At 42.4% G+C, this 60,948-nt stretch overlaps 1 protein-coding gene across 2 annotated transcripts; it reads right to left on the bottom strand.

Moving 5' to 3' along the window:
• Positions 1 to 1,163: 1,163 nt before the first annotated feature.
• Positions 1,164 to 27,331, bottom strand: LAPTM5 (lysosomal protein transmembrane 5). Of its 2 annotated transcripts, XM_062594144.1 has the most exons (8): positions 27,193 to 27,331; positions 17,346 to 17,439; positions 8,421 to 8,497; positions 7,620 to 7,748; positions 6,961 to 7,086; positions 6,311 to 6,406; positions 2,918 to 3,010; positions 1,164 to 1,973 (listed from the first exon to the last, which is right to left on the bottom strand). In XM_062594144.1, the coding sequence occupies exons 1-8, from the start codon at positions 27,277 to 27,279 to the stop codon at positions 1,899 to 1,901; spliced, it is 777 nt and encodes a 258-aa protein (XP_062450128.1). In that variant the 5' UTR covers positions 27,280 to 27,331; the 3' UTR covers positions 1,164 to 1,898. The 2 variants fall into 2 exon arrangements, with proteins under 2 accessions (XP_062450128.1, XP_062450130.1); XM_062594146.1 differs by lacking the exon at positions 17,346 to 17,439 and having other exon boundaries at positions 27,193 to 27,323.
• Between the last annotated feature and the right edge of the window lie 33,617 nt (positions 27,332 to 60,948).

Genomic DNA, 60,948 nt, shown 5'->3' with positions numbered 1-60,948 from the left:
TCTCAAAACCACCATTGATAGTGCCACCATCCGACTTATTAGCAAGCTTGTGACAGCTCCTGTTTGGTTTGTGTTGGCCACATCATCTAACATTTCAGAAAACCAAAACCATTTCCTGTCTAGAACTCAGTCCCTGACCTGGCTGGAAACTCTCAATAAATCTATACATTTTATCAGATTTCATTTTTTTTTTTGAGCCAGGCTTTCATGAAGAACTATTCTGAGCCCTGGAGAGAAAATACAGGGTGATCATCTGGCTTGCTAAGACCTGCAAAACATCAGGTTCATTTAGAAAAATCAGGTGTGTACCCAAAGGCTTGAATCCTTGTAGACACTGCAAGAAAACCTATCTCTGTGAGAGATGCATTGGATGTATTTTAACAGCTTTAGCTGTGTTATCAAAGTCAATTAAACTAAGAGGCTTAGGGAACATTTTACTCTGCTGCAGTAACTAAACAGCCAAGAGCATCACTGATAGGAATTTAATTATAGGCAGAATTTGAACTATTTGAAGACCATATACCTAAATACCATATCACCATATACCTAAATACATATCCAGTGAGAAGAGCAGGAATAGCATTGATATTTCTTATTTTTCCCTTTAGCAAGGTCTTTCCCTCAACCGTTGTCTGTATCTGAGCAGAACAAAGAGCCTAGGCTATGGCTCACTTGTGGATGGTGTTGGATTATTTACTGTTGAGCAAATTATACTTTCATACCAAGTGATTTTTTTTTTAAAAAGCCAACCCTTACCCCCCCCCCCCCAAAAAAAAAGGTGAATGGAGGCCAAATTCCACTCTCACTCATCTATCATCAGCAACATTATTCACTAGCATCTGAGCAGACTGACCTGTGCAGTCAGACTTAGTTTTGAATGCATCGCAGAAAACATGCTTGAGGCAGGGTCTTTATCACCGGTGACAACGTAGAAGGAACAAGCTAGATTCTCAGATGAAACTGCAGGGATGGCTGTTAGAAATAGCATCCTTTTCTTTGCAAACAATACACAAGATCTAATGCCTTTGAGATGTTGGCCTAAAGCTCAGGACATCATTTTTACTAATTGCTTCAAAAAAAAACCCCAAAACCAAAACACTATTGCTTCCTTTTGACATACTTCAGACAAAGACAGCACCATTCAAAAGTCAGACAGCAGAAGATTAAAATCATTAACTTTTTTTTTTTTTTATTGAAGCTCATCTTTCAAGTCACACAAAAAAATCCCAAAATGCAAACACTCAGGTACAGAATAGCAGAGCAATACTGTGACAATTCCAGCATATTGTATATTCTGGAGCACTCACTACTAATCATTACCGTAAGCAGACAGGTTTGAGAGCTGCGTTGTAGCTCATTTGGGATCTTCAGCCTTTTGCTGATCCCCTTTCCCTTAGGTCTTCATTAGATGTTGCTGGTTAACATAGCCTAACTCTGAAATATGCTATCTCAGCATAAAGGTCTTAGCTTGCTCTCCCCCCTCCCCATTCCACTTGCTAAATGCTTGATGCTCCCCATAGCTGCTGAGTTAAAGATATCAAACAGATGAGAACCCATATCCAGCTGGGATAAAGTAAGCCTGACAAGAGTTTCAGGCCAATGCCCGTACTTTCACGTTAGCCAGATGTTGATGGGAGCTTTTGTGTTGCCTGGTGCCAAGTTTATTAAAAGAGCACTGCAGCTCAGTCATTGGTATCAGCTCAGGTCTGCTAGTGCAGAACAAGGCACCAGCTCCAGCAGTTCACTATCACTCTTTAGAGGCTCCTACAAGTGAGTTGCACTGTAATAAGCATGATATGGCTATGAAGCAAGGGCTTCTCAACAAGGCCGAGTATCTGACACAAGGGGTAAGAGGCACTAACAGCAGCACAGGGTCTTCTCTTCCCTGTGAGAAGAGCTTAGATTTCTACATAGGGAGGTGGAGATTCCTTGGAAGGCAACTCTACAGCTTCCTCATATGATGGCAGCACAGCCTGGAAAGAGAAGACCATTAGACCTGCTGTGGGGACCACAGAGTTTCACATGGATCTGATCCTAGGCAAGTTTCTCTTTACAATTCAATGCAGGGGAAGAGAACTGCATGGTAGTGGTGGTGGAGAGAAATCCAGAAGAACTGGAGGCAAGCGGCACTTTATAACCACTTTACAACTAGCCCCACCCTCTTCTCCCAAAGCATTGCTGCAACAAATGTACCAAGGCTCTTTAATGTCCAGACTTCAAGCCTTGTTGCCTAAGCAAAGAGGCTAAGCTCTACAGAAATCATTCCTGAGAGTCATCGTTCATGCACAGTAGGAGCACACACTGCTGGCAAGACCATGCTCATCATATTTGCCAAGTTTAAATACGACAAATGCCCCCATTTAGCATTCCATGTTCTTCTTCTTTACTTCTCCTATGTCTTTACTGTCTCTCTTATTTTTGGACAGTCTACAAAACCCTTGCATTATCTCAGAGCAGCTGGATGCTACTACTAAAGAGTTCATCAGTAGTCTAGGTAAGGACATTGCTATTCATGGCTTAGCAAACCGTTAAGATGAAGGGCAAGGCAGCAAGCCTTTCAGACATTGATCCAGCAAAAGGTGAAGACAAAGTTAATTTTAAGCATGAGTAGCACTATTAGGCATAGAAACCAAAGTTCAGCTGAAATTAAAAGCACATCTCTGGATCAGAGAATAAGAGTGATATACCCTCATTTATCTACTTTGTCTGAAGTCCAAGTTCCGCGTTTCTTGGCTATTCCATTTTCTTTAAAGGTTTTTATATAGGAATAAAATTAGAGAAATATATTTGGAACTTGACTATTAGAGCCTGTTGATGCAGATTTGAAGGGTTAAATTCTCTCTCAGACTGTCAAAGAGACAAGAGTAAGGACCATCATGGCCAAACATACCTTTTCATGATGGAACTCTCTACTCACCTTCTCAGCTCTTTGTGGGTTGACTTTCACCTCCACTCTCTTGCTGGCTTTAATATACTTAAAGCAACTGAGGACACATTTGAACATATAGGCCTGAATAAGAAAGAAGTCTGTCACTGCATTGCAAATCAACAAGAGCATTTCCCCTTTTGCCATCAGCCTACCACTGTTCTACCATGACACTAGAGGCGAGAGCCTTACAGAAGTCTGAGTATCACACATTACAGCCTCAGACCAGTCTGGACCATTCACTAGAAAGGTGACAACTCCGCCTGTCCAGAGCAGTGCAGTGGTGGGAGGTGTTAATGTTAATAGGATTAACATTAAGTACAAAACACATGCTTAAGACCTCTGAGAGCTCACTGTCATCAGGAAGGAAATGGAAGCATGTTTTACTTTCATGTTATTTTTCTAAGCAGGCCACAAAGTCCAGGTGCCTCAGGAAAACACCTGAGGCATAACATCTACCTGGCCTGCTGATCAACAATATTAGACTTGACTTGACTTGAAGAGTTGGCTCATTCAAGAAAGTCTTGCATTTTCATTGGTTATACTAAAGAAAAAAAAATGCACCTCAGATGAAAGATAGCTTTTTTTTTTTTTTTTTTTTTTTGAGAAAAATGGATCAATTGACAGATTGTGGCACAAGAAAATAAGCAAAGTCTGTGAAACATACCATATTAAATAAATATTTTCCCTACTATGTGCAGTGCAGCAAAGTCGTGTGCCTCTTATTTTTATTGGCCTAAGACTGCACTTTAAAAACATTTGGTGTTTTCAAAAAATGCAGGGAGTTATATGCCCCAAGAACTAGCCATCTAGCTTAGGACTTCCTAGAACAATGAGGATGTTTGTCTTGACACAAAGCCAAGACAAAGAACAAGAACGAGGAATGAGGTGTTTTTGTTGAAGGAATCTATCTCTCAAACTTCCAAAGTCAAGGAAGTAAATCCAAACTTGGACAACCGTTAGAGAGTATTGCAAAAGCCTTCCCCTTCCAAAAGCCTGTTCACACAGAGGGCAAACATGCAAGACACTGATGTCATCATTTAAACTGAACCCAAAACTACTCATCCCCTGAAGAAGCTTCAGTAAATAAAGAATAAAAAAGTAAAAACCTTCCTCTCCTTTCTTAAACAATTTTGATTCCAGAACAGTTTGCTTCACTGCCAATCCAGTAGCTACACTGGAATCAATGAAGGAGTTGACAATTAAGACTTTTGCAAACAACAGCAGAATACATTAGTATGCACAGCTTATACAAAGGAAACCAATGACACTGGAATCATCCCAACACTGAGTGACTCAAAACAGCCAGAGTTGCAGTGCAGGATATACTTCTCCATGCTGGACCAAAGAGGGGGAAAAGTTTACTGGTGTCCATAATGTCTATAATACTATGTTGGCAGGAATTCTGTTCTAGAGATCAGGAGGGAAAAAGCATTTGTGACAACTACTTCAGAAACCTGCTCTGCCTTCGTTTCCCAGAGATGTTTTATTCCTCTTGTTTTCTGCATTCTTATCCGCCATGGCAGTGGAGAGGATGTTCATTTATTCATGATACTAAGGTGAGATAAAGATTGCTGTGCATAGCTACATTAGTGAGGGAGTCTTCTCTAATGGTGCTATCTAAGCATTGCATGTGTAACATTCCCTTGGCCTTTTGAACACTTTCCATCTCTAAGGTACGTAAACTTGGACAACTGAAAACATCACCACCGGGGCTCTAGAAATGAGGCTAAAGGCAACCACTGCACTGATAAAGAGCTATGATGTCGCATGGAGAGTCCTCCACCTTGCAGTAGAATGTGTTCTCTGCATAAGAAGGTTTATATGAGAGAAGAGAGGGAGAGGAGTGATTCAGTCCCCTGAGCACTGAGCAGGAAAGGTTCTTCAGAGGGTAAGCAAGTCCTTGTGGGTCCCACAGAAAGTCATGGGCAGATACACATAGGAAAGCAGGTGCCCAGACTTCTTCATCTGACAGACCACCTTCTAGCCAGCTGAACTACATGGTAGAGTGGGATGTGCATAACTATTTGGGGGCAGAAGTTGCAACCTGGAAGGCAAACAGATGGTACCAAATAGACAGAAACACATATCAGTGGAAGGGCAATAAAAGCTTGTTACAGGCCATTAAGTAAGGCAATTTATGTAAAAAGGTCCTGGGCTAGTCCAACATATTTAGATCCCATCCCTGGTGCGGGGGAAGACCGTGAATTGAAACTGATGGGCCCTACATGGGCCAAATGGCCTTTTAAGCTCTAAAATATTTCTTGTTGCCCTATTCTTCATTAGAACTTAATCACTTGGAACCAAGTCTCATAAAAATGGCTTTGTTACACATGGAAAAGGAGTGAAGGGATTATCACTGAGTTCAGAGGATGAAGTTCTTGGTGATTTCTGTGGGGGCAGGGGGAGGAAGGGAGTTATATGGACTTTAGACCAAGGAATACTTGTGCCTATCCCCTTGACTTTTTAAGATTATTCTCCCCCCATCCAGTCTCCCCCTAAACGCCAACACAAACAGCCACAGTAAGTTAAATAGTCTTGTAGCTTATCCTGTGTGAAATTCCAACTAAGCCCTGTTTGCTAGGTCAGTGAGATTTCTGCTGAAGACTCAGAGTGCTGTGCCAGTTGGGTTTCAGGGTTATCTCCAGAGCTTACTGCCTGCAGTTTATGTAAATATTAAAAGATATGCTGAAGTAATGTCTGCAGTGCAATCAAATAAGACATTGTGCTCCACACTGGCTTGTCTGCCCACTTGGGAAGAGTCTGAATTAAAAAAAAAAATGCTTTCCAGCTAATAAGTAGCATTTTTCACTGAGACAGTCTACTGAAATACTTGGAGAGGTCTGATTTTCCTAGCTGATTTGAAACCCCTCAGTGAAAAATCTGTTCTCCAATCCATTGAAGCAGGAAGAATAGAAACCCTTTCACAGTGGAGTTTCCTAGAAGGTAAGCAGGATTTAACAGCTCAAAGATTTTAATTAAGTTTTGGGATATCAGTGTGCATAACTCCATTCACATCAGTGCAGGTACAGCAATTTACCCCAGAGGAAGATGTAACCTGCTGCTTAATGATCTAATTTGTTTTGGCATACAATAGCAGAATACTTTCCTGTATTTGTTTCCAAACTTTTTATCCTTCTAGAAGAGACTGAATAGGAATAGGCTATGAATATGAGAGAGGGTTTGCTTTTATATCTCACATCTGCAGAAACTTATAAACAACTTGAATATCAAACCTGCCTCAGACGCTGCACTGAGACAGAGCTACTATTAAGCACAAGGGAAGACCAGCAAGGCTTTCCAAGGCTCTGGCAGATTAGAGAGAGAAGAATCAGTTCCTCCTCCTTCAGCCCTCATGACTCACCAGCCCCTGCAGCCATTTACCTTGAGGAAGAGGACAGCAATGAATGCAATGGTGAAGGTGACCATTATTCTGACATATTCCTCTGTTGGTAACTTCGCAAGGGTTGGCAAGAAGCCCTGTGGAAAGAGAAGGCCTTGGTCATAAACACTTATTCTCTCTACCAGTGTCACGCGGAGCTGTGAATATCACAGGAAGTTTCTTAGCCTGGCTCTCAGGAAGGTGGGAGAAGTCACCTTTCTTTTTGCTTTTCTCAGGAAAGGCAAATCTCCAGCTGCTCAGGGTATTTTTACTGTTTACACTTCTTTGGGAAAGATTTTCAGAAGAATATTCAAACGGGAATTGAAAAAGTATGACTATTTAATAAAGATGAAATGCTGATGTGTTTTCTATGTACGCAGGGAGGCTGTATCCAAACCACTCTGCTTTGCAATTTGCATCCTTAAGATTTTTACAAGGGAAACAGGGTGTACATTTAAGGAACACTTGCATAAGCAAACTGTCAGTAAAGAACACTGCGTTGTTGAGTATATATGGCAAACTCCTCTTTTGTCACCGACAGCAATTCTGGATTTACTGTGGAGAAGGCTTGCTTTGTCATAACAAACATTGAAAGAAACCTCCCAGTGATTAACAGCATGGCACGAATCATCTAGGCTTGCTCACTACCTACCCCGTTGTCTGAAGACTTGAGGCTGAGGTAGGTTGGGACCTCCATGTATGAACTACAGAGAGTGAGGATACTCAGACAGAAGTCCAGCAGCTGCAGAGCCAAGAAAGGGATCTTCAAGTGTCCCTGCTGCACAAGCAGAAGAACAGAGAACAAAGTTTTGCTTATGGTTACAAGATTGTATCACATCTATAGTTTCCCTATTTACAAACGAACTGTATTTTACTCTAATTTACAGCCTAACCTATTTAATTCATTTATGCTAGCCAAAACACCAAGCAAACCAGCTTGTTGGGTTGATTTATACCAGCTGCTCCAAAGGACTCTCTGGGCAGCACAGCGGTATTCATAGCTTATCTCCAACCCTCCCCAGCATTGGCACGCCCAGAACAACCTCCTCAAAGCCCTGAGAAACAAAACAAAATCATCAGGAAGAGTCCAAGATGCAGGAAACAAACTTGTCACAGATGCCACTGCTACTCCTTGTGCACCTTCTAATCCACCAAAGATTGTATCCTATTTCCAGCAATAGACAGTGTAGGAACTGCATAGCCACGAAGAATTGCCACCCCAAATAATAACCCTTAATTCCTAAATATGCTATATCCTTCTCATAGTGCCTTCCCTCGAGAGCACCACCCCAGAAGTGAACTGTTACCCACCGTGTGGCCAAGGGATGACACAGAAATGATTGCTGGGATTTGTATGTAGGAGCTGAACATCGTTAGGAGGCTGAGGAGAAAGTCTATGACTTGTAGAGCAAGGAATGGAATCAGGAGTCGTTCCCTCTTCTGAGGAGGAGGAAAAACAGTGCCAGTCATTTGTATTCCAAGCAAGGTAATGTGAGTAAGTATCAATACTTGAAAGTACTTTCTGCAGCTCATTCCAGGTACTGCAGTGACAATTGCTTCAGAAAACAAAGTGCAGCAAAATCCATTTTCTCCCTCCCCCCCCCACCATGGAGTTTCCCTAAGCAACATTGACACTTGATCACAGCAGAACTGTCACTCAGCTACCCCAAAAAAGTTCTGCAGCAAGTAAACCTGGGTTCCCAGACCAACACATGGTCATTTCTCCTCCTAGAATGGGAATCTAATCCCCACTGTTTTAGGAGAGTTATGGTTTACCTCTAGGATCTGACTTGGCAAAAAGCAAGGAAATGAGGTAACGCAACAGCATTTTCAAATCAGAACACTTACACTCCTTAACACAAAAAACAGTTATGACCAAAATGTCACCCAGATTTGGTAATCCCGGCAGTTAGCAGCTTTGCAAATGATCTAACAAGATCTGAGACTTCAAAACAGCCACGTTTTCCCCTTTAAAAAGAACAGAGATGTTTATCTGCTATTATGATCATACTTCAGTATTTCCTGTAAGGGTTCTTCTGGTGCCCTCCTCTACTACCTCCTAGCTCAGAGAGGCCCCAGTAAGCAGCTAAACGCTATTTGTGGAGCACATACCTTCACCACACCAAGGAGGAGGTTGAAGCTGATGGCAAACAGCATGATGATCAACAGGAAACTAGTGATGACGTCAGCTAATAGCAATAAAAATTACCATATTACCAAAAGTTAGAATTTAATATCTTAATTCAGGCACACCCCTAGGGGAGATTTAAAGTGTGATATTCTGATACAGAAAGAACTGTAGAGGCAGAAGTGGGAAAGGCCTGCAGCTGGAGGGTGGGAAATTGCTCTCTCTTCCCTTTTTAACCACCACTTTTTCATCTCTATTTGAAGTTTTTTTCTGTAGGAACAGATGACTAGGTTACACAAGCTGTCAGCTCAGGCAGGTGGGAACCAAACCCCTTTATTTAGAGTTTTGGTCCAGGCAATATCCTGAGCTAGAGCATGAAAGTAAAATGAACTAGAAGAAAGGCAGAGTGATTTTAGGTAATGACTAATAAGTTTGAATTGGCAATTATTTTGGAGACTCAAAGACAGATAAGCTAACCAGCAGTAAGAGCTGGGGAGAGATCTGCAAGATTCTCAGGATACATGCGCAAGTTTTAACCACCTACCGCTAGTACTGACCACAGAGTATCAGGGTGAAACATCTCACTTCCAGTCTTTGTAGATGTGGGATATGACTTAAAGACAAATGTACGTGTGAGGAGAACAGCATGAGACACTTCTTAGGCTGCTAGATAATCTTTGCCAGTTGTTTGGGATCCAGCAAGATGATGTGTATGTGTAGCTGCCTACTGACCAGTTTTTGTTTGTGTTGCAGCCTGCCCTGAAAAGGACCACTGAAACCTTCTTTACGCTGTACAGTACGCACACTTGGGCTTCAGAGTGGTCTAGCTAGTGTGAGGTTTTTCATAAAGTTATTTTGCTTCTTCTGGGGTAGAGTGGGGGAAAGCAGATCTCTCCAAAGAGAGAGCATTGCTAGGTTCTTTATCCACCTCCACTTAACGTACAGTCCTTCACAGCGCCTCCTCCAACTCGCTCTCGCCCTTTCATTCTTACTGCTTTGTTTGAGTTTAAATAGCAGCAGCTTGTTCGGGGTCTCTAATTTCCAAATGTCAAAATAAAGGGTTTAAGTTCAGGAGAAAAGATTTACTGGTTTTATCTTTTCCTAACTTCTTTAAGGCAATTGATCCTTCCCAGAACTACAAAATTATTTTAACCTCAGGAAGATCTGATTATCGGTTAGCCATCTTCTCCCCCCTCTCCCCACCCCTATTATTCCTTTATTAGGAAAAAATAGAGTTAGGCACTGGATTTATTACCTCTTTCAGCTCTTCCACTTGCTTTCATAAAGAAATCTAGAAATTTTGCTTTAGCAAGTCTGTTGGATTCATAAAAGTTTCCAGCTGCATTGAAAAGCCTCCACTGCTCCCCTTTACCCCTCCTCCTCCTCTCCTCCCAGGAAGATGCCACTCCATCTTCCCCAAATTTGCCTTTTTGCCTAATCTTGATACAACACAACACCCTTGGGTGGGGGTGGGGGGGGAAGGGGTTATTTCAGAGTTAGAGCATACACCAGAGCATCCTTAATTCACTCCCTAGCTGTGTCATTAGAAAAAATAATTCATGAAGGTGTTCAAGCAGAACATGTCCCTCTGTTACTCCAACAGATAACACCAACACTGTCGTTCACAAATGGCTTGAACAAGAACAGTCCCAGCTATGCCATAATTCAGCCAGTTACATTATTTGAGGGAGCAAATACAAACAGGTTTCCCAAGTCTGAGGGAGAGCTATAGCTGAGAAGGGCAGACCTCTACCCAAGGGCTGCCTACGGCATATGGCAGGACATCAGTGCCCATTAGATGCAGCAGCTGCAACATATGCAAACTGTCAAGTGCTATATTCAGTTTCCACTACGCAATGTGGGTATGGACAAATGCCAGCAAAAGAAAGGACTCAGAAACACGACCAAAACACTAAAGAGAAGTGTAGATACTGAGAAGCTCTGGAGCCTTTCCAGGGTTATAAAGAACCTGCCTGCCTGATGGCTGGGCTGAGCCACAGCAGGCAGCGAGGGCCGGTGGCAGCAGCAAGGTGAGGAGTTTTGCATCACTCCTTACTGTGCACATCTTCACTCGCCTAGCAGAGGATGCATCCTCTTTCATTTAAGGCATTCACAGATGAGGTATGTATTCTAACTTCACTTCCTTTCTTGTCAAGACTCAGCACTGCACTCGAGTCCCCTCTGAAGATGAGGTTTGTTGATGAGGAAGGAGCGCTGCCTTCCCTGGGACTCGAGACTGGGGACCTCTGAGGAGGCTGCAGCCCGCCGAGAGGCAGAAATAGCACAACTCAAACCAGAGAGGCAGCAGCACTGCATGAACTGCTGCACACGGAGGTGTCAGACAGGAAAGATCCAAAGGAGCAAAATAAAGTGCCCAACAAACACTTAACCCCTTTCAGGAAAAGGAGTTTTTATGGCACAAAACCAGGAAATGACTTTTGCTTATACTCTGATAAAAAAGCAAATTCAGGATTTGTTTACCCGAAAGTAATAAAAACTGAAAAGGAAGAAATTGTGGGAAGTCGTGCAGAAAGAAAACCAAAATCCACAAGCCCTAATTCAGAGGAGAAAAAAAATGTTACGGCAGAAGAGACTGCTCACAGCTTTGCAGCTCTTGCCAGTTAGAGGGAAAACCTAAACAACAAGGCAGAAGAGCAAACCGACCTCTCAGACATGGGAGAGTAGAGAAAAAGCTGTGATTCAGTGCTCAGAGAGCCAAAGGGTCTTGAACCATGAGGTTAGCATGAGGACAGTATAAACTTGAAATAAATAAATAGATAAAGCTTAAAAGACAGACTCAGCCTTTGTAGAGACAGCCATAAAAGGAGACCTTATCCTAACAGTCCTAGTCTCATTAAAACCAAAACTACAAGTCATTTTGCCTGCTTCTGCTCCCAGAACCAAGAATCAGACGATTACTCCAGAGAGGGTTTATCTCTTTAGCACTGTTTTTTCTTAGATTTAAGACAGCTGTGTTTTTTCTGCCTCTTTCCAACTGGTCTCATGCATCTGATCTCTCTCTCAGCAGGCTAGCTAATTAATTGGGCAACTGTCTGTTGGTTCTGCAGGCTAATTGCCCACAGAGTCCAGGTGAATTTCCCAAACAGAACCTACATAAAAAACCAAAGAAAACAAACAAAAACTCCCCAAACCTAGAGATGACAAAGGGATAGAAAGAAAAAGGCAAAACAAGGAGAGAAAAAAAGAGAAGTAACCTTCTGCACGCTGTCCGCATCCTATTTGTTCACAGCACAAACATTCACCCTGTCTGCTGGGAGTGGATCTCTGTCCCAGAGAGGTTTTAGCAACCACAGATTTGACATTATTTTAACTAAATGACTTCTCTCTTCTTAAGAGGACATTCCACCTCACCCCACCCTGCTTTTATTTTAAAGACACCATATGAGCTGAAGGAATGATTCCCTTAGAGAGTGGTAGCTGCTGGCTCTTACCCCTGGCTGTGCAAACCCTCCCTGAGAAGGGAACAACAGTGCATGTTACAAGGAGCCTAACTGCCACCGAAATCCTTTGTAAGGGCTGGCAAAGTGGCAAGAGATCTTCTCAAACCAGTAGTAGAATAACAGGATCCTTGGCCTGTGAGGCACTTCACAACCACAGTGGACGAAGCCCTAGAGAGTGGGTTAGCATAACAGGCTCTCTCCATGCCCGGCATCTGTGGTTCAAAGATGTAAAGGAGTAATTCTCTGGTGTTGTTCTCTTTAGCGTTTCCGTTCATGCCTAGCTGGAATGAACATTTGTCTCTTTTTCCTAAAAGTACATCCTCGGAAAAGGACCAAGTTTAGGAGGCCTGTAGTAGGCTTGAGCACCTGTATAATCTCCGACAGATGCATCACTCGGCAGCTTTCCCCTCTACTCCTTCTACATCTAGGTGCCTATCTCAGGAATACGCTGTCTTCTTCTACTACACCTTATAAAGCAGCAGCATATTCAGAGAAAAACAGGGCTTGTCCTTGTAGGAGATACACTGGCTTTTTGATGGCTGTTACTACAAGACAAGAGGTGACCATCGCAGGCTGCAGTAAGTGAGGTCCAAATAGAAGGAAAAAAGAAGGATCTTACAGTGAGTGATGTAGCCCTGAACAGGCTGCAGAGAGGTTTTGGCACCCCCATTCTTGGAGATCTGCAAATCTAAACTGGACAAAGCCCTGAGAAAAGTGGTCTACCTTGAGGTCAGCCCTGCTTTGAGCAAGATGTTGGACTGAAGATCCTGAATATTGCTCTGATTTATGATTACACAATCAGGTAGGAAAAAAGGTCTCTCTTCACACAGCCTGCTTTGCTCACATATCCCAAGAACATCTGAACTACAGGAATATTGGCAGCAGTATTTTATTGCTGGCAGAGAACATGGAGAGCTTGCCCACTCTCAGGTGCATCTTCTTCCAAAAGCTTATAGAAATAAACAAACATATGGGCTTTTTGCCACTCAAACTCTTATAGATGAGCTGAGTCTTCTAGCAATCCCTGGGAATTTCAAGAGCAGGAATATACATATAATATGCACATTATGAAGTTAGTGCCATTTTCCTTGAAAATGGTGGTATAACCAGTTTCAGGGCATACAACAGAGCCTCTGCAAAACTACACTGCACTTAGAACAGGGAGGGGGAGAATTTGTGTATACCGCCAAATGCATATTTTTGATTAACTTTACATTAGGGTTTGTGTCCTGAACATAGCCCAGAGGGACTTCGAATGATTCCTAATATTCCCCCAAATGCAGAAAAACCTTTCTGTTTTATGGCCCAATAAGCTGGCTTGGGAAATACAAACAGGGCTCATAAAACTGTGGTTTTATGGTCACATTCACTGATTGTCAGGGATGGATGTTTCCGATTTGATGTTGCTGATAAGCTGCAGAGAATTGTTTCTGGACAGTTACTTTCAAAACATGGGCAGGACTGGCAAAAATAAGAAGCCTCACAGTCCCTTTACCTTTTCTGCTTTTGACCAGAGAAAGAGGGATATTTTCTGCCTGGAGTACAGCATGTGCTGTACACACAGGTCTTGAGGCATAACCCTGGTATTTCTATTGGTTGAACAGAGAGAAGTTGAAACAGTGCACGTTGTCCATAATGAGAGTTTTTAATGTGGTCGCTGAAGAAAACTATAAGTGATTAACCCTCAGATCTGCAAACAGACACGAATTGAAGACATACTAAAGATTTGACCCATGAAGAACAGTGGGGTATAACATTTCCAAGGCAAAAAAGCAATGACATAAGCAGCTTAGAACTGAAGGGAAGATTTAAATTGAATTTTTGGTGTCTGTGTGATGTTTTTGGTTTTATTTTTCTAGAACGAAAAGCCAATCTGGCAAAGTTCTTACATTTTCAGGAGTGAAGCACTGCCAAAGAACGTTTTGCTAGGAAGGTTTCTCAGTTCCAAGATGAGGTTTCTAATAACATGGAAATGAGGGAGGCTGCATGGGAAATACACATCCAGATTTCTCCTGTATGTTAGATGGAGGGAGAACTTGAATCTGATTCTTCCAAATTCCAACTGAATGTCCCAAATCACTACACAGCAGTTTGTTTCCTGCTCCCCCCACCTGGCCAAATTAATCTTGTGTTATTTCTTAACAGTGGAACAACATTTAGACCTACTTTATACTAACCAACATCCTGGCATTGAGCCTACTAAGGGTGGAAAAATGATCTTCTCAAGTACAGAGTGAAACCTGAGTCTTTGGCATCCTATGTAGATGCCCTAAAGCTTCAGGGACTGGCGACTTTGGCCTTTTAGGGAGCCTTTTCCCCAGTTCCCTAACATTTTTAGGGGATCTTATATTAACCTCTTGGTTAACGTTAGCCAAAATCCAATTTCTAGAAGAGTGCTCTTAGCCCTGCACTGACTGTGGTCTCCTGTGAGCCAAGAGCTCAAGGAGTGTTAGGCGGCTAGGGGAAGAGCATCCCTCCCCTAAGGACTACAGCCCCAGTCAGCCATCCCATTGCCCTGGCAATGGAAAACCAATCCCAATTCTCCTTCCTATCTTTAGCCATTCCCGTGGAAGTTAAGGCAAGGGCCAGCCCTTCTGATTCAGGTAGCAAAACATTCTGATGGGAAATCTTGAGAGTGCTAATTCCTTATAATGAACTTGTGCATGTATTTTTCCTGCTGTATCATTTATTAGTGAAATAAAAAAAGCATCTTCCCATAAACCTTGCCTTGTTTGTATTCTTAGGCCATAACTACCGCATTTGCATTATATATTCCAAGTAACATACTTTAGTCTGGCAAGAGCCACAAATAGAACGGCAGATGCTGAGGGCATCTACAGAACCTCTCCCAAATTGTTCTCCAACTCTTCCATCTGGATTTTGGAGTCAAACTGAACTTTTTAAACACAGCTTAGCTATATTGCTTCCCTGTTAGTTTCACTGTGTTTATTCCAACTATGATCAGAAAACACTAGCAATCTCCTGAGCAGTCCTTTGAAATGCATGGGAGAAGGAGCCAAGTGGAAGTGCTGGGGATTTCATTATAAAATATTCCTTTTTGTGTAGGAGAGAGTAAGAGAAGGTGGGAGGGGGAAGATCTGTCATTTTGATTGTGTGGGAAGGAGGTTTGTTAAGAACAGGAGCCAATTTCACTCAGAATGCTTCTATTCTTAAAGAAAATCCTCCAGATTTGCAAAAAGCTCATTTTGCTTATAAAACATATAACGGTGTTTTATGAAAACTACTCAAAAGATCCATCTCAATGCTTCATTTCCTTTTCTTCAAAAAAATTTAAATACTTGAAAGAAGTGAGAATACTGAATATTTTTTTCCTGAAAGAGACATGATGAAACAATTGTCATTTTTACATATCTGTGTTAGTGATACAGTATTCTCATCTGAAAATATCACATTCAGTTTTTAGCAGCTCAGACCACTCTGTTCAGCAGAACACACATTCTACCATCAGGAAAAAATATTTCCAACTGTGCCCGTGTCCAAGTCAAGTCAAACAAAACAAATGAGGGGGTAAGGGAAAGGAGGGAGACTTAAAGTCACACTTGCATCATAGTCTTCTATTTTTATCTGTAAAATTAAAAATAGAAACTTATTTTACAAGAGTGGAAGATAAGATTCTCTTACCTATACTGTGATGTTACCATCAAGGAAAGCAGGATTTTGAAGACAATGTGGTGTACATGTTGCCTTAAAAAGAAAGCTCTGGAAAAACTCTGCAGCCAGTATTTTCCAAACCAGTCACCGGTTGAGTCTGTACTCAGTGCTGAACAGAGACATGGCTACAGAGAGGCCTGCGCAAACCGCGGCTCACTGAAATAACCTGCAACCCCCCCAGATTAGACCACTTCTGAAACAGTGCCTCGGCGGAAAGACGTGAGCCCTAACAGCAAACCCTTGCTCAATGCCCTCTTAGCAGAACTCACCCACGTTTCCATTTCTCACTCCCCACTGATGCTTAATCCTTTCAGAAATAGTCTTAATGAATCCCAGTGGTGCCTCCTAAAACCCAGCTGGGCTTGTTTGAAAAATGTGAACCTAGCTGTTAGAAATAACCTCACCTAGACAGCAAATACCTGTGCTGTAGTGTTTTTCACTGTGTCTGTCTGCCATCCTGGGGACCGGGAGTCTAGGGGCTGTGGGAGGCTGCTGTACTTGACTTCCTTTCCCTCCGTGCAGTGGGGGGCATCTGCCTGCAGATGCTAGGAGCAGCAAGAAAGGACATGCTGGACAAGCAACAGGTAAGTCCTTGCTGCTTTGGGTTGTATTTCTCTTTGGGGACTCTTTGCAGTCACAGACCTTCTCTATAGGGAGAGACAGTTTAGGGTGTGGGAGTCTGGTCTCTGGCTTTCTGAGCACAGCAGAGAAAGGTTATCTTAACTTGCAGCTTCACACTGAAGAGTGACTAAGAAAATGAAAAAGTACCCTGTACGTGTTGCTTACAAACAGTTTCGTGTAAAATCAGCCTAAGTAACATTTGAGGTTTGGGAATTTTATTTTCTTTTAAATGGCTGCCTACAGGAGAAACCTGCTAGGCCTCTGAAAGCTAAGCTTGATCCTTCCTAACTAGGAATTCAATCAATAGGAACAAATGTGATGCATGTGACTGTGGGATGTGAAATGGCCTGGCTGCCTTTTCCAGACTACCTAGTGCTCTGCAAAAAGCACCAAGAGATGGACCTGGCTGGGGGTGGAGCTCAAAGGGATGGCAGGTGGCAGAGGTGGGCTGGTGCTGGGCTCTGAAGTGCCTTCAGCTGTGAAGTAGGAGGCCCCTGGAAGATGTGATGGATGGTGAGAAGGGTAAAGGGGATGGCTCTCTGGCCATAAAGGGCAATGGGTTGCTGGCAACATCAAGTAACACACCCAGTCATGGGATATAGCACAGGTTTCTGACTCTGCACCACTCCATGACTCAAGAGTTCACTGGCCAGACTAAGTCTATAAAGGAGCTGCTTATATAGCTCAGTATTTTCCTAAAAAAATACCTAATAAGAAGGGGATCAGCAGTGTGTGTAAGCCCTTAATGATCTACACATGGGGAAAAGAGAGGGAAGGGGGAAACAGGATTGTCAGGTTAATGCAAAGAATATTACTGAGAGAATAGGAAGGCTGAAGGAATAGTTGAGCACTGGAGAGTTCAGGCTGAGGGCCTGATCCACACAGCTGTGAAATAAAGAAATACAGCCCCACTGGGGCCTACATCAGTTTCCAAGAAACAAACACAGCCATAGGGTTATTTCTGTGATGACCTAACCCCAAATCCAAATTTCTAGGGTTGAACACCCTTTTTTTTTCCAGGTCTGAGCTACAGACCTGTTTACTCTGAATATGTTTCTAGTTTTCTGGAGAAAAGGAATAGTGACCGGTGCAGGACTGTGGGCTCCCTTTCAATCCCATCAGTCTCTGCTGCTTTCCAGCAACCTAACAGCCTACCAATTCTGTAGTAATCCTTGTCCAGGTCTTTGCAGTAGCCTTTCCCGCTAGCCACTTCCAGGGAATACTCAATCAGGAGCAAAACACTCATAACCTAGGAGAACAAAAGCAAAAGAGAGAATTCAGTGGGCTGCAGGCCAGCTTCCTATCAGCAGATTTGCTTCCAGAGAGCTTGCAGTGATCGTTGCCTGAGTTGGAGAACCATTGTGCACTTGGGACTGAGTCATTAAAGGTTTAAAATAACCCCTCCTTTATGCTGAAACACCGAGGCAAAAGTCAACAGTTTATTAATGGTATGGGTCTACCTGTCTCTCCTTCTGCCGGCTCCTGAAGGAGGATGGAGGAATTACAAAGCTAAGAAGTTTTGTTTCAACTTTTTATATACAAAAAGTTCTGGGTTTACATTTTGGAATTATATTTTGCTTCAGAATTGAGCTAAATGTAACAATAATATTTTTAAAGGGTAAAAAGTAACACAAAGAATGAAGATCCCTCTATGCAAGTCTAGCTACACTACTTCATTGATGAAAGTGTCATTTTTCCTTCTTGTATTTTTTTGAGAAAAAAATCCCAAATGTATTAGACAGAGGTTACCTGGTGTACATGGGGCACTGGGCACCCTGGGCCTGTAGAAGACCTCCTTAAGGCTGGAGGCTTCACAACATACTGCTTCAGACCACAGGTCTAGGGAATTTCCATGCAACAAAACCCAGGAATGATTAGCTGTGATACCGGATAACCCTGCTACATCCCCCCCCGAGGGCAATTCCACCCTGCCAGACAGTTGACTACAGACAGCACCTGCCAAGGAGATCAAATGCATTGCAGATCAGGACACAGAAAGTCCAAAGCCAGAATAGAGTATCAGTCACTGTCTGCCTAGAGTCATCAGAGCAAGTACAGCCCCTCAAGAGTACTCAGATGCTATGTGTTGCTCATTCATTGCTTTACTGCCACTTTCAGCACTATCTGTGAGAAGGCACATTTCTAAGCTCCCCAAGATACCCATGGTGTTCAGTGCTTTCTTCCTTGTTCCTCTTTCTCTGCTGTCCTTCCTCATGGCTGATGTATCTTTCCTTTCCTCTGCATTTTTGGACTGTGACAAGCTGGAGCACAGCATGGTCTGCCAGACACCCACAACTTCACTTTCAAAAAGCAGCATAGACTGTGCCATTTTATTTTAAAAATGGGCTAGATGGAACTTAACAGCATGGGGAATTGGAGAGGAAGACTGATGATACATTCCTTGAGGAAGTAGGAAATATGGACTTGTCACTCCACAGCTGCACTTCTTACTTTCTAGATAAGCTCTCTGACCACTCTGCTGCTTTGCAAAGAGCTGCTTGCTTCTCTGCCCAAGCTTTACCTCCATCCAGGAGGTGGAGAGGAGTAAAAGAACATCTCTTGCCTCAGTGTAAAGGAGTTTGAGTCCCCAGGGCCACAGCTTGAGACCAAAAGCAGGAATCAAATGAGGAAAAGTGTAGGAACTTTAATGCCTTTTGCATTTTTCCTGAGAGATATGGGAACTGAGCCTGTCGGACAAGCAATCCTAGGATGTGCAGAAAGTGTAGAAACTTGTGCAAACATGAAACTCCATCTTCATCCCACCAACACCAGGTCCAGGGGAGGGAGTGCCCATTCTGCAAACTACCAGGGGTAGGAGGCATCAACAAAAGCATAATCAAAAAAATTAATTTGTCATGAGGAGGTGAATAATAGAAGCCACTTTATCTGGACTGTACAGCCTCTGTCTAGGAGTTACGTGAACCTCACACTGGTGCAGGAAGCAGATTTGTATCTGCCACCAGAACCAGCCCAAGCTCTGGTACTCTCTGCATAAAGCTACTTTTTCACAATATTGATAGCAGCCTTTTGTTTCAACAGTTGCTTAAAGAAGTGACGCAGGCAAGGAGGAACTGAAACTGTTGTGGTTGGTGTTCGTGTTTGCAAACTTTGTGTGTGGGAAATAGCACAACAGCAGCAAGCTCAAGGGAGATGAGACAAACATAACTACTAACCAAGCAGAAGAAATAAAATACACTATCTTTTGCTCAGCAGTGGTTTCAGGTGCTGTACAAGATCTAGATAGAGTTCAGGCTGGTGTAAGGTACAGTCAGAAATGCTTCCTGCCCTAGGGTTGATGTTTTGATGTTGCACACACACACACGCACACACACAAAAAGAGACAAGACAGATAAAGGAAGAAAAGATTATCATTGCTACTTCAGAAACGGAACTAAGGCTGAGAGAGTAGTGGTCATGACAGCCTGTAACAGAGAGAGGAACTGAACTCAAACTTTCCCACTGGTTTCCAGAAGAGCTGGAGCTCATTCTCCAGCCTCCCTGAGAGCCCTGTACAGAGTGTATTTCTAGAGTTAGTGTGCCAATAAGCAGCTCTCTTGCTGCAGTGCCCCTGGGTCGCAGCTAAAGCATTAGCCTTCTCTCTGAAATGCAATTAAAAATATGAGTTTGAGGTAGAAGAAGGAACAAATGTCACATGTTTTCTCTTGGCCTGTCTAATGTCGAACTGATCGACAGCTACGTGAAGCACTCTATGTATTTTTTTCTTTCCTGCCCCTGTACTGTTAATGAAGTCTGCAATTTGTTTGTGAGGCAGATAGGAAAAGAAGAAATACCTAGGTCTTGTTATACGAGGACACAAGAAAGTTAACATGAATTCAATTTTATGTAACAGCTTTTAAACTCCCATGGAAGCAGCGAACCTCATCAAGACTGGAGGATGAAATTGCAGCGATCTGAAGTGTCTTTACACTTGATGGTCACCAGGAGTGTAAAGGACCTCTTAGCTAGTTGTGCATGGAGATCACACACTGACTTCATCTGCTCTAACTTGTCGGAGAGGTTTCATGTACATATTCCTGAAGAGATTTCTCTTCTCTTACTGCTGCTGTCAGTAGGGCGTCAAACCCCTCGTATTTCAACGTGGGGAACACAAGGAGAAATGGCCTTTTCAGACTGCTATTAAATGGGCCCGAGTGAAACAGATGATCTAATCCCTAAACAATCAGTTTCATTCCTGAACAAGTGAGTGAAATGAGGGTATCAAGCCCCAGATGCTTCCATCCCCAGCTAGGTTTAAAGCCTGAGCAGATCCAGGGTCAGAACTTCAGTATGAAGAACTATCTCTGATGCCTATCAAATAGGAGAACAACGGAACAAAAGAGGTCCTGGCTTCCTTGCGCTCTCCTTGGCAACTGTTGAAATAAGCCACTCAACCTTACACCGCAATCACATGAAATAAGTGCATATCAGATGGAGAACCCAAGCCCAAATTGGAAGATAAAGAGATGACTTTTTAAGCAAAAGGCACTTTGAACCTTCCATTTAAAGAGGTTTTTGTGTAGAAAGAATGAGACACTGAGCTGCAATGAGATAAAATAGACAACATTCTCTGGGCTTCACCTCAGCCTTCCAGTGCAAGAGCACTAGGAGACCTCTCCCTCACTTGACTCTGGGTTTGACTCCTTGCTGCCCAGCATGTGACAATGTCATTCACTGCTGCAGAGCACAGATATGCACAGTGATCAAATGACCACAGCTGGCTGCTCACCTCAAACTGAGGAGAAAGTGGAGGAAGATTGATCTTGTGTCTGCCCAGCACTCTTCACCTCATGAGGCCAGATATTCTCAACTGAGGTTTACCCTTCAGCTCTAGAAGAAACTAAAAGGTTCCCATTTCAGACAGACTGGAGTGCTCAGAGAAGCATCCAGTTTCCTCTCTAAGTGCTGAGTCATTAAATGCGAGACACAAGCTTAAAATGGGAAATTCTACCTTGTGGCACTCAATTCACAGGTCTCTTGGCATGAAGCACCCTCTCAGCCCCTCTGCAGACCTGGCCCTTCCCATTTTGTCTCCCACACCTGCTCTGTCTTATCTATTGTGCATTTAGTCCCCTTTTCTCATTTTCTCAAGGTCTTGGGGACACATCTCACCTTTTTGCTGCCTTCTTTTAAAAGGAGTGCTTCAAACTTGGTGGTTAAAATCAGACCCACTGCTGTGGAGATGTAAGGTCTGCAGCACCAGGAAATGAAGTGATCTAGCCAGGGTAGCTGCGTAGGACTGAGGCAGAGCCAGAGTCGTTAACCCAAGGCAGCTAAATTGAGCAAGAAAGGGGGTGTCTTTCAGGGCAGATGCTTAATAACATGATGCATACAGCTTCAGTTCCCTGGAGAATAATTTGGCTGAAGCTGCAGTAGGCTTAAATTGCTGATAGAGGTTGAGTCATGTGCCTTTTTTCTGAAGTCAGTGCAGGTTGACTAGTCTGAATAATTTATTTTTACGTGCACGGCCTCGGTGTGATGTCTGCTCCTTTTATTTTTTCTCACACAGCATTTCCGGAGAGAAGAGTTTGAAGTCCCCGTAATGGACTGGGGTCAACGGGGACAGAGACATGCTGGTCTGACAGTGCAGTGGAGTGCTGCAAAGATTTTTAACCATGGTGTGTGCAGGCAGGTGACAGCCAGCAGTTTGAAGGCAAATAGCAATACATATAAATGCCACACTTTCAGTGCTTCTTCTCTTACTCTAATTTATAAGTGGCTATTGTGGCAAGATAGGATGAAGTGAGAAGAGGGTATTTTTATCTTCCATTTGGCTTCCTTTCAAAACATTTCATCTTTCTTTCTTGCTGCCTTCTTTTGTCCCTCTTGTTTGTGCTTGCTGCACTGACAGAGATGCCATCCGGACTTCTCTCCGGGAGGACAAGGAAGCAGCACAGGGTTTGCTGAACATCTTGGCTCAGGCACCGCCTTGTGCAAGTACAATGAAGCGTAGCTCTGTACCAACATGAATCGTGGCCACTAGTGAGGACTGAGCCTGAGGAACGTCCCGCAGAGATGAGACTCTGCTCCTTGAGTTAAAGAGCTACTGAAGCACAGAGGGGACATTGGCGGGTTTCCAGAAGGGGAGACAATGGGTGGAGACTGCTAGTGGTTGTTTCTCTGAAGGATTTTGATCTCATGCTATGAGAGCAGCTTCCCACAGCTGGGCTGCCAACTAGGCAAAGGGACTTGGCCACCATGGGAAGAGCTCAGCTGTGACAGAGGTTAGTCCAAGCTATAAGGATGTTACCTTCCAAGACTTCCTTTGGCTCTAATCAAGGGTGAGCAGCAAGTGAATTAGAGCTTTTCTGCACATGTTTTATGCAAAGAAGCAACTCACAGGCCTTGTTCTTGAAGCTAATGCCAAATAACTTGAGCTCTCTTCGTGCCTGGGAGGAGTTGACAAACAGAAGGACAAACTCCTCCATGCTTTTTTTAAATGTTATCTGCAAGTGTCTCTGCCAAGCCTCACAACACCCAGTCAGACTTTGCTAATCACAGGAGTCTGTCTTTCCCTTGTTCTCCTCCCTTTCCTTCCCATTTGCTTGAGCATATCCAAGATTTATTTCAACAGTCTATGGAGAGATCAGAATGAGACAAATCTAATTTATAGGAGGACAAGACATTGCTACAAAGCCTTAGAGCTTGTATTTGATGGCATTACTATCACCTAGCATCACTGTGATTCATCACTAGGACCCACAGCAATAATTTATACTGATACAAACCAACAGTATTGATGTAGCAAATCATTCAAGCTGCTGCCGAGTTATAAATTCTCTTCCTTTTCCTCTCCTCTTCCCAGCTGTAGCAACATGATCAAAAGGGTAGAGAAGAGGTAAGGAAAAAAGTTTGCTATACTTTTATTTTATCTCCTAAAGCAGTAAGACAAGAAAATATTCTTCAAATTCAAACTGCTTTCCACTGTGATGATACGTTAAATGCAGACAGACTGGAACCCCCAGGAAATCAGAGTTTCAGGCTTTGGTACTGCAGTGATGGTCGCTTTGGTCAGTAGCTGGCAGCAGCAGGAATGAAGAACATATCTGGAGCAGGGGAGGGGAGAGAAAGAAAGGGATGTTCTGGAACAGAAATCCCACAGCGTTTGTTATATTTTTGTTGTTGTTGTTGTTTATTAATAATACAGAGAAAATGGAAACATAATGACCTCAGTGTAGATTTACTGGAGATTAGGAGCTGACCACATCTGTTCATGCGGCCAGCTGTGGGCTGTTCTGGTTTAAGTGAGGGCTCAGACTATCCCTGCCTATTCGCTATATCCTTCACTGGGCCAGCTCAGAAAAGCTTCAGGAGCATCTCTTGCCCCTTAATCTAAACCAAAACTACATGTTAATTCTTAAAACTCTGCTATGCCATGTGCCTCGCACACCATGCTTGTGTATGTCTTATGGTAATCACTCTTCTGGCTTTGCAAAGTTGCACCACAAATTGTCAGAGGCTGACCCCAAACCTTCCTGACCACTACCCACATCCAGCCTGACATGGTGATGACTGGTTGAACTATGCAAACGAAGCAACAACTGCTATTTATTTGGAAACATGAGTCTGTTTCCCATCCAGGCAGTCCTGGAACTGTAGATGACTACCAATGTAGGCTGAAGAAAGGCAGAGCAAGGACTCAGCTGTGGCTCTGTGGTATCTGCCCTAAAAACAGGTTAAAACTTGGTGAACCAACTCACTTCTGGATCACACTGCTAGTGATCAGTCTGACTGCAGGTGGGATCAAAACCATGCCCCCGAGGAACAGAAAGGGTAAAAAAAGCTGGTGGCCTGGGTGGCAGCATGAAAGTCTTCCTTGAAGTATCAGGCAGGGTTATATGGCTAAATCCACTCCTATGAACGTGCTTAAGGCACACACTGTCAGTGATGAGCAATGGTTTGAAAATGGGCTTAGAGCCACATTGAGCTGCACAGCACAGGCTCATCCTACATTAAAGAAGATCAATGGGTAGTTCCAACACGAGATCCCAGATTGACTGCACTGCTTAGTACTTTTCTTGTTCCCTGGCTCTAGTTTTAAGCAGTCCAACTGTTTTTCTTTGAGTCCAGCTTGCTCTAGAGTGTGCTGACCGAAGTGAGGCAGCACCCTTGCCCCACCCCTCCTTTTTTGTTCTTTTTTAGCAACAAGGGGAATCTAAGTGTTTTTGCACAAATTCCTATTCTTTTATTTTTACAGGATAAGCAATAAACTGCAAGTAAATATATTACCCATAACTTCTGGTTTGAACCATGTCTCCGCGGCTAAAGGTCAAGAAAGAGATAACGTTCACAGCAATAGAAAAGACCTGGTACGGAATAGTCTCTGTTCACAGAAAGCCCTGTTAAGAAGATTTTTTCAACTTGGGAAAGAGATTATTGAAGAGGAAATATAAGCACAATAGAGCTTGATAATTTACATGTAACCCCAAATCTAAGAAGCCTCTGTTGTACTGGCTGCTTGAAGGTGGGCAGTGTGCAGGCCAAAGATCACTTGCTGTGTGTCCCTCTTCTAATATGTTCTTCTTGAAGTAATCACTGCTGATGACTGTTGGAGATGGGTTAGGAGACTGCTGAACTTCTGGGCTGACTCAGTACATCTGTGTATTTATGCCTTCTGCTTTTACCATCTTGCAAAGAAAAGCAGTTTCTCTTATCCATCCTGAGCGGACCTTTGCAAATCTTCTGCAAATATGCTTTCCTGTGAGCACTCTGAAGGCTCACTCCATGGTTCTCTACTTTTTTTTTTTTTTTTTTTTTTTTTTTGGTTCAAGATTCACCTGGTATCTTCAACAGACTTACAAAACTTTTTTGAAAGATGTTCAAATAACACATCTTTCATTTGATGTTATCTGAATGCCAGAGCAAATTTTTCTCATTAGCAACCAGCACCTAGAGGTTGTGTCTCATTCTCTTCTAGCACACAATGCTGTAAATCAGGAATGCCTACTGTTAGTGGCATCATAGTGAAAACACAATGAGAAAAAATTGCCTCAATTCGAAGTATTTAATGACTTCAGAGAGAGACAAAGGAGGCTTCTTTTTGATTCGCTCTCCTAGTTAAGAAAAAATAGCTTCCTCCCTCTCTGTGCTTGTTTCTCCACTGATAACAGAAAGTTCCTGTCCCATGGGGTGCCTGGAGCTCTCTGAAGAAAATGTGTTGTAGTTACCAGCTTCTCTGTTGCTCATTTCCCACTTTTGTGGAGATCTTTAATTTTGCTAATTCTTCATCAGATCTTGGCTATACTTCCTACAAGGTTCCCTTTTAAACAGTTCATGGAGATCCATCCATGATGGCTATATGTTTAATTGGTTGTCAGAAACTGCTAGTGTGGGGCTGCAAGCTCTCAGTTTTCATATGTTTCATCTTCTGTTCCTTGGGGACATGGGACTGTGCAAGAAATTCAGCAATTTCTTTTTCTTTAAAACAGTAAGACTATAACCTCACAGTGAGAAGCTGAGAAGCCTGCTCAGGGTGTAATCTACATGGTCAAAAAGCAGGAGGAGAAAGAGGAGATAATTCTGTGTGATCCTTTCAACCAATCTCATGATGTTTTTGAGGTCTCAACATTATTAAAATTTGGCTTTGGAAATGCCACTACAGCATGTAGCTTTCAGGTAATGCCAGAGGAAAAGCATTTGCAGTCATGTTACATGGAGATGTGTAGGAGACCCAGTTCCTCTCCTGTGCTGAACTGGCATAAGACCAACTCTTGCCCCAACCACAGAGCTGCAGAGATGTCATGCTGCACCCACATGCAGTCATCTGCCTCAGCTGCTGTGCTTGCAACCTCCAGCAACCCACAGTGCTGCTGCTTGTGACATGTTTATCTTAGCCAAAAAAGTAAGTGAATCAATCTCTGTATTTCTTCCCTCTCATGAGTCAAATCCTCCACTGGTGTATGTGGGAATGGTGTTGTGGAAGTCAACATGGTTACACCCTTAAACATGCCCAACTGCCATCTTGGGTGGATGCTTTTGTTGTTTTGCAGAGCCCATGGCAGTGGGGAGGGAGGAGGAGGCTACAGCACCATCAGGATTCGAGCAGGCAGCAAGGGCATGCATAGTGTCTTCCTCTTGCCCCAGGAAAGCTGGCTAGTGCAGTGGGGAGAATATGGTTTGGATTTCCTCCACCTGGCACAGCTGCCATGGAAGCAGTGCCCAGCATGTACCTGCAAGTCACAGCTGTCCCCTCCCTTCACTTCTCCTGTCCGAGGAGCAGTAAAGAGTCTCCATTACCTGCCATGAGCCTCTAAGCTCCCGATCTGTGACTGTGCACAATGGGTGCTACAGAAGGGGTTATTTTAAGTGCCTCTGCTATGCAAGAAGCCACATCCTCAGAATGACTTAAAGCCACCTGAAAGCATCTCTGTGCAACCAGATGCTTGGGGAAGAAATGTCACTCCAGCTTCTGTGTTCTCCCCATCTGTAACAGCCTCTGAGAGCAGTTATGCCAGCTGGCTGGCAGCTATACAAAGTCACGTATAAAAGCAGAAACCAAAACTGTGCATGCAGTGTCCAACTGGCTATAGAGAGATTAACATGGCAGCTTTGTCCACGCACCCTTTACCTTACCGGAACCCAAATCCCTCCATCCAGAGACTCATAATTTCAGCACTTTCACGGGTTCCATTGCCCATGTGCTGCCGAGTTTCTAACCAACCGGCTGAACACTTGTCCAAGCCACATGCCCCTGCACTGGTAACAACTCCTGCATTAGGCTGCATGGGAAAAACAGGAAGCAGAGTGACTTTCCATGAGCTCCAAATAGTAGAGCCAAGGAAAAAATGGTTAAAAAGCCTCCTAGGACAATAAACTCTTTCCTGCCCCCCAACCCTCTCTCTCACCCATCCCTCTTAAATCATTGGTCTTTCTTTTGGGAACACAGAAAAGTTAGCAGTTAGGAAATCTTTAGATCTCCAATAATTACACCTTCTGCAAAGCTTGCACCTCTGCCTCCCTTTTCTTTTCTCCCTCTCCCTATCCCCCTTTCCATTCTGTAACTTACCATGTGGAAGATTCCTAGAGCGACTGTTACCGTCTTGATGTTGAAGCAGCAACATTTTGGGGGCTCAGTGGTCGTTTGGGCAGTCATTTTTTGATTTCTGTGTACAGCTCTAAGTTAACGCGGTTGAATTTGCAGCAACCACCCTATTAAAAAGCAAACCGAGCAGTGCAGTTCAACTTCCTTCCTGGTCTACAAATGTGTTAAGTCATCTGCAAAGTCACATGAGGTCTTTGATTTCTCAATATTAAAGAAAGCAAAATTGTGTTGCTTTTCTAAAAATTTTTTTGCTGCTTGTGCTTCTCAGATAGCAAATGTAAGCACAAACGCTGCTTCATGCAGGTGGTGTACAGGGAGAGCAGGGCTGTGAAGCAGGATACAGCTTTGTTCTATAAAATCATCAGAAATCAAAGCAGGGGACCAAGAATTTCACCTTAAACTTGACCCACTGTTTTTGCAATGAGGCATCCAAATTCCTCAATTTGAAGCAGCTCGTTCCTTGCCAGCTAGCTCACTATTGCTCTTAGGTGCAGATGCATGAGAAATGCTGCTCTCTGGGCCCAGAAATACAGCAGCACCCTGAAGGTCAGGGACCTTGGCTGACAGGGGACATCTGCAAATCTGCTCCCTGTTTGTGGGACAGCTGATATGTTGTATATTAGTCAGCACCTGGATAAGAAAAATGTGACAAAAAGAACAGAAACCAAGGCCACAGTAATGTCAGACTGTCTGCCCCTACATATTTATTATCCATCTCATTTAACCTCATATTCTTTCTCCCATTTTCCCCACCGTCTGGGACAGAAAAGCTGTGGTTTAGATGAGGAGCAGACTGATTTGAGTTTCTGGCTTCCTAGGAAAGGACCCTTGTGCAAAGGGAGGGTGACAGCTATCCACCAGCTCTGAGTGTTAATGCAGCTAAAAGTAACGAGAGAGTTGGGCATGTTCTAAACAAGGTCTCAGGCAACTCAGGTGCAAAGATTCAGCAACCCAAACACACTCATTTGGTTTAGTGTTTCATCCTCCTAGCAGCCTTTGCCTCACAGTTGTAGTGTCAGGGCCTTACACAGCTTGGACAGAGAGTTTTCTTCATTGCTCTTATAAACTTAAATGCACAGATTCCACCTCAAAGCCATGAAATGAATACCCTGTAGCCCACCTACCTTGCAGAAAGTACTACATGTCCAGGTATGTTATGGGAGGTATACTGGAAACCTTCAGGCTGTATGAGTGGGTGTTCCCAAATGGTATGGATGTTCCACATAGCCATGTTTTTAGAAAAAGCTGGTGGTTTTGGGTAGCATTGATGTGAAATATGAGGAGCTGAACGTCCCTGGAGACACAGCATCTGAGGTAGAGTGTAAATTTATAACTTAAATCCACTGGCCCACAAAAGCTTGGCTGGCTTTATCTCCAGCTTCCCCCTCCAGAAGCAAGGATCTCTGCAGCACAAAAGGTATTTCAGGGCAGGACAGGGTGCAGTTGGGCCCTGCTGCATACTCCAGTGGTTTTCTTTGGACTCTCAGCAAATTCAGCAGCTTATTACCGACATCCCAGGTTTTGAAGTCATGTACTTCTCTTTTTTTTTTTTTTTTTTTTTCTTTTTAAGCACGCTGTCTCAACCTTGCTGTTGTGGGAAATTGTTTGCAAACATGAACTAAGTGCAAACGAACGGAAGAAGGCAAGGGAAAGGACTCTTTGTGCTGTTTGGTGATTACACTGCTTTTTAGCCAATCTCATAACAGGATGGGGATAGGAGATGGCCTCATACACTTAAAACACTGGATGGCAGCACATATCCTGCACTGCGGTTGGCAGAAGACTGAAAGCATCCTTGGGATACTCCTGGTGACCAGCTCTGAGTCGGGGCCTTATGCTGCAGGCTTGGGCTCTCTGCCATCCTGCTGGTTCAAGAGAAACGCCCAAAGCTTCTGTCCCTCACTGCTCTCTCTTCACCATGGATGGTAGCACAGCCCTAACCTGGTGGCATCCCTGGTGTGTCAGGAGCTATCTCAATGTGAGCTCCTAGGAGGGCTGCAAACAGCATAGGAAACCTATAATAAAGGTAGGACAGAGCCTACTGCAATTACAGTCCTGTATCTGCTGTTTTCCTGGCTCCCTGGCAGATGAGTTGCCCACACGGGGCCTCAACTGTGTTTTTCTGAGAGAGGAGTGCAAAAAAATCCAACAGGGCCTTGTGAAAGGATCTTTCCTTGCAGGTGTGATTGCAGCCACAGGGTGTCTCTGCCATGCTGAATGATCCTGGCAAGGGAGCTGCATCCAGCCAGAGACCGTACCTGACACCCAGCTTATCCGGTTCACGTCTCATCCCTCTTCACTTCCATAAACGTCAGTGGCATTAAGCACAGTGGCTCCCACACATGCAATAACAACAACTGCCTTTCTTTTTCCCTTCAGGGATCTCAGTGGGCTCCGCAAAGGTGGGCAATCCACATTATCCCTTTTCTATAGATGAGAGACTGAGGTATGTAGAGATGCCTCTGTTCAAGGCCTTGAAGCTGGCCAGAGAAGTGGGAAGTGCCTGCTGATTCCCAGGCTGTTCAAATTAGGAGGAAAGACTTCATTGCAAGGAAAACATGAGATTTATAGACTCACAAATTATAGTCTTGGCAAAGGACAGCAATACTCTAACAAGTTATATTTCCGCAATCAGTGCCAGACCTGCCTAGTTTCTGAAAAGCTTCACATTTTATACAGAGAAAATTAAAAGTCTGTTTGATCTCACTCCTTCCTAGTATGAGTTTTTACTGATTCTTCCTCTTTTTCCATCAGGATGAAAAACCAAGTACCTTCTACAGAGCATAGCTATAGGTGTCCTGTTACAAGAGGCCTCCTGCAGCTTTCTTCCTTCAAACGCAAAGGCGAATCCACAGCAGCAGCCAAGAAGTGCTCCTTCCAGTTAGGTTTTACTCATTTATAGAGGTAAAGATTTTATCATGCTTTATCACAGTTCTGAAGGGTTTGGACTGAAATCCCCAGGATGGCATCTCCTGCTTATTGAAAAGCCAAGTCTTTCTGCCAGTCGTCCTTTTGGTATGAAGGGAAATATTTCCAAAGCTCTTTAACCACTGAGGGGGTTTCTTTTCCTTTGCTTCAGGTGCAATTGCTGCGGTTTTGTTTCTTTGTTTGCTTCTTTAAAAAAAGAAAAAGAACAAAACAAAAACCCAGCCACTTCTGGAAACTTGTGGATCTCTGCCCTATTGGTAGGTCTTTAGTAACCTTGAGAAACTTAGTGTGTCACTGGTCTTGCCTGTTATTTTAATTTCCCTAATTTTAGGTGGGATGAGGGTCTGTCCGAGGGTCAGGGCTGCCTGATCCCAGCTCTGCCCTGAACTTCTCACTGCCTAAGGCAAGAGATATTTCTGCTGCTTCTCCCTTCAGCTGCTGTCTGCTTGGGTTAATGTTCCTCAGAGCAGGATGGTGCTTCTCTGGCTGCCTCTGCCTTGGAACCCTAACTCTGACCAGAGCCTCTGAGAGACCCCGTGAAATTCATAGCTCTGTGAGAACTGTGCCTGTCTGAGGTCACTACTGCAGCTGAATGCAGCCCCAAATGGCCACCATCCCTCCAGGGCTCCAGAGGTGTTCAACACCAAGGTAGCAGGTAGCAACAATACCACTAATCTAAGTCTTGGCCAAAACGTTACAGCAAGAAATCCCCATGCTAGTGATACAGTTTATAGCAGCAAAATGAACTCTCTAAACAGCACAACTTCTGCCTCCCTAATCAACATAAGCTGTAGCAGCAAAATCTCTCTTCTATAGGTACAAACCATGTTTCTGGAGATGGGGAGAGACAGGTTTACTGGGATAGTCTATCTGCCAGGAGCATTTCTTGTTTACCCCTCCAGACACTGTGGGGTAATGTTATGAATTCATGCTTGTAGACATACTCATATATACACGTATGTTTTGTTCCCAGCAGTATCATGAATGTAGTTTATTCTGGTGTTCAGAGCTCCAGCTTTCCAGCCTCCCATGAAGTTTCATCAGGTAAAGAGATGAAGGAATGTGAGATAAACGGTGAAGAGCTGCTATATGCGTTCATGGACCTCATACAAGATGTTGTCTGAATCCTACCACTTTTGAGACAGTTTTACAATATATCACTTGAGACTAATAACTAGCATTTTTCTGGTGTCACTTTTGGTTGTCTCTGTTTTGACATGTGCTCTCCTGGCTGAAAATGAAACTGCTTTAGCAGGTTTCACCTAACCTCAAACTCACATGTGAACAACTCCAGAAAACACTTACTCACCGACCTCCGTGTGGTTGAGGGGTAGAAACAAGAAAAGTCTTGCCTTGGGTACCTTGGCCCATCATGGTAAAGAACCAAAAGAGCCTCTAGCTATCGCACAAAAACCATACTCCAGTTGCAAAGATTTACTGGTGGATTCATAGCAGAGCATGAAATTCGAATCTTTTCACACTCAGGGCTCAGCCAGAGATGAAGACTGAAGTCAGGGCAAGCGTCACTAGTGCAGGAATGATCAAGGCTTTGGGGCCAGCTAGAGCCAAATCAAACCACAATAATGTCCGGAGCACCTCTGGGAGAATGGAGTTAAAAATATTTGGTTTTAAAATTTGATCTGTTTAAACTTCTTTCATTTACAAATCAGTTGCAAATATAGGCTTTACTTTACCTCCTCCACCTGAAATATATTTTCTTTGGGGGTTGCCTCCCCTCAGAGCCAGTTTGTGGGCCTAGCTGAATGAAGGTGCAGGAGGATCAAGTATTTCCTGCTAATATGAAAAGCTAGTTCATAATCTGAACCTGACTTTCCTTGAAAAGTGTACTTTCCCTTTGCAATCCCCCTGTCCTTTTAGAGGTAGACAGAGGCTTGCTTGTGTATTTGAGCATACCATACCCAAACTTAGCTCACAACGTGTGAAAACAAACAGCAAGTGTGGCTCAGGCTGGGCAATTGGCTTCAAATAGTCTTGCACTGCCTGAATGCTTTTGCATATTTGGCCTACAGCCTTATCCTGAGTGGCCCCTTTCAGTGGTCTGCATACCAGGCCCTTCAGACACCAGACTGTCGCTGAAAGATCAGTGTTGCAGGAAGCTGGTGTACACTCAGGAACACTGCCCTATTTTTTTTTTTTTTTTTTTTTTTCTGGAGTTATGGATCTATATTTTATATACGTTTCAGAGCCTTGCCCCTGACTCCTTCCTGGAAGCAATTCCAGGTGGGATCCCTCCTTTGAGGGGTCTCAGTTCTTCAGCATCCCCCTCCACAACCCTGAAGTAAAGGCTTTATGCTTGACTGAAAAGCTGCTGCAGTCAAGAAACCTCTGCCATCAAGCCATCCTCTTCACAGAAAGCGTGCTACAGCAGGAGGAAAGACTGAGCCCAGCGAGCTGCATGCGGGGCCATTTACCCTTGCAGCAGCCTAGAGCAGCTCCTCTGGGTTCAGCTGTGTTGCTTCTCATTCAAAGCAGAATCAAATTGCAATGTAGGACAGCCACTGTGAATAAATCAGAGTTGCCAAATTGCCTAGATTACTCAAAAGTGTATTAATAAAGCCTTACATTCTCCAATCTAAATCTTTATGCCTAATTTGTAGACAGTTTCAGACGTGCATTGTTCTATATAACGATAATTGCTAAAGAAGTGAGAACCCTGGAAGCAAGAAGTCAGGCTAGAAAGACAAAGCTTTTAGTCTAAAAAGCCTGTGCTGACTTTACAGATGAGGAAACAAAGTACAAGGAAATTAAGAGGCTTTTCCCAGAGAAACAGCCAGCCTACAATAGAGCTGATTGGACATAAGCTTCCCAAACACAAACCTCTAACACCCTCCTTGTAACAGGCTCCTAATTTCCATGCCACCCTGATCCTCTTTAGTTCCTGGGACTGCCCCAGTGAGTGGGAGATGTTTCTTCTGTCCTTCCTAATTGGCTTGCTCCAAAGCGTTGCTTAATGTATTTGCACTTTATAAAAAGCCAAACAACAATGTGAGAGCCTTAGCAGGAGAAGCACTGCATGCCAGCAGAGCAATAAATCTCAGGCAGAGGTTGGCATTAGGTCTGCTGCCACAAATTCCTTTTGCAAACCATTTTGGGCTCAGGCATCATCTGCTGCCAGGAAAAAAGGAGGGTTTGGTTAAGTGGCTGGCAAATGGCTTCTGCTTTTACAGCTTCCTAATTGAACAAAATGCATTTCTCTTTCAGATCTGTTTGCAAAAGGAGTTTTGTGAAAATGCAGCTAGCAAAGGCTACAAAAGGAACTCGATCTGCAGCCACGGAGCACTCACTTCCTCCCTGCCTGATCTCGGACGAAAGCATTGCAGGGGCCAGGAGAGCTGTTAGGGCCTTCTCCAGAAATCAAGGGTGGCTCAAATTTGCACATGCTTGTGAGCTGTCCACTATAACCAGAGCTCTGGGTCACCCGGTCCTCACTTGAATTAAGGTGGCAAAGGTGCCGTATCGCACTGCGGAGTCGGGGGTGTTTCCTGCTCTCTAGGGGCAGTTATTTGGGTTCCTCTGTTCCCTGTAATGCCTCCTGTCTCATAACAAAAAAGGTGAAGTCTTGTGTTCAGAAATAATCAAAATGAAACATGTAAATTTTATCAGCACAACTGAAAAAATTGCTTTCAGGCATGTCTTGACAAAAGTGAAAAGTGGTACTTCAGAGGATGGTAACCCCATCTACACTTGTTCTTCCTACATCTTGCTGAGCAGACTGTAAGTTCATTACAATGGGAGATGTTTGAAGAACTGGTGTTCATCTAACTGAGCACAGTGGAGACCTGGCCCGTGGCTGGACTTACTGCAATAGCAATAGCTGGATTTCGTTGTACTCCCAACCTCATTCTCCAGAGGTCTGTGAGCCGCGCTGAATTGCTGCCATTCCCCTTCTTTGGGGTTCAGAGCAGCAACATGCACTTCAGCCAGACTTCCCCTCAGGTTTCCAACTCGTGCACACTTTGTGAAAACTCTCGCTGAGCCCAGCAACAAAGATTTTAAATCTGACGGGTTTTTAGACCTGATGCTAATATTCAGCGAAAGGTATTTGCAAGTGCCAGATATTATTAGTTTCAGAGTAAGAACGGTGGGAACCCCTCAGCATACTCCTGTGTAGCCAGGAGCCCTCTGAAAGCTCAGAAGAAAAAAAATTGATCATTTCACTTATTCTGAGTGACAAGAGTGATCTATCTATTAAAGTGACTTTCATCCATCAGTTCATTATGCTTTATGTCTATGCTGATGTGTGTTTTGCCATTCACTACTTTTTTATTGCGATTATGTGACATGCTTTATTCATTGCAAAAGGATTTATATCTGTCCTGTTACCTGCTTTATCCTTTCATTATGTTTTATATCGGTTTTGCTATGCTTGATGTCCATACAGCCTCCCTTTAGGTATACCTTGCTATATTTTATACATCACTTTACACGCCTTCTGCTTTACTCGGACATAAAAAATAATAATCCTGGAGTATATTTAAGTGCTCACAAAGGTAAAAGACTATTGTTTTGATTCAGCTGGATAGAGGAAGCTGCTGTGTTAGCTTTTACTCCCAAAGCTACCTGAGAGGACACAACCATCCTTAGATTTTAAATAAGGCAGCACTTTCATCTTAATAGTTATCCAGCAAGGATAAATTAATGAATCGTTATTTCTGTTTAATTCTTACTTATATAAATTATTAATAGAGAGATTCCTCCCACCTTGACATAGCCAGATGAAATTAAATATGGGATTCAGCTCCAGATTAAGGCCCCTAAATTTAGTTTCTCCATGTGTGAGAGGTGTCTAAATTCCCAGTACAGTGGGTGAAGATCTGGCCTGATGGTAGAAGCTAGAAGCTGTTTAGCTCAGCTCAGAGCAGACAACCTCAGCTGACCAGCTGAGCTCTAAGGGCTATATATTGGCCACATCTCTACTGCTTGTCCTAAGAACTTACACAGAAAGTACACATACAAATATCCTCATGTAACCCACCAAACATTGCTGCTTACTCTGGAGTGTTACAGTAACATCCTGTGTTAAACAGGATGATTCTCTCTACTGAATGTAGAAGCCTGGATGAGCAACCTGGACTGAAAACCTACCTCACCATTAGATAGCTAATGTTGACAGAGAGAAGTCTCTTCTGGAATGGCTGCTGGAGCCTTCATCATCGATGAAAGCCTGACCCAGAATGACTCTGAAACTGGAACAAAAAAGAAAGTGTCCAGACTCCAACAGTTATCGCATTGGCACATCTATACGTGAGTGTCCACTGGACACCAAGTCCCAGAGCATTGTAGGCATTGGTACATACCTGACCTCTCCCAGCACACCAGCCACTCTGGGATCAGATCAGGCCATGAGAGGGATGTACTCCACAAGAGCAATTCACATCCTGAGCCAAATTCACCTCATTTGAGGGCAAAGGAGAGTTTTGTTCCACAGTTCAGTCCTGGACCCTTCCCACTGCAAACCACGGGAGGTTTGCTCAGTTAGTGGGCTGCTGCTTGCCACAACAGGAAAACAACACATTTCTGGAACTTAGTCACCGTATTAAAATCTAATCTCTTTTGCATTTTCCATCTCTAGGTTTGTTCAGAACCTGTTCTTGTTGCTCACTGTAAGCATCTGTAATTACCTCCCATTAACGATATTTTTGTCCCTAGGCCTGATTTGCTCAGGAAACAAACAAACAAGCAAACAATGGATTATTTAGCTGCAAGAGGGAACAAGTCTGCCTGCTGTTCCGTTTGTAAATCCCAAAAGATTTATGAGGAGACACCAAAAAAGGTGAGTGTTTTCTGCACAAAGCTTGGCAGAACATACTGTATGAATAACTGAGTGACCTTTCAAATATTTACACGTACATAGGAGCCTGCATGGAGGCTGCTTTTGCTCCTTCACCCACTCTCAAGCTATCCACCCAAAAATGATGAATTTGGTTGCAGCAGATAGAGAAACGTGGAATATGTTTTTTTTAACAAACTGGGCATGGCCAAGAACAATAGCCAAGAAATGTAGGAAAACACGGACAATTTGCACAGGACAGTGAAGGCTCTTGAGCACCGTGAACATCAGCTGAAGTCTAAACCGAGCCCAAGCACATAGAGAGCTTTCAGGTGCCAGTCACACTGACAAGGGAGTTGTGAGAACGAAGGAAAATGTGGACCATAAGGCTCCCGTTGGCCTGGTTGGAAAGAAATATTCACTGTGTTAAACATGGGCAACTTAGTAAAATTTACCTGCTCATACTTACAGTTTGAAGGATTTTGGCATACATTAGGCTATGCCCCACTGAAAATCACGAGAAAGTCTGTCAAGGGAAACTCCACTGTCTGGCAGGAAAGGACATTGCTAAGGGTGTCGGCAAAAAAAAGAGATCAGTACTGGCCGGGACTCTGGTGCTGGGCTACTACTGTCCATGCTGTAGACAGCCTGTCCCTGAAATCGCCCTGCAAATGCAGGATGGGGAGGAAGGACACAGGGCGGTTGCTGATGTACTGCAAATCCCAGCTCTGTTTGGCAATATCACCACTTCAAGGGATTTCCCAATTTTGATCCCTCAAATCACTTTCTTGGATAAACATGTTGATTAAAATTAAATGACCTCTCAAACGAGTAACCTCACAGGAAATAATTGTGGCATTCTTGGCATGTGGTATTGTTTCTACTATTTAGCCATAAGGCCAAGTCCCTGCTTGGCAAGAAAGCAGAGTAAACCATTCCTTCCCCACAAGCATAAATGGAGGTGAGGAGCACCTGTTTTTTTTCTGAGACCAGCCTCAGGCTACCCTGTGTCCTTACTCCTGAGATAAAAGAAGCAACGTGAGGATGCAGCCTCACTGACGTGACTGATGGACGGCGGGAGCAGACTCCACAGGGAGCCACTGCGCACAGCAAAATGTAGGTTCTCCTTTCACTGCCTTGAACAGCAACAGAAAAATCCGCTCAGAGGCCGCAGCATGCTCAAAACTAAATACACCATCAATTATTTGACTCAGTCAGTGCTTTGTCTCTCTTTCAGACTTGCACGCGCATGTAGATGTAAACCAAGAATCAGACAAGAAACACACTCTTCTGGCTGATGGCAAGCAGGGGAGGAAGAGATGTGTCATGTCAAATTGCTCAGATGCCTTGCGACAGAGGAGCCACCTAATCCTGTTTGATGCCAGTTACGGTTCTGCACGCCTGAAAGCCTGAGCCTTTCCCGTGTCCCAGGGCACTGGACATGTGGGAGGGCACAGACTGCTGGTGTCAGAGGTAGACCCCTTCAATATCAAAAGCGGGGAGGCCCTACGTACCCTAAAGACTCAGGTACTTAAACGCAATCATCTCAGAGGAGAGTCACCACACCACTGGTTCAGAGGTTACTGTAGGGATGAATAAGACTCGTTCCACTTCAGCTATTATTATTAATTCATTTCAAAGCACTTTAGAATGCTACAGAAGGAAAGTAATTGTCCTAATTATAATGCTAATTTCATTGTGCTAGTTATGCTACAATGCTAGGAAGTTTAGTAGGACTACAGCTAAGAGTGTGCATGGTGCAGCCAGGTTACCCTGTGCAAAGTGCTGACTTGGGATCCCACTGTTCCCAGACCACAACGAGTCTTGCAGACAGCCCTCAGAGCGGTCTCTAACAGCCCATCATGATCCACCTTGTTGGGGTACCCAGGAAAGTGCAGCTTCTGGATGATTTCTTGAGCAAAAAAAAGTTTCAGCTAGTTGGATTGTTCTTTAGGCTTGAAAATCTGCTCAAAGCCAGGAGACACAGTGGCGCATGCTGGACAGGACAGGGCTGGGAAGCCAGCATGTCTGGCCTCATATCTCAGCTGTGGCCCCAGCCACGGAGGTGTCTTTGAGCAAGGTAATGCTTTCCTCCATCCCCTTCTGTCTCCTCTTTGGAGAACATAAGCTGTGCAGAGCCGTTGTGTCTCCAGGGCAGCAGTGGCCTCTTGATGTCCCCATAATACAACTGATCAGTTAGTTGACTCAAATGGCTTTGGATCAGGCTGAGCGTATTTTCAGGGCACTAGAGAAAATTCTTTCCAGTGTTTTTCACCCCTTCCTGAAAGGAAGCATCAATCTTACAGGGTTGCGAATGGTCTTTTCTTGTGACTATCCTCAGTACCACTGATCTTAAAATATTGCTGCAGCTTGTGTGCATAGATTTTAGAGCATTCATCTTTTCTGCCAAAATGAAAACAATCTATTCTCCCATATATGGCCAATTAAACTGTCTCTGTAGAGACAGACCCTCTTGTGCAGGTGCTTTAGCATAGGAAAAGGACTTTGTGTCATGGGGAGAGAAAATTGAAGTCTAAGCCAAACTTTTGAACCTCAAAACTTTGGTGAAGATCATCTGAAACCTTTAACAAATGTATTATAATTTTGTAGAGTTTTTCCAAAAACCTTCCACCACATTCAGTTTTGCCAGTTTCAGAATGAAATATTTCACCTTCTCAGGTTAAGATAACCTTTGTCCTCGAAAGATGTTTCAATGTTATTATATGAAAAAAAAAAAAAAGTTGTAACCAGAACAAAATGTTTCACTTTACCATATTTTGACATTCTAATTTTTGAGGACACCACATTTTTTGAATACTTTCATTTCAGGTTGATTTTTTTTTTCTTTTTCCTTCCAAATTTCAGAACAGCCTAAGGACCAAAAATGTGGCTATTCACAGGTGTACGGTAATTAGCTAGAGCGTCTCTGTTTCTCTTAAGAATCCAATCAATGATTACTCAAGTGAGATACAGAGGCCTTGCTGGAATTTAAGTAGAGTCGAGTCCTTAAGCTGATTTTCTGCATAGAGATTAATTTCATCCTGGTTAGAAACAAATGGAACATATCCTGCTGTCTCTGTCCCCTTGTGACTGTCCTTATTAAAGGTCTAAGCTTCAAATTCTTAGTCAGGCCAGGCTCCCACTGAGTTAATGAGGTCTTTGAATGGGATTTTGAATCAGTTTTGAATAGAGTGGTTCCAGCTCTGTTTTGCTCAGAGAACTCGTCTTTGTTCTCATCAGGCAGATGAAGGCATGGAGGCAAATGAGCCTCACCTTGAATTACATCCGTCAGTCATCTTGTAACACTTGCATCAAAGTCCCACTACAAAACCCTGCAAGGAGACCCAGCTTTAGTGCAATGGCTGAACGTGCTACCCACCCCGCCACGGAGAATGCTGACTCTGCTAACTGGGTTCCACATCATTAGAAGGAAAATGTCAATCCTGGGACACATTTCAGGGAGCAAGATGCTCTTCTGCCTGCAAAACTATTAATTCAGGTGATATTATCTGACCCAGAAGTTGAGTAGTTTTCAGTGTAGTTTATTCATAAAAGTAAAATTACTCCAACATACAAGTCTTTCAGCAGAGTCAATAACACTATGGGACTGCTTGTGAGCATTCAGCTACCATGTCAGTAGCTTTATTCATAAAACTTAGATGTTTTCACCTAAAATAAGAATGTGACAATGGAAAAAAAGTAGAATTTGGTTGGTGAATTTTGAGACAGTTCCCATTCAGACAAACTCCACCTGAAGCCAGACAAAGTGGATGTGTCAGCTTAGATTCTCATCTAAGGTAGACAAGAGATGCAAGAATAAAAATATAAGCGATATTTTAGTAAAACAAACCACATATTTATATAAAAAAAGAATCTATAATTATCATAGGGAGTTTTGTCACCCTAAGTGAAATGAATAATAATTATAAAATTCTGATTTAAAAATATCTTAAAAATGTATAAAGGACCTTTCAGTAAAAGTTTCTCAATGTAACTGTTGAACTGTAGAGTTGATTGGGTATTTTTGAAGATTTCAATCAAGAAAATGAAGAAAAATAGCTGAAAACATTTAGCAATTACTGCATCATTCTTCTCAAGCAGCACAGACGAGGAACAGAACAAGATACACAGCAGCCACTTTCCTCTCTTTTCTGCACTCCAAGAAAAATGATCTAAGCAGAGTTTTACATAGCCCAGTAGGAAAAAAGAGCAGAGATTCCATTAAATTCTCTGACGACTTCATCTATATTTTATAGATACAGTTTGGATAGCCTAGTGATGGCTCTCAATAGGAAGCTTCTGTGACACATACAGAGATACAACTTTTTCATATTAATTTGCTGTTCCCACAGATTTTAAAGTACTGTGTATGTGGGTTGCAGCTACATATGTTTGATAGTAGCGCTAGAGGAACCCTATCAGCTAGGAGTTTCTTTTGATCCTGGTAACTATCCAGAGTATTTCATATACTTCCAAGCTGTCTTTTTTGTCATGGAAATACAGCCCAGCAGCCTCAGAAGGATGATGTTCTGAATATATGGCCTGTTTCAGGTTCCCTTTGGACCTGAGGAGAGGTCTGCATCTAACCAACACTTATCATCAGATTCCAACCCTTATGGCTGAACCTTTCCCTGATGAATATGTAAAGTGATGTGAAAAGAGAAGTTTGGAAAACTTTTCTTTAAATTTTGGATAAACAGATACTATGGAGAAAAATATTTTTTTCCTCTAAGCTGGCTGTGTCATGTCTAAATGGGATCATTCCTCCTGTGGTTTGGATTATTGGACTTCAGATCAGAGGAAACCCCCTGAAATGATTCTCCTGCTCACATTTACGTATTCTGAATGAATGTATGCTGGAATAATGAGTCAGAATCCCTGTTCAAGGGATTTTCTTGTCTACATGGATCAACCCTCTGAGATATAAGCCCACCACACTGTTTTCTCCATTGACATTAGTGCAATACTCTAGATGCTTATTCATCCTACAAGCACAGCAAATGTCTAATACATGCGTATATCATCCTTACAAGTGTGTTACTGTCTATGAATTAGGGAGTAGACTGTCTGGTCCAGTGGCTGGGACCACAGAGCCAAATTCCACTCCTATTTTTCCCACTGTGAATCAGCAGCAACTCCACCAGTTCCAGCAAGGCCGGTAGGTGTAATGTGCAGTTTTCCTCAAAGGAAATCCTTATTTACACCTGGATGAGTCAGAAGAGCATCTACTTGCTGAGTTCCACTTCTTGCCAAGTCAAAGAGTCGATGTGCAAGTGCGGGGAATCCCTGCCCTCTTCGCACTCAAGGAGCCCACCCATCTACAAACTGCTCTCCAAAACCCCAGAAGAGGACACTCCTGGAAAGCCCTGCTGACACCTCAGAATGAGGATTAGAAAACCACAGTATATATATTCAGTGAGAAGCCTTTGCCTCACCCAGGGCAGTGGTTTCCCACCATCACAGGCCCCTGAGCAATAGCTCCTAGCAAGGAAGACACTGCACCCTTTGCTCTCCTTCCTGCTTTTCGTTACTCACTGCAGATAGCCATGAGTTAGGGCTCCAACGCTGATCTAAAGGGTGCATCTCAGGGGCCAGATTCTGCTTACTTTTTGTTGGTAGAGATGCAGGGTATTGCTGCTGAATTCAATATTTTGAATGTGGAGCAACCCCACTTAATTTGATGATGTAAATCCTCTACTAAGGGTGATTTCACTCTAGTTTTCTGCCAGACAACTGCAAACTCAATATGAATGAAAGGAAAAATCATTTATATTCCTGGCCAACTTTTCTCTTCCAGCTTCTGCCCAGAACAATTTTATATCTATAATGTTCTTTTACAGCTGTGGGGAATAACAGAGAAACCTACTCTAAGGCAACAACGATATTGGCTGCACACTGCTATATTTTAAAATGAAGAAATTAAAGACTGGCGTTCAGACTAGAATAATATAAAGAAATGACCTGAACTTTCTCTAAAACTAAATTAGTCTGCTAAAAAGTTTAGAAATAAATGTAACTCATTTGCCCGTGAAAAGAAAAATGAAAGAGCATTTATTTCCATTCAGACTTCCTGGTTGCAGGTAGAATTCTAAAAAGCAAAGTGAAAATCAAACAACAAAGAATAATTTACATGGCAAATCATTGATATTTTTCAGAATTGTTGTTGGTCCTATATCCTCATTCAGTAGACATACTGGGGAAAAAGTATAGTGAAAACATATTTGCTGTGTAGATAAGTTTTGATACTCTAGAAGTTCTGCCATTAGAGATGGAATTAATTATACCTACGGATTGGGATTCACCTTTTCTAACCAGCTCTCAAAAAAATCAACATTTTCTCCTAACAATCATTGAGCCTTCATGTAGAGGCACAGAAGAGACAGAGATGCTTCTAGGAAGCAATTTGTCCCAGCATAGTGGGGCAATTTCTTACCAGTTGTAGAGTAGGTGTCCCAAGTTAGCCTTCACATTAGACAAAAGAAAAGTTTCCCTAGTTTCTTTAGTCATTCATTTCCCCTTTATGTTGCTTCTTTATTACTAGGTTCCAACTATAGCTAGGAACAGAAATGATCGAAGGCAAGATTAAATGCTTTAGGGAGAGTTCCTAGATCGGTTCCCCACTCTGGGGTTATTGGCTCATGTTGTACTATATAGCCAGGTATTTAGAATGCTTTTCCAGCAGAAAATATTGCCTTTTTTAGTTTACCCGTCACCACTCGTTAGTGCTGATGTGTAACCTTGAAAAGATTCAGACATTGTAACTGACAGCCTGCAAATGAGATTCAGGCCTTTAGATTGAGCAAAGCTGGAAACCTCCTCACAACAGCTAGTTTGGACTTCCATTCTCAGGCGACACATTGTGCAGGAGAACTAAACAAAAGCAAGTGCAATAAGCCAGGCTCTTTGTTTAAGAAGTAGGGATGTGGAGGGTTTTTATTTTCTTTTATTATTATTCTGACAACATTTTTTTTTGAGTGAAAGAATGAAACTTCAAGGTGCATGGTTCAGTTCCATTCTGTTGTTGGCTGGTAGAAAACACAGGCCGGCAAAATACTGATTTCTCTCGGTAGTCACATGAAAGTTACTAGATCTGTTAAAATAAGAGCAATAAAGAAGGAACAGACAGGGTGTAAGTTCAGTACCTGCTGTTCTTAGAGGCAGGTAAGTATTCTAACAGAGCAAAATCTCTGTTAATTTCTGTCACAGACTGATTTGACAGGAAGAGGACCGTAACAGTTGCCAGTGACCTTATCTTGGGAGAACAGCTTTCAGAGTACATCCCTCAAATATGCCCTTTCATCTCCTAAAACTTTCCCAGTTTCATACTAATTTGTTACCTATGCAGCCTTGCATCCCATAAGATACACTTAGTGAGACCTCATTCTACTTGTTAAGATTACATTCGTATAACTTCGACCTTGACAGCAGCATTAAGACCACCTAATGCATCATTTTCAGAATTCACAAACATACAAGAAATGTTTGGTTCATCACAGCCTCCCTGCACTAATGTCTCATGAGGACACTTGATACTAAAATGGCGTATTATCTCCTCTCTGCACACTCTAGATTTACTAGGTAGTACAAGACAATGTTAATTGCTTTCATTACTCCATCATATTCATTTTCTTATGTTAAAGTAAGCATTATATATTTATTTTTATTATGCATACACTTTTACATCAGTTAAGGAATTTAGCAAATGGTTTTGTTAGGTCAGTTAAGACTTTCCTTGTTTCATATAGATACCCTCATCACCATTACTCTTAAAAGAATTAATCTAAACAAATACGTTGCTATAGATGATGCCTATGGACAATGCCACGAATTCATGATCTATGCTGGGATTTAGGGAGTTTCTTTATAGTGGTAGTGAGCAGTGGGAGATGGATAAGGCAAGCTGAGATGTGCAAAGCACAGGCTCTTTTCTGTATGTTTTACAGTGCAGCACAAACTTGGCTACTTTCAAGGCACCGGATTTTTGCTGGTGATAATTTAGCTCTCCAACTCCAGCTGTGCCAGACACACCTCATTTCCATAAGCATTTACATTAAGATGCAGAGAAGTTTGGAAAGACTCACTGTAGAATTCATATGTCCAGATAAAAAGTGTCTGGGATCAAATCGTGGTTGCATTCACAGCAGACATATAGAGCCAGCACAGCCTCACACTGCGGAGTGTACGAAGCCATTCTGCTGTCATTGATGGAGTTACATCACATCTGCATCAGTGCTACTACAGGCAGAGTCTGCCTCACAAAACTCAGGCCACAAAGGAGAGATGCAGAGCTCTAACTCGGAGATTTCTGTAGTTGTGAAGGTAACAAGCCAGCCTGCAGCACGACTGATCATTCCTCACCTTCTGTTCCCCGTCATCTCTCAGTCTGTCTTCATCTCTCCCTCACTTTTACCCATTTTTGCAACTCCAAGAAGCAAACAGTGAGAATCTCTGTCATTTATGTGTGATGGTGCCAATTTCTAACTCAAAACTTGGAACAGCAATGCAGTTGGATGTGGCGCAGCTCACACTGAACACGCGGGACACAGTGAACTCAGCAGCACGAGCCAAAACAAACGCCGAACCGTGCAGGTGAAGCAGCGTGCTGAGCTACCTGGCAGCACGGAGTAGGAGTCTGCTGAGGCAGGAGGGGACTTGTTGGCCAGTAATTCACATTCTTGATGACTTGTAACATTTCTGTGAGCTTCTAGAGAGCTCTGTTACTCCTTTCCTAATCTTCTATCATAGCGTATTGCCTTTCACAAGGCTACTGCTGGGTTTGAATGTCCCATTTGATAAACATTTCCAAGCTAATTGCACTAGACTAAGGCCTCAAGTGGATTTAGGAATTACAAATTGTAGCAGCAGGAATGTTGCATTCAGTCATGGGCCAGCAGCCTGCAATAGCAAGCACTGCAAAGAAACTTCTAGCACCAAGCTGCTTCCGTCAGTAATGAATCCAAAATGTCCAGCAAACAACGAAGAAGTGCCCTGGACAGTAAATGTTGTTTCTGACTTGGTACGTTTATTCTCTTGGAGGGACTCTCTGGATTCCCAGGATGAGGCAAATGGTATTTGAGGTGCTGATTTTCATTAACTCTAAACACACCTCCTGCCGAAGGTAGCGCCAAGAGACTGACCATTTTATGTGTATGTCTGGCCATGAAGACTAGCCGTTGTGTGTATTAGAAAGCTACCATCTACGAGTGAGAAGAGATGTTCTTCTTTTAAGATCTAGGATATGTAGAACTTCCCTAAAAAAAGTCATCTCATACTCTTGCTTTCTCATTTTTCTCTACTCTTCCCCCACCAACCATTCTCAAAAATCAGTTTGGTTCAATAAGGCTTTCAGCCGTGCTGCTGGCCTGCTCATGACTGTCCTCCTAACCCTTTGTGTTCCCAAAGTTCTTCACAGCCTTTCTCTCCCCTTCATGTGTTTGCAAAAGACTGACATGATCTCCACAAGTTATTGGGGAGAAAAATAGAGAATGGCTTATCTCTCTGCATCCATGACATGTGGGATGAAACTATGCTGGCCTCCCAGGTCTTCCCAGAACTTCCCCAAGATTGTCCTCATAGACGATGCAATAATAAGCTTGCACCAGTGAGGGCCCAGGTTCTGCAATTTATTAACCCCTGTCTTACATTTAAGGATAAGTCAAATATGAAAAATTAATTTAAATATGGCTACACTAATCTCCTTGTGTCAGAAAAATTATTTAAAAAGTCTTAACTATAACATGAAAAAAATGATTGCCATGTAATTTTTTACCTTGACAAGACCAGATTTTCAAGGCCATTACACCTGCTCTGAAGGCTGTATTTTCAAAATATTGAGCAAACATTGGGATTTCCTTCTAATTTTGGGTAGAGATCCTCAGGAATTGTGGTCTCAGCACAGGGCACCATCGGTAATTGAAAACGTAGACAAAAGCAGAAGGAATTCATATAAGTTTTTCACATTTGCCTAAATGATTTTTTCATGTATAGACAAAGTAGGGGATTGGGGCAGGGCAGGCACATTTCTGTCTAAACTTACACATATATGACCAAGAATTTGATCAACTGTAATACAAAGCTGTTCGAAGTCTGGTATAGTTGTCCCCAGAAAACTGGTTAGGTTTTATGTATTTATTTGCCCCAAGCAGAATATTTAGAGGAAAACAGAGGAAAATCCATGGAAATACATTGTTTGCAGAAAGAAAGAAGCACTGATATTTTTGGCCAAGATCTAAATATTGAGCTTTGAAAATGCCAGTACTGCTCTGTTGCATACCTCATGTTTTTATTCTCTTTACTGGGCCTCTGCTTGGACTACACTTCCTGTAATACCTCATAATCTTCCTTCGTAAGAGACAGGAGGCCATACATCTTGGAAGCTGCGTCTAGATGATTCAAGGAGAATGCAAATTCAGCTGGAGAATCCAAGAATTTTATTTTTGGATGAAAAACATCAAGGCTTTCCCAGGAAAGCAGAGGATCTCCAAGAAAAAAAAAAATATATATATATATATATATATATCATTGGAAACCTATTTTCCCTCGAAAAACAGTTGTGATGGGTCATTTGCTAGAAGCTGTAGCTGACAGCCAGGTAATGCAAAGAATAATGTTTCTTGAACTTCTCATGACGTTTTCCACTCTCTTTCTCCCAGATTACTATTCCTTTTCTTCTATTATTCAATCAGCTAATTCCCACTTTTGGTTTTTATGTTAATAAATGTGCATTTTTCAGTCAGTGGTAAAACTGACTGAAACTTAGATGCTGTTAACATCTGAACACATAACCAATGAGTCAAAGCAGAGGCTGTCTCTAGGCCTTGGGAATACTGTCTGCGTTTGTGCATCTGAGGCATGACAGACTGGCTTTTGGTGTTCAACTGTTAAGTTCAGCAATCGGTTTGTTTTTCTCTGGAAATGCAAGTATCTTATAACAATCTCTGTGAATGCGCTGTGTCTGTCACGCTCAGCCTACAGTCCTCCTCTTTGACTGTAACTGTGAAAAACAAGATCTGTTTCATACCAGGCTAAATGCTGGTGCACACATTTGTGGAATGCCATAAATCCCACCGCACACCTTTTTAAAAAACATCTCTCTTTTTTCTTTTTTCTTTTTTTTTTTTGAAGAGCTCCCATGGGCTCGGTAACATAGACCCCGGTGTTGTGCTGGGGAGTGTTCTGAGAATTCACAGCAGACTCCCTGGCGAATTCTTACTCCTCAAAAAATGATTCCAATTCCCTAACCCCATCCGCTTAAATAAAGACACCCTTATATGGTATGTTTGTGTGCTGTCTTTCAAGGCTTTTCATTCATTTTTTTTTTCCTTGCCTGCAAGAGGAATGACTGGATGTTTCTTCTCTAGCAGGGTAAGAGGAGAAAAAAAAATTGAGGATGGAAGCAATTCAGAAAATTCTGCTGATTGGAGATTGTGATTTATTCTGACTTTGCCCCATAGCAAAGATCACGCTTAACCAAAAGCACACCAGGGACTTTTGCCCTGGACCTAACAGTCTTCCTCAAAGCGTGATTGATGTCTTAGGTGCCTGAATGGGTGATGAGAGTCTGATCCCTCTACATCTCCGTATTTCACTTCTAGGACTCTTGACAGGGGTCTTTCTCAGGCATGAAGCTTCGGTGAAGTGATGAAGGGATCTAGGCAATAGGTGCTGAATAGAGGGGTTTTTTTTCCCCTTCCCTCCAAATTTATGTTCAAAAGCATCCTAGACTCTATTACTGATAGTGCCAGTGGTCAGGAAACCTTCAATTTCAGCTAACAGGCATTTTCCCAGAGAAGTCTTCCCTGGGAAATCCCAGCTCCTCTTTCCTCCCATCTTGACTTCCCAGTGTGTAATAGCTAGTCTCTGCATGTTAGCACCAAACATCCTTTTGCCTATGGTTACTCATTTAGAGACCAGAGAGTTTTTATACGTTTCTCCCCCTTGCTGTGTCCCTTCTAAAGCATCTACTATACTCCTATATAAGATGTTGTTTAAAAATGTTATCCTAAATACATATAAATATATACATATATGTGTATATGTGTGTGTGTATTCCCACTACAGCCCACAGCAACCACAGCAATTTCCCTATTGGAAAAAATAATACCCATTAAACATGTTCTAAATAGCTGTGGCAAGAAGGGGGATTGGTTCAGACTCCCATATCACCCCTCAGGGACCAAATTTCATGCCCTGATGAAGCTCACCCTGGAAAATGTGTTTGGTGGTTTTGGCAGGATCCCAGGCAGCTGTTTGTCCATCCCACAATGCCATCACTCTGGTTTATCTATACTGGTGAGAGGTCCAGTGCGTGGGAGCTGCAAGGGGTGACAGTAGGTCAGAATGGGTGCACACCACCCTCTATCACGAGTCTATCACGCTCAGTCCTGTCCCTTCCTCTTAACCACCCTGTTGCAGGAACGCAGCTTTGGCAGCATTTCCAGCTGCAGAACGGGGCTCTTCTGCAAAAACTCCTCGCTTACGCCATCAGAACTAGTAAATACCTCCTAATTCCCAAATATGATCAACTCTAGAGCTCTCATTTATAAAATAACTAAAGACCAAGTTTTCTCCAAGTCAAATGACAAGTGCTTTAAAAAAGATCAATTAAATGAAAGGTGAAAACTAGTCATACATTTGAGGTTATTATCACATCCAAAATGACTCATTACACTTTGATTTTGTCAGAATGAACCATACTATTCAGCCTGAAACAAAAGATTTTACATCAGTTCCCAGCTATTTTACATTTTAATTTGTTTGGAAATTGATAGAGACTTTTTTTAAGGGACAAAACAGGCTTTCATAAAAAAAAAAAAAAAAAAAAAAAAAAAAAAAAAAAAGTTCCTCAGCTGCTCCTAGAAATGGGGAGTTCTGGTTGTTTTCATTGAGAACTAAGAGCGTTGAGCAATTCTAAAAATCTGGTTCTTAAATTCAAGGGTCTTGAATTCTTTTTTTCACAGAAAATCCTTTATTCTCATGCTTCCTTTTATGCTGCTCAGCAGAATCCAGGTGAGTCACAACCTGAGGTCTGACTTTACCATTATTTTCAATTCAAAATCTTGATTTATGGAAGTATCAAAGAGAGCAGAATTTCATCTTGAAACTCCACTTCTGTTTTTGTGTGAAAGGAGCTGAAAGAAGAAGCATTAAAGGCTAGTGTTTTTGAAATAAGTCACTTCATATATATTCATGCAATTTGCACTTTGAAAAGCCGCTGTGCCTGGATATAGATTTCATGACTATTCAGTAGGTTCTAATCACTTAAACATTCATATCCCTTCATGAGGATGTGTATTTGTTTAGAAGTAAATGAACCAGTATTAAAAATATCCAGAGAAGCTATCACTCTCCAGATTAGGGACTCTAAGCCATCAACAGGGGCAGTGCCTAGCACAAGAGAGCTTTCGTCTGCTCCCAAACCCAAACTGCAACTGCTCTAAAAATAGCAGCTCAGTAATGCTGCCTCTATCCAGGTCTTTACGCTGTGATTATTGCTGTAGTGGCTGACTAGAGAGTGTAAAAAACTTACTATTGAATAAAGGTCTGGTGGATCGAGTTCAAAATATTCACACCTACAAGTCCTACACTCCCGTATCTGCTGATTGCTAGAAGCAAAGCAGGAGTAGACATCTACGAACCCTGTGAAATGAATCCTGAATAGACAAAAGCTGAAGATCCTGATTTTCAGCTAGCTGACGTGGATGTATTTTTGGCAGCCTGATCTACTTCATGCTGAAAATGACTGGAAGCAGAGCATGTGTTGCATCTACCCTGTCTCAAATCTATATAGCTCTCAGTGCTAGCTGCAGATCCCTCTGCAGCAGTGGCCCAGACACACTATCATGCCAGGCACATTTTGGTATGGGATCCTGTCTTAACGAGAGAGGATGTTCCAGTGATGTGAAGGCGGTGACGGCAGGCTAGCTGGTCATGTGGAAATCCATGCTCCAGAAGCAGCACAGACATAGCCAATAATGGTGCCAGTGGTCCCAGTCACAGCACTGGTTTGAGATCCTTGAAGATTGTTGTGAACACACATAGTCTTTGCAATGTCTGGGCTCAGGTATCAAAATGCCCTCATTTGGTCCTGCAGGCTCCAAGGGCTATACTTATTACGGATTGATTGAGTTGCTCACAGATAGCTCTCTAGTAACACAGCCTGTATGTCCTATCTAAGGGAATCAAATTTGGCCTCCGATTGTCGCTCCAGAAAGGTCAGGTCTTCTAGAGATCCTGAATCGTAACTCTCAGTTCTATCAAATGTCTTTAATGATCTAGAGCATTGGAGTTGGTATCAGATAACTCTTTGTCAGCAACTGAACCAAGTCCTGGACCTTCACCAGTTACAGAAAGACCTTAGATTTGTAGGTTATGTGTATGCACTCCTGTTTTCTTAATCTGGAGCTGAAACTCAAGATATCTGTGAGCTGCATGTAAAGCTCAGAGCTGATCACTGTTGTGATGTGGAACAGATACCTTCTGGTGACTGATCCCACCTATAACAAAGCCTAGTTTTGGAAGAGATGAGTCACCTTTCAGGTGCTATCCGTTCTTCAGCATCCAGAGGATAGACTCCCTCGCAGTCTCCTAGCGTGACTACCAACCATTCACTATCTCTGGATCAGGCACTGCTGGAAATTAGAGCACTCTCTCATTCTGTATCTGTAAAGCACCTTGCAAAATGGCCTCTCTTTGAATACCAAATCGCAAACTGCAGAACACTGCTTAGAAACAAGATTCATCCTCAGACAAATACCTTCTTGAGCACAGATTATTAAATGTAGTAGGAAACGTTAAAATATGAAACAGGTGGACACTGATAATACCAGTGTGGCCATCAGCTGCATACAGAGGCTTTCTCTGCCTGGGTTCTACCTTCAAAGCTCCTTTACCAGAAGCTGAGCTGAAGCATTAAGTTTCAAATTTGTAACACAAGGTAACCAAACTTTTGGCCTGGTAAGAAGAGAGTTTCAGAATAAGAGAAGATCTTTCTCATCATGTGTCACAGTTCTATATTCCTTAAACATCATTCTGTATGTGTCAATATTTATTTTGTGATGTTTTTCTGTGGCTGAGGAGGGTGGAGGGAAGAGAGTAGAAATGCACCAAACCCTCAAAGTAATGTTTGAGCTAGTATAGGGCTGGCCAAGTCTTCACTGCATGATAGAAGCTTGGGATTCATTTGCATATTTATAGGTTCAGAAGCTCAAGCAGTTGAGATGAGGACAAAAAACAGATGTCCAGCTCCCTTTTCTAAGAAAACCACCTATGATATCTTTGGCAAATGTTTCACAGATGAAAAACAAAATCAAAAACTATGAAGGCAGATAGTCTGCTTTTGTAACTCCTTGGTAAAGTTGTGTTTTGTTGTTTTACTTTATCAGGGGGAAGATCATTAGAACACTCAAACTGTGGGGGATGAAATGTGTTCTATCCTTCCATGAGAAGGTCAAGAACAAATCTGTAAAGACATACACACAAGACAAGTTTAGATCTCTAAAACTGACCAGGCTGGACCTATGAATTAGCATGTCTTTGTGTAGCGTATTGGGCAAAATGTGGCACAACTGATGATGGTACAGTTGGGAGGGTTATGAAATAAAAGAAGAATGAATATTAGGAAAGAAAGAGAAGATACATAGTTTAATTCTCTGAAGGCAGGGTACCAAATATGTTGTAAGATGCTAGCATTGGGAAGACTCCAGAATGAAATTAATACACTAAGAGCAAGTGAGTGTAGAGAACACAGACGGCAAGTGGCAGGGAGATTGCTTCAAAGGTGCCAAAAAATTACTCACATGCAAATCCATTAAAGGTTTTCTGGAGAAATTCATGGTTTCTGTACAAATTAAAACCTGAGAAGAGATGGATTAAAAATATCTCTGAGTTTCATGAGCCCTTAGGTTAGCCTGAGGCTGCATTTGGAAGAGGAGGAAGGTGGGCTTTGACTAGAAACCATGGATTTGGATGAAGTTTGGTTTACTTTCCAGACCTGCTTGAATCAAATGCTCACCGCAAAATTTGGTGGGATGCCCTAAACAAGGGCATGTAAAGCCAGGAGCGAACTGAAAGTTCACTCACAAGCCACCATCAGCTCTCTCTCTGAGAGGTCTCTAAGAGGATCTCAGGTTCCTCTTACACCTGTGTAAACTCAGAGAACCAAACTTATTTCCGATTTATAGTGTCAAAGGGAGGAGTTCTGGGCTGAAAGTCATCTCCCGTAACACTGATCGCCCAAATGTTAGTCATATAAGCCTGAGCTCATTGCTGAAAGCTCCTTTTGGGGCCAACAGAAAGAAACAGGAACCTTCAGGGGCCAGTTCAGGCAACACACCTTAAGTGGCTGTCTCAGGATAAGAGAAATAACACATTGTGTCATAGATTTCTTGCTATTAATAGAAAGAGTATGACTAGTGCAGACTTACACATCTTCTAAATATGTAAGCTAGGGAGATCTTTCACCTCTTTCCCACTAATATATCTGAGGACTAAGGAAGGGGCAGCTTTACTCTTGGCATTTTCCCTTCATCATATCATAATAGACACCTTCTCTCTGATACTTCATTCAGATGATATCAAGGTCAGTAGAAACATTAAGAAGTTGAACAAGTCTGTGAGTCTAGTTATCATCATTTTATCCTTAGGGAAAGCTTAGCTCAGGACTGGTTAGGTGACAGACCAACAGACCAACAGAAACCTGAACTGTGCCTGAGCCACTGTGCTATCTGTTTTCAAATCTCCCACACTGTGCTGTTATAGCTCCTTAGTGACAGAAGTTTCCCATGTACAGAAGACAAGGGACTCGAAAGAAGAAAACTGTGATAATTTTTTAAAAGAAAGAAATCTGTGAGAGAGATCTTGCCAAAACAGCTGGTCTAGAGATGAGACTGTTGAGACTTGAGGATTAAAAAAGACCAGATGGTTAAAGCTCCAAAATCCAAGCAAAGTGTCAAAGGAGCTAAGGGAGCTGCTAGAATTAGAAATACAGTATATCAAAAACTTTATTGGAAAATGAAAAATTAACACTGGACAGAAGGGATGTGTATTCTATACTTGCCAAAGGAAAATGCTATAGGGAACAGCAGAGCAAAACTACACACCTGTAAAGTTTGACATTGCCAAAGGGAAAGATTCTAGGGAACAAGAATGAAGGACTGATGGTGGGGGGGGGGAAGTAAGTTTTGATTTAATTAAAGGGAACAGGCCGGGGTTCACAAAAGGGACAACATGTATAGCAAGCCTGGTGAAACATTTTTGGCAAAGGGATCCATGGAGATAGTTTAATGAAGTTTTAGGAGAGCAATGCAGTAAAAGCAAACTTGCAAGGTCACCAAGTTATTGGAGCTGGGTGTAAGAAACAGGACTGATGAAGAACAGTTGTCTGGTATAGTGATTTGGAGGAAGCTGTGAACCTGAAGGGAACATTTAGGCACCCATCATTTGGATTCATCTTTTTTTTTTCTTTCATGGATTTCAAATACTGTTTGAAATTACTTATGAAATACGTTCAAGATCAGGACAATTAGGTAATTCTTTCAATTGGGCAACATGCTGGGTAAGTGCTTATCCTGATAACATGCAGGTGTAAAGTCCTACCAGATCAGAAGTATGAAGCAATATGAACAATATGATCATTGTATTCATTTTGTCCTGAATTAGCTGTCATTGCCTGAGCTTCATCAGGTTCTCAGTCTTGGAAAGAGCAATGAAAAGGGGGACATACGTTTGTAATGTTACTCCATCTATGGACAGAGGCAAAGACATAATGAGGACAGTTTTCATAAAATTTCTGCATTTCTTATTTTCTCTATCACTTATTGCTGGTTATTGATCAGTAATCCCAACATCTGTGTTACCTCCATCCCTTTCTCCAATACCTATGGTACTGCTGTCAGCAACTATGGCCAGCCTTTCTCCTTTATTCTGTTTTCTGAAGCTGGTTACAAGCTGCCCCTATTTACTTATGTGGAGATTTAAGATCTGCAGACACTGTTTTCAAGAGCTCCTTCCTCATAAGTGTCTAGGATATTCTTTCCTTCCAGTTTCTGGAACCTTAAATTTAGATGATGTCTTCCGGAGAGCTGCAAGGCTGATCTTCCCCCTGTTCTTAGCACTCATTTGATTTACCTGTGCCCCACTGGAATCTGAAAATGAGTTACAGCAATTGAGATGCTGGCTCCTGAAACAGGAGTGCTCCAGCAAGGGAAATTCTCCATCTCCTCTTTCCATGGTCTATGCTACAGGGGATTCATTTCTGAATCCAGATCCAATCTCCAGTCCTTACATGGGAAAACATGTCAAAGATGATCTACTCATGTGGTCTGGTTGTGCGTATAAATAGGACCCTTCACACTCATAGGTTTGGTCTTACTAGGTGAGAGCATAGGTGATAAAGAAGGTGTAGCCATGCTGACTTCTGAAGAGCTGAGCAAAGCCTCCTTCACTGATCTTGCATTCGGCTGACTCCCTCCTCACAGCTTCTCATAGCCAAACTTAGCATGTTTCCCACATGCAGCTCCAGTTCTACATCTAGACATTTGACATGTGAGATCTCAGTATGAGGGAAAGGCTGTGGCCACATTCAGAATAACCTGCATGGGGAACCTTCTCATTGCTGTGTGTCCTCTTTTCTCCCCTGCTTATGTGACTTGGTATGTTTGCTAAGGGCATGCAACACTCATGCTGGGAAAAACGTTGGAGAGATGCACTAGAGACAGAGCAGCATCTAGTTGATGCTACAGTATAAGGTTGATAGGCACATTTAGATATTTCACCCAACAATGTCTATTTTGCATATTTAAATTATGTTTTAGGGATATGTCAGGTGAAAGCTCTGGCTGCAGACTCTCCTGATGTATTTTGAATGACTGACTTCAAGTGATGAAGTTTTGAATTCAGCTCTTGGCCTCTCCATGTATTCTCACAACTTTTATTATTGCTGCATCTCTAGCTGAAAATTCATCCTACATCCCCAGAACACAACAAGAGTATAAAAATACGAGCATTAACTCTTTATGTGCATAGATATATAACTGATTGAACAACAAATGTTTGCCAGGAGTCTGTCTGTAGGCTAAACATGGTCAGGAATGAGACAGATTGTCCTCAACTGACACGAGCGTTTGTTTTTGCCTTGCCTTTTACTTCTGATATCCCTCATTCTGGCTTATAGCAGGATTCATTCCACTGATGTCAACACCCCTGCTGAAAATAAGACTTTGTGCAAGCAAAAAGTTGGGCTCACATGGCAATATTCAGATTTTATTTGTGCTGGAGCCATCCCACTGACTTTAACAGCCAAATTTACAGCAGTGCTTTGCAGGAGGTTCATGTGCTTTCTGACAAGAAAGCGTCTGTTATTGTTACATGCTCTGCCATCTTCTGTGATGCAAAGCAGAGAGTTTCTGTAATAAAATCTGATTCAGTAATTCGTGCAACAGGACTTAGATATGTTTTAAATATGATGTATTCTAAATGTATTTTTCAGTCAACATTTCTTCTGTACTGTTCATGAGCCCACAAAGAACCATGGTCACAAAGGGATCTTTCTCTACTTCAGCAAGACTTCAGGGTTTGTTTGGTCCTTTGGAATAAATTATGGGTGGCATTTAACACCTAGTATTTTCTGCTTTCAAAACCACTAGGATTAAATATATATAAATATACACACACACACAAACACAAATATATATATATATATATATACACACACACACACATATATATATATACGCATGTATATCTATATATACACACAGTTCTCTTGGGAATTATGTTCCCTTACAGGATATAGACTTACTATAATAGAAATAGAAAGAGTTTGAAAAGATCTGCCCACTTTCCTTTCTCTCCTGAACATTAAATACAGAAAAGGATAATATGGAATCAGTGAACATACTGCAGATATCTAGATACTAAGGTAAATAAGTGGAGCAAAACAGAATGAGAGACAAAAATGTAAATATATATTTCAGAAAAAGCTTTAAGTATTAGACAAGAACTCAAGAATGATCCTCAAATGAAAGACATGATGAAGTTACAAATTAGATATAGCTTTAATATATCAACTTTTTGATTAAGTGCACCAAACTAATTGATTCTGGTTCCAGACACTGTGACATCCTTTTACTGGAGTGGAGACTAGTGGGTACTATAATGATAGAATAATCATATCATCTTTAGTGGCTCCAGGTTGATACATGGACTGAACAGAAACTCCAGGTCTGGTGTTCTAGGATCTGGCCTTGATCTCCAGCAATCACTCCCCACATCGGATGCTTTTATTCCCCACCTTTGAAAGGGATGACAAGCATGCAGTAGAGCTGGCTCACAGCTGAGGAAAAAAAAAAAAAAAGAAAAAAGGATGGGACATCTGCTATCTGTAACATCTGCAGAACTCCTAGGTAACATCCTTAAGGTAGGCTCCTGATGTGTCTCATTGAATCCATGCAATGGACAATCCCAGTGTCATCTATGAGCACATGGTTCCTTGCAGTCAGCACGCTCTTAAATCACCTAAGACACCCCTACATTAAATAATTCTGCATCTGTTCTCAGATTAAAGGTTAGTGAACTGCCACTCTCCTTCTCATGGGGTTCGCAAAGCAAAGGAAGAGCAACATTGGGGCATTTCACTAAACACCTTGGCCAGTAAACAACGTGTTTATCAGTGCCGTGTTAGCTCAACGGTTTCAGATTGCTTAAAATAAATTAACATGAATTAACTGCCATAAAGCAAAAGGGACCTGAGTTTATTTTCCAGCTCTGTGACCCTTAAGAAGTGCCCTTGCTCATTTTCTTTCCCCTGCAAACTGTGCTTTACTGCCAGCTATTTATTTATTTATTTATTTTGTGCCAATTCAAGGAGATGGGGGCACGTTCCTACATCTCAGTGAATTCTCCAAAAGACTAAAACTCGAACTTAGATGCTCCTGGCCATGCACAAAGCTTGGTCTGCTAGGCCCATGGACAAGAAGTCTCTGAAGATCATTCAATATCTGTAGGACATACAGGTTATATGGCACCCATCTAAGCTCTATTACTTGACCTGCAGAGAGAAAATTTGGCTGAACCACATTTGACCTGGCAAAACTACAAAAACTGCATTCTCTGTGGAAGACACTAGAAATGATAGACAACTTTGCAAGTGCTATTTAACCCATTTTGCAACTAGGTATATCTGAGAGACTTCTTTCTCCCTTTACCATGTCATGTCCCTGCAAGCTAAAGCATTATTTTACATATAATGACTATTGCTAATGAAGTCTAATGCCCTAGCCTTTTTCTGAATTCTTTTTAGGTTTAGAATCTTTAAGAATTAGTGAACAAATAAATCATAACCTCCCACTTTTTACACTGAATTTGAGATTTTGTTATGGAGCACTAATAGATGCATTTTTCACCTTTGAAATGTCTAACCATTCAGTACAGTGAAGCAAAAAATCAAAGACTGTAATCAAAATTAAATCAATTATTCCTGAGATTATAGGACAGTTGTCCTAAAAGTAATACCTAAATCAGTGCAATAATGTACTCTTTTTTTCATCTTGTCTTCTTGCATTAGTATTTAACATTTTGCCTTGGAAATACCTCTGTTTTAACACTCTATACACAATAGATATGAAGTGACACACCAAGTCTCACATCTAGACTCATTTTATTATGGAGAAAGACTGTGCATAAACTGGAAATGTATAGTAATGACTGAAGTTGTACATCATCTGCAGTCAAGAAAATGTAGTAGGTGAGAATGATACAAGACAAAGTTCCTGAGATCATTCATTTGTCAGGGATTTTTCTGGGTTATGCAATACAAGTGACTCAAACTAGCTGTACTGAATATAGGGTTAGTAGATTTGAAAATATATTGGCATGAATGTCCTTCCAGAGAGGCCTTTCCACCAATAATAAATTACTAAATGACTGGCTGAGACTAAAAGCTTGGTGTCAAAAATCTAACGTTAAGGAAAAGCAGCTACCCAGAGTATCTAAACCAGAGTAGAAGATGCCACTCCACTGCTGTGCAACAAGCTTCCGCTTGTCTTACAGGACCTTAGTCTCAATGGTATAGAGTTACTTTAACAAAGCTGAAGCAAAGGTGCTCTGTGTGACTGAGCATCAGCCTGCACAGTGCTGAAGCCTTTTGAGATCAGATGGAAAATTTTCACTGAGTTCACTGAAAGGATCTTGTGGAGGCTCCTTATCTGCCTCAAGGCAAACTCTGCCCACTGGGCTTAAACTTTCTTCAGAAGACAGTACAGTTGACTTTGCACTGAGATGATGAAGGAGCAAGGGCACAGTTACTTCCACCAGCTCATCTGCAGAGGCAGCGATCTCCAGAAGAGAGGCTGTCACCAGTATCTATCATTGCAGGAGCATCTTAAACAGCTGCAGCTGTTCCTATAGCTGTTGTGTGACTGCAGATGTAGTCTTCCAGGGTTGAACCACTTCCTATTCCTATAAGGTCGTTCAGCACGCCAGGTTTGTTCCTGGCTACGCCTTGAAATCAAAGAATACTTTATGTGATACTATGCAAACTCAAAGCAACAAGAAAATGAGCCCTAAAGTCCCCCAGACCTGGAAACATTGTAGAGACATAGGATTCCTGTTCCTTTTCCTCAGAGTGAGCACAGCTTGGAAGTCATCTTTTCCAAGCACCTGAGAGATACAGCCGTGTTTTCTTGTAAGTTAGGGCTGTGTTTTCCTCTAAGACTTTACCCTCAAATACCAAAGGTTTGATGCATCGTGGCTGTAAGTACAGACTGTTTGCTGGCTCAGACCTGGGGAGCAGCTGCCACTCTATATCAACAGCCTCTCTGGGTGCAGTCAAAGGAAAACAACAGGCCTGCTCCCCGCAGTATGCTTGCCCATTCACAGGCATTTGGAGCAGAATGAATGAATCCTCAGAGAGGGGTCATTTGTTTTTTCTTTCATGGGACTGGTGCCTCTAACACTAAAGGCTGTGGGGATCCCTAAGGGTCATACCTGAGCTCACAGAGGGATTTGTGGGAAAAGAAAAATGTCCTAGAAATGCTAACTCTGGTCTCTGAACACACATCTCCTGGGGATATGGTCTCCTTACGTGCAAGAGGAAGATGTTTTTGAAAACTAACCCACAGTCATACAGAGGGGAATTTGTACCAGTCACTGTGTATGCTTGGAAGGGGCATTTGGACATCTTGTTGCCCTAATAAACCTGTTTACAGAAAGAATTAACACCTTCTCACACCTGCCTGTCTGTGAGAGGAACACATTCTTGTTAGTTTGTCCACAGCTCCATGCATTAAATAATGTCACAGAGATCCTTCCAACCCTGATTTTCTTTGAATCTATGATGCTATGAGCCCTCTGTCTAGCACTGCAAAGGGAAAAGCCATGACCACATTGCTAGAACACATCAAACCCCCTTCATATCAGGAATAACTCAAGCACATCCGTCCTGCTGCCCAAGATGGATTGATAAGATCCATGGAGAAGGTATACAAGAACTGATCATTCAGTGCCTGACCTAACATGAGCACTGGAGGCTATCAAATCAAGGTAGAAGAAGGTAAATTCAAATCAAAGAAAAGGAGATATTTCTTCATATGGAAGAACATTGTTACATGGAATTAAGTTGTAAAACTCCTGCCCTGGGCTGCCATGAGTTGATAGGGGAAAAATGGACAAGTTCAGAGAAGAAAAATCCATGGAAAGTTACTAAATGCATAGAAACTACATTTCACTCAGAAAGTTCCTCAGCTGAAAACAGCTGGACATCGGAAAATATCACATTTATCCTGTTTCTGTGCTTTTCTATAGGAAGCCAGTTTTGGCCACTGTCAGAGACATGGCTGAATAGATATACTTGTTCTGCCACTGGGGTGGGCTGATGTGTGGCTGGGATGGTGGGGTGGTGGGGCAAAGAACCTTATAAGTGTGTGAGCACATAAACTGAGCATCAGCTCAAACACAAGGTCAGTTTGTATCCTCATCCACAGACAAGCAAATGAGGATGAAGCCTTTCACTATCACATAACATGTCCTACATAGCTTTCTTACAGCAAAGGTCATGCCACCAAAACAGTATGTCCCCGAACCAAACAGTTTGAAGCCTTATATGTGGGGCCAGGTGAAAGGCATTTGGAATTTTCTCCAGCAGAAAAAAAGGACTGCAACACAAGACCTGATGTAATTATTCTCCTATAGTTTGCAGGGCTGAGAAGTATATTCTCTCCTACAGCTGATTCAGTGATTTTTCAGCACACAACACATTTAAGATGAGTGGAAGAGAACAGCTGGGAGAACTACCCTGAGGTCCTCTTTGTGACTGTATAAAAATGTTCTTACTTAATTACATGACAATATATATAAGGGTATAGAGAGGCCACAGACTTAACTGTTTCTGACCTGGAGCTGCTCTGTGCTCTGTGAGATACCCATTTTTTTGGCCAAATAAGTCCTTCCCCAGTTAAAATGGCTTTGGACTCTTAATGAATTAAAAGCATTAATGCTTACAGCTCAAGGATTAGGCCAGAGGAAGGGTCTGAAATTCACTTGGGGAATTTGTGACCATACACAAGGCCCTCGTCACAGACAGAATTTGTCCTGGTTACCATAGAAGAAGTAACTTCAATGCACAGGTGAAGCTCTTTTTTGTGCTGTCCTCAGATAAAGCTTTTTGCCACATTTCCCTCTAACGCACTTGACTGAAAGGACATAACATATAAAATGTGAGATATTTTAAGTGCTCCACCGTGTTTTGCTTCGGTCCTCAGAAGAAGCAGTAATCAAGAGCATGAGCAACCTGATGGTTTCTTTTCCCATGAGCTTACATGAGTATTTTTGTAACTGTTTTGATCTGCTTCAGCCCAGGGCCTCTTCCTCACACCACACAGTTTTGAACTGAATGCTGAAAAATACCGAGCACCCTGTGTGCAGTTGGCAACCAGCGCTAAGCCATAAAGTTCGGATCTAGACGGAGACTTTTTTCATGTTCAGGCGTGCAGACAGTGAGGGTCTTG

This window comes from Rhea pennata, chromosome 23 (assembly GCF_028389875.1).
Source record: "Rhea pennata isolate bPtePen1 chromosome 23, bPtePen1.pri, whole genome shotgun sequence".
Classification (NCBI taxonomy): domain Eukaryota; kingdom Metazoa; phylum Chordata; class Aves; order Rheiformes; family Rheidae; genus Rhea; species Rhea pennata.
The sequence above is the reverse complement of the archived record's forward strand: the minus strand, read 5'-3'. Positions and strand labels throughout refer to the sequence as shown.

Excerpts from the sequence above, each read along its gene's own strand:
- LAPTM5 (XM_062594144.1), bottom strand. The coding sequence starts at position 27,279 with ATGACTGCCCAAACGACCACTGAGCCCCCAAAATGTTGCTGCTTCAAC. Across the intron at positions 7,749-8,420 it reads TCCTCCTTGGTGTGGTGAAG|AAGAGGGAACGACTCCTGAT; the intron begins GTATGTGCTCCA and ends CCTCCTCCTCAG. Across the intron at positions 6,407-6,960 it reads TCAAGTCTTCAGACAACGGG|GGCTTCTTGCCAACCCTTGC; the intron begins GTAGGTAGTGAG and ends CTCTTTCCACAG.